This window comes from Telmatherina bonti (assembly GCF_933228915.1).
Source record: "Telmatherina bonti genome assembly, chromosome: 24".
In the NCBI taxonomy this organism is placed as follows: Eukaryota; Metazoa; Chordata; class Actinopteri; order Atheriniformes; family Telmatherinidae; genus Telmatherina; species Telmatherina bonti.
In genome coordinates, this window is record NC_136633.1 from 5,122,793 (window position 1) to 5,194,881 (window position 72,089).

General features: G+C 49.2%; 3 protein-coding genes across 3 annotated transcripts in view; 2 read left to right on the forward strand and 1 right to left on the reverse strand.

Annotated features, from left to right (window-relative positions):
* Positions 1-850, forward strand: part of lrrfip1b (leucine rich repeat (in FLII) interacting protein 1b) — a gene marked incomplete at its 5' end in the record, with an annotated part of 34,544 nt that extends 33,694 nt beyond the window's left edge. The window contains 4 exons of the mRNA XM_079263773.1: positions 1-32; positions 104-183; positions 490-594; positions 689-850. The exon at positions 1-32 is cut by the window's left edge and continues 86 nt beyond it. Coding sequence (XP_079119899.1) covers positions 1-32; positions 104-183; positions 490-594; positions 689-799 — 328 coding nt within the window. The 3' untranslated portion in view covers positions 800-850. The remainder of the gene's footprint in view (positions 33-103; positions 184-489; positions 595-688) is intronic.
* A 13,558-nt stretch (positions 851-14,408) lies between these two features.
* Positions 14,409-16,470, forward strand: LOC306773895 (beta-galactoside alpha-2,6-sialyltransferase 2-like; the record flags this gene model as incomplete). The annotated part of the gene is made up of 4 exons (XM_079263839.1): positions 14,409-14,706; positions 15,958-16,055; positions 16,180-16,281; positions 16,405-16,470. 4 exons carry the CDS (start codon positions 14,409-14,411, stop codon positions 16,468-16,470), a joined length of 564 nt encoding a protein of 187 aa, XP_079119965.1.
* Positions 16,471-25,612: 9,142 nt separating this feature from the next.
* LOC306773897 (pinopsin-like) lies at positions 25,613-46,430 on the reverse strand (the record flags this gene model as incomplete). The annotated part of the gene is made up of 4 exons (XM_079263841.1): positions 25,613-25,867; positions 32,408-32,641; positions 35,013-35,341; positions 46,073-46,430. The coding sequence occupies 4 exons, from the start codon at positions 46,428-46,430 to the stop codon at positions 25,613-25,615; spliced, it is 1,176 nt and encodes a 391-aa protein (XP_079119967.1).
* Between the last annotated feature and the right edge of the window lie 25,659 nt (positions 46,431-72,089).

Here is a 72,089-nt window from a genome sequence, read left to right on the forward strand (position 1 = left end):
TGGGATGGACTCCCATGTGCTGGACCTGCAGAGTGAGTTCCTGTTTGATACGGCCAGTTGTCAGCTGGAAAACAATCTCATTTTGCTTTGTTTCTTTCCTCAGGAGATGCCAACAGACAAATCAGTGAACTCAAATTCAAACTAGTGAAATCTGAACAGGAAGTTACGGCTTTGGAACAAAACGTAAGTTTTACTTTTTAACTTTTACCAACTTTTTTATGCCGTGATATAAAATAATGTCTCATGAAAGATGTGTAGAACACTGGCAGAAAGAAAAAGGTCAAATGTTGGGGTTTTTGTTCGTCTGAACATGTGACGGGTCATAAAAACCCTCAAATATCATGAAGTTTTCACCATTTGGAGCTCTTTAGTTTCCTGTTGTCATGTTTCCGCAAATCCCAGCAGGTTGATCTGGTTTAGAAGATAAATGCAGTCATTAAGTCTCTAGCTGTGAGACCATGGAACCAAACAGACTCTGATGCTCCTCAGGTGATCCGTCTGGAGGGTCAGGTGAGTCGCTACAAGTCTGCGTCTGAAAACGCTGAGATGATCGAAGACGAGCTGAAGGTGGAGAAGAGAAGACTGCAGAGAGAGGTGCGAGAGCCCCCGTGTGTTCTGTGGATTTGGCAACTTCCTGTAATTCCTTCATTTTTTGATGGTTTTGGCTCTTCTGTTGCCATGTCTGCAGCTGCGCTCAGCTCTGGACCGGATCAATGAGCTGGAGGTCAGTAACAGCCACCTATCCAAGCGCCTGGAGAAGATGAAGGCCAACCGGACCGCGCTGTTGGCCCAGCAGTGATCTGTCCTGGGGAGGATCCTGCAGCAGAGCGCTGATGGAGGTCGATGAGGCAGGGAGAGAAACGTTCTGGATGGTCTGTGATGTGGTTCTGATCCACAAGCTTCTGCAGAGGTCTGGAATGTGCATGAAGACCATCCAAATGATCTTTATCCAAATCTGAAAAGCCTCAGCTCGGTGTGCAGAAGCAACAAATCCTGGATCAGAACCTCGACATTTTGTCCGAAGCTGGAAATGTTTCTTCGTCTGGAATATCTAATCCTCTCTGCGCTTCCATCAGAACAGCTGCTTTAATGAATGTCTGAACATCTTCACCATCGAGGAAGATCTCTTCCGTAAAACTCCTCATCTTCATCCTCCAGATTAACTTGGCCGTTTCCATTGCTCTCCCGGATGTCAAGCAGAGGGATGAAAATCCACCTCCGATTCGAAAGGCTGATGTTTTACCAGCTGGACTGTTGCATTTGATCCAGCTAACAATCGATCCCAAAGGAATGATTTAAAGATTCTGCAGGAATTGTTCCATTCAACATTCCTGGGGAGTGATCTATGAGTCCTCAGGAATCAATACTTATCAATCAGTTTCTCTGAATCTTTAACAATCCCACAAGGATCATTAATAATTCTCCAGGAATCATTAATCATTCCATGCAAACCTTTATTCGTTCTTTAGTAATCATGAACAATCCTACTGGAAGTATTGGGAATCCCACAGGAATCATCGGGATTCCCACAGGAATCATTGGGAATCCCACTGGAATCATTGGGAATCCCACAGGAATCATTGGGAATCCTACTGGAATCATTGGGAATCCCACAGGAATAATTGGGAATCCCACTGGAATCATTGGGAATCCTACTGGAATCATTGGGAATCCCACAGAAATAATTGGGAATCCCACTGGAATCATTGGGAATCCCACAGGAAACATTGGGAATCCTACTGGAAGTTTTGGGAATCCCACAGGAATCATTGGGAATCCCACAGGAATCATTGGGAATCCCACAGGAAACATTGGGAATCCTACTGGAATCATTGGGAATCCCACAAGAAACATTGGGAATCCTACTGGAAGTTTTGGGAATCCCACTGGAATCATTGGGAATCCCACAAGAAACATTGGGAATCCTACTGGAAGTTTTGGGAATCCCACTGGAATCATTGGGAATCCCACAGGAAACATTGGGAATCCTACTGGAAGTATTGGGAATCCCACAGTAATCATTGGGAATCCCACTGGAGTCGATCAGACAGAAAAATTAACCAACACTGATGATCTGGTGTTGTCCTAGACTCTCATCCAGGTGAGATTCGGAGAACTTGACCCGACAGCCGGGATGTAACATGACCTGCTTGGAAATGTCTGTAATCAATCAATGAGTCTATTAATCAATCAACCAGTTAATGTGGAGTTTAGCAATTGGTTTTATTGGTCCTTGTTGGTAGGTAACAATGGAGGTTCTGGATCAAACCCACAAAAGCTGCAGCCTGAAACTGCTTCCAATCTGGCTTGATCAGGATCAGTATGAGATTGGGAGCTGCATGGCTTTATTGATCAGTGTGACGGCTATTGGCAGAACTGTAATAAACTCTTGGAACCAGCCTCTCCTTCTTATTATAACCACTCTGGTGCAACATTTTCAAAATTTCATTAACTTTGACCTGGTTTAGACTGATGAAGACCATATCTGACCTGGTTTAGACGGATGAAGACCATGTCTGACCTGGTTTAGACGGATGAAGACCATGTCTGACCAGGTTTAGACGGATGAAGACCATATCTGACCTGGTTTAGACGGATGAAGACCATCTCTGACCTGGTTTAGACGGATGAAGACCATCTCTGACCAGGTTTAGACGGATGAAGACCATCTCTGACCAGGTTTAGACGGATGAAGACCATCTCTGACCTGGTTTAGACGGATGAAGACCATCTCTGACCAGGTTTAGACGGATGAAGACCATCTCTGACCAGGTTTAGACCGATGAAGACCATCTCTGACCTGGTTTAGACGGATGAAGACCATCTCTGACCAGGTTTAGACCGATGAAGACCATCTCTGACCAGGTTTAGACGGATGAAGGCCATCTCTGACCAGGTTTAGACGGATGAAGACCATCTCTGACCAGGTTTAGACGGATGAAGACCATCTCTGACCAGGTTTAGACGGATGAAGACCATCTCTGACCTGGTTTAGACTGATGAAAAACATGTCTCACTTGGTTTAGACGGATGAAGACCATCTTTTTTGACCTGGTTTAGACGGATGAAGACCATCTCTGACCTGGTTTAGACGGATGAAGACCATCTCTGACCTGGTTTAGACGGATGAAGACCATCTCTGACCAGGTTTAGACGGATGAAGACCATCTCTGACCTGGTTTAGACCGATGAAGACCATCTCTGACCAGGTTTAGACGGATGAAGACCATCTCTGACCAGGTTTAGACGGATGAAGACCATCTCTGACCAGGTTTAGACGGATGAAGACCATCTCTGTCCTGGTTTAGACGGATGAAGACCATCTCTGTCCTGGTTTAGACGGATGAAGACCATCTCTGACCTGGTTTAGACGGATGAAGACCATCTCTGACCAGGTTTAGACGGATGAAGACCATCTCTGTCCTGGTTTAGACGGATGAAGACCATCTCTGTCCTGGTTTAGACCGATGAAGACCATCTCTGTCCTGGTTTAGACCGATGAAGACCATCTGTGACCAGGTTTAGACGGATGAAGACCATCTCTGACCAGGTTTAGACGGATGAAGACCATCTCTGACCTGGTTTAGACGGATGAAGGCCATCTCTGACCAGGTTTAGACGGATGAAGACCATCTCTGACCTGGTTTAGACGGATGAAGACCATCTCTGACCTGGTTTAGACCGATGAAGACCATCTCTGACCAGGTTTAGACGGATGAAGACCATCTCTGACCTGGTTTAGACGGATGAAGACCATCTCTGTCCTGGTTTAGACCGATGAAGACCATCTCTGACCTGGTTTAGACGGATGAAGACCATCTCTGACCAGGTTTAGACGGATGAAGACCATCTCTGACCAGGTTTAGACGGATGAAGGCCATCTCTGACCTGGTTTAGACGGATGAAGACCATCTCTGACCAGGTTTAGACGGATGAAGACCATCTCTGACCAGGTTTAGACGGATGAAGACCATCTCTGACCAGGTTTAGACGGATGAAGACCATCTCTGACTTGGTTGAGACGGATGAAGACCATCTCTGTCCTGGTTTAGACCGATGAAGACCATCTGTGACCAGGTTTAGACCGATGAAGACCATCTCTGACCAGGTTTAGACGGATGAAGACCATCTCTGACCTGGTTTAGACGGATGAAGACCATCTCTGTCCTGGTTTAGACCGATGAAGACCATCTGTGACCAGGTTTAGACCGATGAAGACCATCTCTGACCAGGTTTAGACGGATGAAGACCATCTCTGACCTGGTTTAGACGGATGAAGGCCATCTCTGACCAGGTTTAGACGGATGAAGACCATCTCTGACCAGGTTTAGACGGATGAAGACCATCTCTGACCTGGTTTAGACGGATGAAGACCATCTCTGTCCTGGTTTAGACGGATGAAGACCATCTCTGACCAGGTTTAGACGGATGAAGACCATCTCTGACCTGGTTTAGACGGATGAAGACCATCTCTGTCCTGGTTTAGACCGATGAAGACCATCTCTGACCTGGTTTAGACGGATGAAGACCATCTCTGACCAGGTTTAGACGGATGAAGACCATCTCTGACCAGGTTTAGACGGATGAAGACCATCTCTGACCTGGTTTAGACGGATGAAGACCATCTCTGACCTGGTTTAGACGGATGAAGACCATCTCTGACCTGGTTTAGACGGATGAAGACCATCTCTGACCAGGTTTAGACGGATGAAGACCATCTCTGACCAGGTTTAGACGGATGAAGACCATCTCTGACCTGGTTTAGACGGATGAAGACCATCTCTGACCTGGTTTAGACGGATGAAGACCATCTCTGACCAGGTTTAGACGGATGAAGACCATCTCTGACCTGGTTTAGACGGATGAAGACCATCTCTGACCTGGTTTAGACGGATGAAGACCATCTCTGACCTGGTTTAGACGGATGAAGGCCATCTCTGACCTGGTTTAGACGGATGAAGGCCATCTCTGACCAGGTTTAGACGGATGAAGACCATCTCTGACCTGGTTTAGACGGATGAAGACCATCTCTGTCCTGGTTTAGACCGATGAAGACCATCTGTGACCAGGTTTAGACGGATGAAGACCATCTGTGACCAGGTTGACGGATGAAGACCATCTCTGACCAGGTTTAGACGGATGAAGACCATCTCTGACCAGGTTTAGACGGATGAAGACCATCTCTGTCCTGGTTTAGACGGATGAAGGCCATCTCTGACCTGGTTTAGACCGATGAAGACCATCTGTGACCAGGTTTAGACCGATGAAGAACATCTGTGACCAGGTTTAGACCGATGAAGACCATCTCTGACCTGGTTTAGACGGATGAAGACCATCTCTGTCCTGGTTTAGACGGATGAAAACCATCTCTGACCTGGTTTAGACGGATGAAGACCATCTCTGACCTGGTTTAGACGGATGAAGACCATCTCTGACCAGGTTTAGACGGATGAAGGCCATCTCTGACCAGGTTTAGACGGATGAAGACCATCTCTGACCAGGTTTAGACGGATGAAGACCATCTCTGACCAGGTTTAGACGGATGAAGACCATCTCTGACCAGGTTTAGACGGATGAAGACCATCTCTGTCCTGGTTTAGACCGATGAAGACCATCTGTGACCAGGTTTAGACGGATGAAGACCATCTCTGACCAGGTTTAGACGGATGAAGACCATCTCTGACCTGGTTTAGACGGATGAAGACCATCTCTGTCCTGGTTTAGACGGATGAAGACCATCTCTGACCTGGTTTAGACGGATGAAGACCATCTCTGACCAGGTTTAGACGGATGAAGACCATCTCTGACCTGGTTTAGACGGATGAAGACCATCTCTGACCTGGTTTAGACGGATGAAGACCATCTCTGTGCTGGTTTAGACTGATGAAGACCATCTGTGACCAGGTTTAGACGGATGAAGACCATCTCTGTCCTGGTTTAGACCGATGAAGACCATCTCTGACCTGGTTTAGACGGATGAAGACCATCTCTGACCTGGTTTAGACGGATGAAGACCATCTCTGACCTGGTTTAGACCGATGAAGACCATCTCTGACCAGGTTTAGACGGATGAAGACCATCTCTGACCAGGTTTAGACGGATGAAGACCATCTCTGACCAGGTTTAGACGGATGAAGACCATCTCTGACCTGGTTTAGACGGATGAAGACCATCTCTGACCAGGTTTAGACGGATGAAGACCATGTCTGACCAGGTTTAGACGGATGAAGACCATCTCTGACCTGGTTTAGACGGATGAAGACCATCTCTGACCTGGTTTAGACGGATGAAGGCCATCTCTGACCTGGTTTAGACGGATGAAGGCCATCTCTGACCAGGTTTAGACGGATGAAGACCATCTCTGACCTGGTTTAGACGGATGAAGACCATCTCTGTCCTGGTTTAGACCGATGAAGACCATCTCTGACCAGGTTTAGACGGATGAAGACCATCTCTGTCCTGGTTTAGACCGATGAAGACCATCTGTGACCAGGTTTAGACGGATGAAGACCATCTGTGACCAGGTTGACGGATGAAGACCATCTCTGACCAGGTTTAGACGGATGAAGACCATCTCTGACCAGGTTTAGACGGATGAAGACCATCTCTGTCCTGGTTTAGACGGATGAAGGCCATCTCTGACCTGGTTTAGACCGATGAAGACCATCTGTGACCAGGTTTAGACCGATGAAGACCATCTGTGACCAGGTTTAGACCGATGAAGACCATCTCTGACCTGGTTTAGACGGATGAAGACCATCTCTGTCCTGGTTTAGACGGATGAAAACCATCTCTGACCTGGTTTAGACGGATGAAGACCATCTCTGACCTGGTTTAGACGGATGAAGACCATCTCTGACCAGGTTTAGACGGATGAAGGCCATCTCTGACCAGGTTTAGACGGATGAAGACCATCTCTGACCAGGTTTAGACGGATGAAGACCATCTCTGACCAGGTTTAGACGGATGAAGACCATCTCTGACCAGGTTTAGACGGATGAAGACCATCTCTGTCCTGGTTTAGACCGATGAAGACCATCTGTGACCAGGTTTAGACGGATGAAGACCATCTCTGACCAGGTTTAGACGGATGAAGACCATCTCTGACCTGGTTTAGACGGATGAAGACCATCTCTGTCCTGGTTTAGACGGATGAAGACCATCTCTGACCTGGTTTAGACGGATGAAGACCATCTCTGACCAGGTTTAGACGGATGAAGACCATCTCTGACCTGGTTTAGACGGATGAAGACCATCTCTGACCTGGTTTAGACGGATGAAGACCATCTCTGTGCTGGTTTAGACTGATGAAGACCATCTGTGACCAGGTTTAGACGGATGAAGACCATCTCTGTCCTGGTTTAGACCGATGAAGACCATCTGTGACCAGGTTTAGACGGATGAAGACCATCTCTGACCAGGTTTAGACGGATGAAGACCATCTCTGTCCTGGTTTAGACCGATGAAGACCATCTCTGACCTGGTTTAGACGGATGAAGACCATCTCTGACCAGGTTTAGACGGATGAAGACCATCTCTGACCTGGTTTAGACGGATGAAGACCATCTCTGACCTGGTTTAGACAGATGAAGACCATCTCTGACCTGGTTTAGACGGATGAAGGCCATCTCTGACCAGGTTTAGACGGATGAAGACCATCTCTGACCAGGTTTAGACGGATGAAGACCATCTCTGACCAGGTTTAGACGGATGAAGGCCATCTCTGACCAGGTTTAGACGGATGAAGGCCATCTCTGACCTGGTTTAGACGGATGAAGGCCATCTCTGACCAGGTTTAGACGGATGAAGGCCATCTCTGACCAGGTTTAAACCGATGAAGACCATCTCTGACCTGGTTTAGACGGATGAAGACCATCTCTGACCTGGTTTAGACGGATGAAGACCATCTCTGACCTGGTTTAGACGGATGAAGACCATCTCTGACCTGGTTTAGACGGATGAAGGCCACCTCTGAGCTGGTTTAGACGGATGAAGGCCATCTCTGTGCTGGTTTAGACGGATGAAGACCATCTCTGACCAGGTTTAGACGGATGAAGGCCATCTCTGACCAGGTTTAGACGGATGAAGGCCATCTCTGACCTGGTTTAGACGGATGAAGGCCATCTCTGACCTGGTTTAGACGGATGAAGGCCATCTCTGACCTGGTTTAGACGGATGAAGGCCATCTCTGACCAGGTTTAGTCGGATGAAGACCATCTCTGACCAGGTTTAGACGGATGAAGACCGTCTCTGACCTGGTTTAGACGGATGAAGACCATGTCTGACCTGGTTTAGACGGATGAAGGCCATCTCTGACCTGGTTTAGACGGATGAAGGCCATCTCTGACCAGGTTTAGACGGATGAAGACCATCTCTGACCTGGTTTAGACGGATGAAGGCCATCTCTGACCAGGTTTAGATGGATGAAGACCATCTCTGACCAGGTTTAGACGGATGAAGACCATCTCTGACCAGGTTTAGACGGATGAAGACCATCTCTGTCCTGGTTTAGACGGATGAAGACCATGTCTGACCTGGTTTAGACGGATGAAGACCATGTCTGACCTGGTTTAGACGGATGAAGACCATCTCTGACCTGGTTTAGACGGATGAAGACCATGTCTGACCTGGTTTAGACGGATGAAGGCCATCTCTGACCTGGTTTAGACGGATGAAGGCCATCTCTGACCTGGTTTAGACGGATGAAGACCATGTCTGACCAGGTTTAGACGGATGAAGGCCATCTCTGACCAGGTTTAGACGGATGAAGACCATCTCTGACCTGGTTTAGACGGATGAAGACCATCTCTGACCTGGTTTAGACGGATGAAGACCATGTCTGACCTGGTTTAGACGGATGAAGACCATGTCTGACCAGGTTTAGACGGATGAAGACCATCTCTGACCTGGTTTAGACGGATGAAGGCCATCTCTGACCAGGTTTAGACGGATGAAGGCCATCTCTGACCAGGTTTAGACGGATGAAGGCCATCTCTGACCAGGTTTAGACGGATGAAGACCATCTCTGACCTGGTTTAGACGGATGAAGACCATGTCTGACCTGGTTTAGACGGATGAAGACCATCTGTGACCAGGTTTAGACGGATGAAGACCATCTCTGACCTGGTTTAGACGGATGAAGACCATGTCTGACCTGGTTTAGACGGATGAAGGCCATCTCTGACCTGGTTTAGACGGATGAAGGCCATCTCTGACCAGGTTTAGACGGATGAAGACCATCTCTGACCAGGTTTAGATGGATGAAGACCATCTCTGACCTGGTTTAGACAGATGAAGGCCATCTCTGACCTGGTTTAGACGGATGAAGGCCATCTCTGACCTGGTTTAGACGGATGAAGGCCATCTCTGACCAGGTTTAGACGGATGAAGACCATCTCTGACCTGGTTTAGACGGATGAAGACCATCTCTGACCTGGTTTAGACGGATGAAGACCATCTCTGACCAGGTTTAGACGGATGAAGACCATCTCTGACCTGGTTTAGACGGATGAAGACCATCTCTGACCAGGTTTAGACGGATGAAGGCCATCTCTGACCTGGTTTAGACGGATGAAGGCCATCTCTGACCTGGTTTAGACGGATGAAGACCATCTCTGACCAGGTTTAGACGGATGAAGGCCATCTCTGACCAGGTTTAGACGGATGAAGGCCATCTCTGACCAGGTTTAGACGGATGAAGGCCATCTCTGACCTGGTTTAGACGGATGAAGACCATCTCTGACCAGGTTTAGACGGATGAAGGCCATCTCTGACCAGGTTTAGACGGATGAAGGCCATCTCTGACCTGGTTTAGACGGATGAAGACCATCTCTGACCTGGTTTAGACGGATGAAGGCCATCTCTGACCTGATATAAATGAGTTTTGTGGGAATATTGGAGGCTTTACGTGATGTGGCTCCAACATTCCCAGTATCATTCCAGATATTTTCCTGTTTTATTCCAACATCAACAACAACAGACATTTTATCAGAAACAGAAGTTGTGTTTAAATGTACGGAGGTGTTGTAACTATTTACTTTTTATCTTTTTCTCAGCATCATTCAGATCTCAGATCAATGAATTTTCATTCAGTTTGACAAACAGTAACTTATTGGTGAGGTTGTCGATAAAATATTAGAGATTAAGAACAGTTTCACAAGAGTTTTGTGACACCCAGTAAAAAGGTAGAAACCCCAGGGTCTAAAGGGTTAAAACTGGTGACGGACTCTGGGATGGGTCTGATGTGGATCCATCAGACCCATCCCAGAGCAGAGCAGCAAACCAGAGCCAGCGGAGGACTGAAGGAGGACCAGAGAACTGGAGCAGTGTGGAGGAACTGCAGCAGGATATCCAGGATTTACTCCGAACTGACCAAAACAAAGACGAAGGTGAGCAAGAAAAAGAAGGAACATAGGAAGGAAATGAAATGAGGATTTGTTTTTCCTCCGAGTCTTGCTGGTTGTTTAGTTGTTGCCTGGTAACCAGCGGCTTGGCTGGACTCTGGCAGACTGCTAATGAAGCTCCTCACACTCAGGAGGAGGGGGGTGAACACCAAGCGGAACAGCCGAGGCCTGGTCATGTGACGAGGGCGAGAGGAGGTGACGAGATTCCTGTTTCCGATGATCTGAACTGTGAAAACATCGTTTCTTCTGAAACCACAAAGTGTTCATTCTGTCATACAAAGTTATATTAATACTGATTCCTGTGATCTCATCATCATCACCATCATGTCAAAACAAAGCATGTCAAAGCAAATGAAAAATGGCAATTATTGATAAATTTGTTATTAGTCTGAAAATAACTGCATGAACAAGGACAATTTTAAAATATTTACAATCAGTAAATAACAATAAGCATCTAGAACATCATTTTTATTTGTGAGCTCCCATATTTAAATAAATTAGTTTAAATAAAATACAATTAACAACAATATACCAGAGAACATTTCAAAATAAAAGTGTGTTTAGTAAATGATCGTTGTACTTATTTTTAAACGTTTGCCGTTTGGATCAGTCATTGACTCAGTGACCACACGATCAATAAACACTGTAAACATAAAACATCTGCATAGTTTCACACTGAAATATTACACTTCCTGTCTGGGAAGGTTGGACATACACCCCATCCTGCCTGCAGCCAGCTGCTGCTACAGTCACTGCTTTGTAAAATAAAAGCTATGCAACAACCTGCTGGTTTTAAAACCGATCCCCATCTCCATCCCAGTACAGGTCTTCATTCCCACCCTGATCCAGACTTCCATCCTTGTCCTGATCTAAAGGATCCCAGGATTATTTTTTACTCTGAGTTTAACTTCATCAAACTCGTAACAAAAACAGGGTTTTATCATCTAAAGAACATTTCCAGAGTCGTCTCTTTCTGTCCCGAACCAACACAGAGACTCTCATGTCTGCTTTTACCTCCAGTTGGAACGCTCTGCTTTCTGCTCCTCCTAACAAAACCATCTCAGGTTTCCAGCTCGAGCTCAGCGGCAGCGTGGTGATGAAGACCAGGACACGGGGACGTGGTCCACCTGCTTTCAGTTGGCTGAATCCGCTCCCAGGCTGCTTTAGGATTCAGTTCCAGCTTCTTTTAATGGTTTTTAAATGTCTTGGACCTTCTTATCTTAAAGAATTGTTTTACCATCCTGATCCTCAGCCTCAGGGATCCTCATCCCATTCCTGGTCCTGATCCCAGTCCTGATCCTCATCCTAATCAGTCTTGATCCTCCTCATAGTCCTGATCCTCTTCTTCATCCCAGTCCTGATCCTCTTTCAGATCATCATCCTCATCCTGATCCTCAACCTTAGCGATCCTCATCCCAGTCCTGATCCTGATCCCAGTCCTGATCATCATCTTCATCCCAGTCCTGATCCTGATCCCAGTCCTGATCCTGATCCCAGTCCTGATCATCATCTTCATCCCAGTCCTGATCCTGATCCCAGTCCTGATCCCCATCTTCATCCCAGTCCTGATCCTGATCCCAGTCCTGATCATCATCTTCATCCCAGTCCTGATCCGGATCCCAGTCCTGATCCTGATCCCAGTCCTGATCATCATCTTCATCCCAGTCCTGATCCTGATCCCAGTCCTGATCCTCATCCCAGTCCTGATCCTGATCCCAGTCCTGATCATCATCTTCATCCCAGTCCTGATCCTGATCCCAGTCCTGATCCTGATCCCAGTCCTGATCATCATCTTCATCCCAGTCCTGATCCTGATCCCAGTCCTGATCCCCATCTTCATCCCAGTCCTGATCCTGATCCCAGTCCTGATCATCATCTTCATCCCAGTCCTGATCCGGATCCCAGTCCTGATCCTGATCCCAGTCCTGATCATCATCTTCATCCCAGTCCTGATCCTGATCCCAGTCCTGATCATCATATTCATCCCAGTCCTGATCCTGATCCCAGTCCTGATCCCCATCTTCATCCCAGTCCTGATCTTGATCCCAGTCCTGATCATCATCTTCATCCCAGTCCTGATCCTGATCCCAGTCCTGATCATCATCTTCATCCCAGTCCTGATCTTGATCCCAGTCCTGATCATCATCTTCATCCCAGTCCTGATCCTGATCCCAGTCCTGATCATCATCTTCATCCCAGTCCTGATCCTGATCCCAGTCCTGATCCCCATCTTCATCCCAGTCCTGATCTTGATCCCAGTCCTGATCATCATCTTCATCCCAGTCCTGATCCTGATCCCAGCCCTGATCATCATCTTCATCCCAGTCCTGATCCCCATCTTCATCCCAGTCCTGATCCTGATCCCAGTCCTGATCATCATCTTCATCCCATTCCTGATCCTGATCCCAGTCCTGATCCCCATCTTCATCCCAGTCCTGATCCTGATCCCAGTCCTGATCATCATCTTCATCCCAGTCCTGATCCTGATCCCAGTCCTGATCCCCATCTTCATCCCAGTCCTGATCCTGATCCCAGTCCTGATCATCATCTTCATCCCAGTCCTGATCATCATATTCATCCCAGTCCTGATCCTGATCCCAGTCCTGATCCCCATCTTCATCCCAGTCCTGATCTTCATCCCAGTCCTGATCCTGATCCCAGTCCTGATCCCCATCGTCATCCCAGTCCTGATCCTGATCCCAGTCCTGATCATCATCTTCATCCCAGTCCTGATCCTGATCCCAGTCCTGATCCCCATCTTCATCCCAGTCCTGATCCTGATCCCAGTCCTGATCCCCATCTTCATCCCAGTCCTGATCCTGATCCCAGTCCTGATCATCATCTTCATCCCAGTCCTGATCCTGATACCAGTCCTGATCACCATCTTCATCCCAGTCCTGATCCTGATCCCAGTCCTGATCATCATCTTCATCCCAGTCCTGATCCTGATCCCAGTCCTGATCATCATATTCATCCCAGTCCTGATCCTGATCCCAGTCCTGATCATCATATTCATCCCAGTCCTGATCCTGATCCCAGTCCTGATCCCCATCTTCATCCCAGTCCTGATCCTGATCCCAGTCCTGATCCTGATCCCAGTCCTGATCCCCATCTTCATCCCAGTCCTGATCCTGATCCCAGTCCTGATCCCCATCTTCATCCCAGTCCTGATCCTGATCCCAGTCCTGATCCCCATCTTCATCCCAGTCCTGATCCTGATCCCAGTCCTGATCATCATCTTCATCCCAGTCCTGATCCTGATCCCAGTCCTGATCATCATCTTCATCCCAGTCCTGATCCTGATCCCAGTCCTGATCATCATCTTCATCCCAGTCCTGATCCTGATCCCAGTCCTGATCATCATCTTCATCCCAGTCCTGATCCTGATCCCAGTCCTGATCCTCATCTTCATCCTGATCCTGATCCCAGTCCTGATCCTCATCTTCATCCTGATCCTGATCCCAGTCCTGATCCCATCTTCATCCCAGTCCTGATCCTGATCCCAGTCCTGATCCTGATCCTCATTTTTTTCCCCATTCATTAATGATCCCAGTTCCTATCCTGATCCTGATCCTGATCCTGATCCCTCTGTCCTGCCTCAGGTCTGACTCCGCCCCTCTGGACAACTCCACCCACACGGGTTTGACTCCTCCCCTGGCCAGACGGCCCCTCCACATAGACTCCACCCATCTCTTACCGCCCTACAGAATGAAGTCCTGGAACAGGGTTCTGCTGGCAGCCCTGCTGATGTGGATCCTTCTCTTTCTTTCTCTGCTCTGTCACTTTTTTGATCTGCAGTCCCAGTCCAGACTCACCTGGTCTAAAACCCAAAACCTGGTCTATGTGGTCCAGGAACAGACTGGGACCAGTAACAGAAATGGTGGAGCCTCTCAACAGGACTGGAGGAGGATAAGGGCTGACTACAGGTCCAGGACTAAAGAATACTACAGGAAGCAGTCTCTGGAGGTCTTGCAGAGACTCTGGACTGGGAACCTGCCTGTGGGGATGCTGAGTCCACGTCTCCAGAAGGTCCTGAAGGTCCAACTGAGCACTAACAAATACCAGGTGGTGCACCGGGCGCCAAGCGGGGCCCGCAAGTCGAGGATGGATCTGTACTGCAACATGAAGAAAAGGATCAAGATCCGGACTGTGGACGGGACCGAGGAACCGTTCTCCAGTCTCGGCTGGGACCACCTGGTACCTTCACAGGCCCTCCAAGACCTCCACAAGTCTCCGTTTCAGACCTGCGCCGTAGTGATGTCAGCAGGAGCCATTCTGAACTCCTCACTGGGGAGTGAGATCAGTAAGACCATGTCCAGAACTGGGATGGGGTCAGACCAGAACCAGGATCAGGAAGGGGTCAGACCAGAACCAGGATCAGGAAGGGGTCAGACTAGAACCAGGATCAGGAAGGGGTCAGACTAGAACCAGGATCAGAAAGGGGTCAGACTAGAACCAGGACCAGGAAGTGGGAAGACCAGAACCAGGATCAGGGAGTGGGTCAGACCAGAACCAGGACCAGGAAGGGGTCAGACCAGAACCAGGATCAGGAAGTGGGAAGACTAGAACCAGGACCAGGAAGTGGGAAGACCAGAACCAGGATCAGGGAGTGGGAAGACCAGAACCAGGATCAGGGAGTGGTCAGACCAGAACCAGGACCAGGAAGGGGTCAGACCAGAACCAGGACCAGGAAGGGGTCAGACCAGAACCAGGATCAGGAAGTGGGTCAGACTAGAACCAGGATCAGGAAGTGGTCAGACCAGAACCAGGACCAAGAAGTGGGAAGACCAGAACCAGGATCAGGAAGGGGTCAGACCAGAACCAGGACCAGGAAGGGGTCCGACCAGAACCAGGACCAGGAAGTGGGTCAGACCAGAACCAGGATCAGGAAGTGGTCAGACCAGAACCAGGACCAAGAAGTGGGAAGACCAGAACCAGGATCAGGAAGTGGGAAGACCAGAACCAGGATCAGGAAAGGGTCAGACCAGAACCAGGATCAGGAAGTGGGTCAGACTAGAACCAGGATCAGGAAGTGGTCAGACCAGAACCAGGATCAGGAAGGGGTCAGACCAGAGCCAGGATCAGGAAGTGGGTCAGACTAGAACCAGGATCAGGAAGTGGTCAGACCAGAACCAGGACCAGGAAGTGGGAAGACCAGAACCAGGATCAGGAAGTGGGAAGACCAGAACCAGGATCAGGAAAGGGTCAGACTAGAACCAGGATCAGGAGGTGGTCAGACCAGAACCAGGATCAGGAAGGGGTCAGACCAGAACCAGGACCAGGAAGTGGGAAGACCAGAACCAGGATCAGGAAAGGGTCAGACTAGAACCAGGACCAGGAAGGGGTCAGACCAGAACCAGGACCAGGAAGGGGTCAGACCAGAACCAGCATCAGGAAGTGGGTCAGACCAGAACCAGGATCAGGGAGTGGGCAGACCAGAACCAGGATCAGGGAGTGGGCAGACCAGAACCAGGATCAGGAACGGGTCAGACCAGAACCAGGATCAGATGGTGACTTCCTGTTTATTCTGAGTAACCCCTCCCGGTGCTTCCAGACTCCCATGATGCAGTTCTGCGCTTCAACGCCGCTCCGACCCGAGGCTTTGAGGCGGACGTGGGGAGCAAGACCACGATCCGCATCATCAACTCCCAGGTACAGGCCACGCCCCCTTCCCTCCATTCTGTGTTGCTCTTTTTGGTTCTTCTTCTCCTCCATCTGCTTTTCCTTCCCCTGTTCTTCTTCTCCTTTTCTTCTTTCCTTCTCCTCTTCCTCCCAGATCGTGTCGTGTCCTGAGCACGACTTCGCCAACAGCTCTTTGTACCGTGATGTCACCTTGCTGCTCTGGGATCCAGCTTCGTACTCGGCCAACCTCACCCAGGTAACCATGTGGTCACGTGATCCAGGTACCGATCCGTGTGATCCGGTTCGGACCAAACATGGTGAATGTTACCGCCCACGCGAAATCCACAGTGCTGCTGGTCAGTCCTGCCGCGTGCCGTAGGCCTCCTGGAGTATCGTAGCGCTTCCGGGGGCGTCAGGGCACGTGGACTTCTCCATGACATCATAACACTGAGGAGTTCCTCTCCTACCTGTAGTCCACATTTCCACAGCAGAAAACTTGTACTTGGAGGGTCTATCGTGCCCAAAACACCAGGAGAAAATAACTAAAGCGTGTTAATGGAAAGATTTGATCTGTAACTTATTTTAACTCAATACTGCCTCATTATTACACATTTCATACCAAAAATCCAAGTTTGGCGTTGGTGAAAGAAAGCAGATTTTGGTTCGTTCTGTCAGACCGAGATCAGAGCAGGAGGGACGAATCTGGAGAATAAAAAAACGCAAAAAGGATGAATTAATAAAAATGCTGCCATCTGCAGACAAAGCAGGAAACAGTTTTAGTTTCATTGTTGAAGCTGCATTTTCAGGTTTAACACCCGGCTTCTGCAGACCGCCAGCCAGCTGTTTAATCATGAGTTATACACATCTGGACTGTGATTAGTCGGAGAGAAATTTTAACTGTTTGACAACCGTAAAAGTAACACTTTGTACCTGAAAGCCTTTGTTCTTCTAGCACTCTTAAGGTACCAGGAAGTTACATACCATCATACTGGAAATAAAGTCTGACACCAGTAGCGACAGCAGGGTTGTTTATAGATACATCGTATCAAACCAAATCCCCACAGTAAATATCAGGAAGTTTAAAGTTGTGTCGGGGATCCAAACCCCAGCAGGCAGCACTACTCTACATGCCTGCATGTGTATCCCCTCTTTATTATTGATTTTTATCTGATTTTATGTATCAATAGCAGAAAGTTATCTTTACTTGCAGCAGCTAGAGAGGAACATCCGCTACAAATATAAGCTCCACCGCAGTTTAAAGTGCTGCGGGGAGTTGGCTTATGGCATGTCCAGAATATTACCTTATCCATAATGTCAGCAAGACTACTGGTGTAGTCCCATGGAGCCCTACTGGTCCCAGAAAGAGTCCCATGGAGCCCTTCTGGTCCCAGAAGGAGTCCCATGGAGCCCTACTGGTCCCAGAAAGAGTCCCATGGAGCCCTTCTGGTCCCAGAAGGAGTCCCATGGAGCCCCGCAGGTCGCAGAAGGAGTCCCATGGAGCCCCGCAGGTCCCAGAAGGAGTCCCATGGAGCCCTTCTGGTCCCAGAAAGAGTCCCATGGAGCCCTACTGGTCCCAGAAAGAGTCCCATGGAGCCCTTCTGGTCCCAGAAGGAGTCCCATGGAGCCCTACTGGTCCCAGAAAGAGTCCCATGGAGCCCTACTGGTCCCAGAAAGAGTCCCATGGAGCCCTTCTGGTCCCAGAAGGAGTCCCATGGAGCCCCGCAGGTCGCAGAAGGAGTCCCATGGAGCCCCGCAGGTCCCAGAAGGAGTCCCATGGAGCCCTTCTGGTCCCAGAAGGAGTCCCATGGAGCCCTACTGGTCCCAGAAAGAGTCCCATGGAGCCCTACTGGTCCCAGAAAGAGTCCCATGGAGCCCTTCTGGTCCCAGAAAGAGTCCCATGGAGCCCTACTGGTCCCAGAAGGAGTCCCATGGAGCCCTTCTGGTCCCAGAAGGAGTCCCATGGAGCCCCGCAGGTCCCAGAAGGAGTCCCATGGAGCCCTTCTGGTCCCAGAAAGAGTCCCATGGAGCCCTTCTGGTCCCAGAAGGAGTCCCATGGAGCCCTTCTGGTCCCAGAAGGAGTCCCATGGAGCCCTTCTGGTCCCAGAAGGAGTCCCATGGAGCCCTTCTGGTCCCAGAAAGAGTCCCATGGAGCCCTTCTGGTCCCAGAAAGAGTCCCATGGAGCCCTTCTGGTCCCAGAAGGAGTCCCATGGAGCCCTTCTGGTCCCAGAAGGAGTCCCATGGAGCCCCGCAGGTCCCAGAAGGAGTCCCAGGAGCCCTACTGGTCCCAGAAGGAGTCCCATGGAGCCCTTCTGGTCCCAGAAGGAGTCCCATGGAGCCCTACTGGTCCCAGAAGGAGTCCCATGGAGCCCTACTGGTCCCAGAAGGAGTCCCATGGAGCCCTACTGGTCCCAGAAGGAGTCCCATGGAGCCCTACTGGTCCCAGAAGGAGTCCCATGGAGCCCTTCTGGTCCCAGAAGGAGTCCCATGGAGCCCTACTGGTCCCAGAAGGAGTCCCATGGAGCCCTACTGGTCCCAGAAGGAGTCCCATTTAGCTCACAACCACTAAACTGGGACATGTGAAGCTCCTCTGGACTCTGCTGGAATTGTTTCTTGCAGTGGTTCCTGAAGCCCGACTTTGACCTTTTCTTGCCGTATGTGGAGCGGCGGCGCCTTCACCCTGAGCAGCCATTCTACATACTCCACCCACAGACCATCTGGACTCTGTGGGACCTGATCCAGAACAACACAGAGGACCAGATCCAACCCAATCCACCGTCATCTGGCTTCACAGGTACTGCAGAACCACACAGCAGCAGCGTGTCAGGACTCAGAACTCAGTGAATCTTTACTGTTTTATGGAGAAAGAAGAAATGAGATTGTGAATGAGTCGGATCAGAACACAGAACACACATGTTCATGTGGTTCACTTACTGTGGTGTGTTCAAGCGCCAGCGCAAACTTTCTGTGTTTGTGAACACATCGGATGAAGAACACGTTGGAAAATGTAGAACACTGAAAATGTCCCCTGCGATGGACTGGCGAGCTGTCCAGGGTGTACCCTGCCTGTCACCCAAAGCCAGCTGGGATAGGCTCCAGCTTCCCCGCGACCCTGAATTGGAATAAGCGGTTCGGAAAATGAATGAATGAATGAATGAAAATGTCCCAGTTTTTCTACAGCACTTAAACACAGCAACATCTGACCTGTTCACACCAGCAGAACCTGAACAGAACAGTTCTGAGGTCGGTTTTCGTAGAACATGTAGAGGTGTTTCAGGTGTGTGTGGACACAGCAGGGGTGTGGACTCGAGTCAGATTACTTGGACTCCTCCAGTCAAACTCCAGTCATGAATTTAATGACTCCAGACTCGAGAAATCTGTAAAAGACTTGCTGCTTGACACTGACTGAAATGACTTGTGACTTTGACTGCAGGCTGTTGAGTTCAAAGTACTTGAAACTGCTCCTTATCGCTTATTAGCAGCAGTTGGTGGTCTGAAAGACTCCCAGGACCTGCAGTTATTGGGATGTATCTGGAGTTTCAGTACAGGTAAGCAGACAACATGGAACTTAGTGATTATTTTTCTTCTGTAAATTAATCACAAACGTTCAGATGTTATTGTACTGTCACCGTTGACAGTAACTTAAAATGACAAACACACTGCAGTCCAAAGACATGCATGTTAGATTGACATTTAAAGTGCTGCGGGGGAGATGTCTGTTTGGCATGTCCAGAATATGACCCACCTCAACGCCAATGTCAGCAAGGCTACTGGTGAGCTTGATGAAAAGTTTATCTAGTGACGGATTATTGGAAAAATGTAAACCCTCCAGCAGGCTGCGCTCCAGGAGGACCTCTGGTGGACAGTGAAGGAACTACAGATCCCAACATTTTCAGTATGATTTGTATAAATTGTTGACTAATTAAATTAGTAAGAAAACATCAGTTCTTTATATGTTTATTTGTAAAAAAAACAAAACAAAAAAAAAACCAACTTTGCTTCTTTAGTTACATCATGAGACAAGATTCTTTTCTCTTACAGTTTTGAGGAACACCAGATGAAAAATAAAAATAGATGAACCACAACAGCCTTTAATCACCCAGTTAATGGACACCCAGACAGGAAAGTACAGCACAAGTCTTCCTCAGCAGAAAGCTGCAATACAATCAGGTTCATACTGGGTGTTACTCCCGTTAAAAGTCTTTTCTGTCCAACAGATAATAAAAAAGTTTTTGTTATCCTGACGTTTCAACTAGAGAGCAGTGTTTTGCACACCCTCAGCTGCTGGTGAGGTTTAAACCGGAGGTGTTCGAAGTCGGTCCTCGAGGGCCGCTCTCCGGCATATTTTCCACGTATCCCTGCTCCATCCCACCTGGCTTCCATTAAACAAACCCAACAGCCAATAATGGCTCATTCATTTGAATCAGGTGTGTTGGAACAGGAATGCATTGAAAACCTGCTGGATTGTGGCCCTTGAGGACCGGAGCTGGACACCCCTGGTTTAAAGAAAACAAAAGCCACATCTTCCTTTTCAAAGTTATCCAAACTCAGCTCACTGCTCCAGAAGCGCAGCGTTAAATATAAATGTGAGCAGCAACGATGTGTCGCTGCTGCTATTAACATTAAGACAAGTGAGGCTGTCCTGCAATGTGAGTATCTAACACTGTCATGTTCTGGAAAAGGATGACCACAAGGAGTTGTCTTTCCCAACACGGGAGTGGAACCTGTCTGAGGAGCTGGTGGACATCCTGAAAGTGTTTTAGAAACAAGAACTTTGAGGGGGAGTAGATGATCGCTACCAGCTCTGTTGTTGTCCCTGAATCACCATCTTCAATGGCTGAAGTCTTAAGTGTCCTGAACAGCCTGGTCAGAGGTCTCCAGCCATCTCTGACCAGAGGATTTCTCAGAATCTACATCAATGTGGAACAGTCCGGAGCACAAGCTAAAGTCACCACCCCCTTTTCAGATCTACTCCATCTGAAAGCAGTTTTCATGTTCATCAGGACAAAGAGGACATGGTATAACAAGGTAAATCTCCAGATGCTCCAGTACCTTTTCACCTTAACCACTGCTTCACTTTAATTACTGTAATCAGAGCTTTTGTTCCTTTTTATTTGTGTTTCACTTCAGGATGCTGCCAATTTTACCTCCAGATGATGAGAAAGAGCAGGAGCACCTCGAAAAAGAGACGGCTTGTTTGATGCGTACCATAAGAAGCAGAAGAAGGTTGCAGCTTCTCCAGAGCTACAGCAATCTTGACACATCAGAAGGACAGAATGTCCTCTTGTTTTGGCTGATCACTTCTCTGAAAGGACATCAGAGTCTTAGCAGTGCCTGTCTGCTGAGTTTCTAGCCTTGGTGGCATCATACTGCAGCTCCATCATGCTTAAATGACTGGATGACTCTTCTCTAACTGGTCGTTTGCTAATGGACTACAATATAAGACTTTAAAGGAACATGGAGCATCTCTAACACCTACCCCAAGAGATAATCCCTATTTGATAAGGAAAATTGTAACATTTGACCAAATCACAAAGTCTTTAAGTTTTAGGAGGTTGCCTTGAAATGAGTATTAGATTTCCTTTGTTTACTGCTAACAGTTTGTTAAAGTAATGTAGTGAGAAGAGTTGGGTGGTGAAGTGAGGGAAGGAGAGTGAGGCGTAGCTGGAGCAGATCTGATGATTACTTGAATGAGAAGAGGTATGAAAAGAACTGAGTGTGGTTCGGGTGTTCTGGAGAAACAAGCTTGGGGATCGTTATAGGGTGGAACCACCAGGAGAGCAAACAGTTAGTTGCTCAGTGGATTTCGGTGGGAGGGTGCCATTCGCAGGTGGTTTGGGCTGTAGGGGGAGTTTATCGTCTAGCCAGGAAACTAAGTTAGATGGGACATCTAGGAGCATGTCCTTCCACTCTCCAGCTGAGGAAGAGATCCTCCTGCTGTCAGTGGAGACCTTGCCTTGCTGGACCAGTATTAGTCTCCAATACACCAACATGGTTAGGCCAGACCAGCGCCAAAACTCAAACCCCAGAGAAGGTCTTGACCCTGGGGAAAGTTGAGTGGTCTATTAACTGTGTTTGAGGATAAGTTTAAAGGGTTCTGGACTAGTGGAAGTGATAAGTGCCATATGGTGACACCAGGGATGGTTAATGTGTTATAGTTCGGCAGTGCTGCGAGTGTTGAGGGAGGACCCTTATTTGCAGTGCCTCTGATGGGTGTGTAGTTGTGCCTGGTGGTTCCTCCCATGACTTAACATGCACTAAAGCAGAGGTCTCAAACTCCAGTCCTCGAGGGCCGGTATCCTGCAGGTTTTTGTTGTCTTCATGCTCCAACACACCTCACAAGTTCATAATTAGGTTGGCAAGAAACTGCTGGGTCCATTTGATTTGACTCAGCTATGTTGAAAGAGGGAAACAACAAAAACCTGCCGGATACTGGCCCTCGAGGACTGGAGTTTGTCACCTCTGCACTAAAGGGAGCAAGTGCCAGGCACAAAGCCTAGATGTTAATTTGACCTTACTAGTTTCTGGACAGATCTGAGACTGGCTGCCTTAATGAAGGTTGTTTCTAATACTACCATTCTACATCTCCTTATATACACCATGAAGGGACTCTCTGTAACTGCGAAGGTGTTACTGTTCTAATAAGTTAGAGAAGTTGTATTTATTTTCCAATGTGTGAATAGTTTAATACATGACGCAACAGAAACAGAAATAATGTAATCACACTCACCACCCCCCTAAGATTTCATTTACTTACTTGTTCAAACAAACACAACTTCCAGAAAAAGATTATTTCTGTAAACTTAATATTTCAATACTGTTTATTAAAAAAAGGAAAACAGTTTGATGAAGAGTTCATGATGGCTGTGACTTGAAGCTCTAGGTTGAAGACTTGTACTTGACTTTGGACTTTTCAGACTTGACTTGGGACTTGACTTGGGGCTAACTAGTCTTGGCTTGGTCCCACCTCTGTGTCCATGTGGTTCTGTGTGAAGACCAGACTGAATTCAGACCAGTGAGGTGCTGGTGAGGATGCAGCTGCTGATGGGACAGTCGTGTTTCTGAGGAGCTCCTGAACGTTCTGTAATTACCTACATAACAATGATATTACCGGTAAGCATAGCCCTGGTGGACCAAACTTTCCAGAACCAAATAGCTGGTTGCTGAATTGGGTTTGCAGCTGATCATTAGATGATGTTCAACAGCAGCAGCAACCCAAACAAGTACAACTTTCTCTTATCTCCTATCTCATCAGGTCATATCTGATCGCCATAAACGACATATTAGATGACGAATCTGAGATATTTTATTATTTCATGGTGTTGGGACACCACAAAGCAAAGGCCAGATTTGTAGATTATAAATAAACTTAATGTGAAAGATTATTTCATAAAGGACACCTTCCTGTCCAGGCAGCCATTTCCCCACTTCAGATAAATCCCAGAACTTCCTTCACTCTCCCGCTTTCTGGTCGCATCTTTGTTGGGTTCACTCCTCTCCCTGCTTTGGTCCAGCCAGACAAGAAACTGCCTGGAAGAACCACTTGAAAGAACCATATTATGGAGAAAGATTGACCTTCTCAAAGGTTGCAAGATCCTTTAACCAACTTATATTTTCATATGAATCGAAACAGAAAACAGACCTGAGACTCTTTCTCCCCTTGAGACTGAAAACATGCAGGCAGGAAGCTTCCAGTCGTTTTACACATTTACAGCTGAGAAGCAGAAGAATAACAGTCAGTGTGTTCATACAGCAGAGTTTCATACTATTGTCAGAAACTTTGGCGTGTTTATAACAACTCTGTGTCTCCACACTGTCCCTCTAGAAAAATTCCATCTCAAGCTCTTTTTTTTTTCTTGGCTCAATGGTTGCCATCCTCTTTACCAGATTCAGGTCCTTACACACTCTAAGAAATCTCTTCTACTGGTGTCTTCATGTCTCTGGATGCTTTGTCCTAATTGTCAAATAATGACATTCAGTACTGGCTGTATCTTGTTCTAACTACAGTGGTGTGCACCGGAGTCCATCCAGCAGTGTTTTTTATGCTCTTCTATATTTCTTTGGAGCTATTTCCACCTTTGGATTCCTGCAGAGCACTTTCTCTAGAACAGGAAAAAAATTTTCATCAGGCAAAGTCTACAGGCCTCTGCACAGAGGTGCATCTCAAGTACTTTTCCATCCAAAACCACTGGGAGGAACCGCCTGGTAGCACTGCCTGGTAGAACTGCCTGGTAGAACTGGCAGGAAGATATACCTGAAGGAACCGCCAGGAGGAACTACTTGGGGGACCCGCCCGGTAGCACTGCCTGGTAGAACTGGCAGGAGAAACTACCTGGAAGAACAGCCAAAAGGAACTGCCAGGAGGAACTACTGGGAGGAACCACCTGGAGGAACCCCCGGAAGGAACTGCCTGGTAGCACTGCCTGGTAGATCTGGCAGGAAGAAGTACCTGAAGCAACCCCCAGGAGGAACTACTAGGAGGAACCATCTGGAGGACCTGCCTGGTAGCACTGTCTGGTAGAACAGTCAGGAGGAACTACCTGGAAGAACAGCCAAAAGGAACTGCCAGGAGGAACTACTGGGAGGAACCACCTGGAGGAACTGCCTAGTAGCACTGCCTGGTAGATCTGGCAGGAGGAACTACCTGAAGGAACCCCCAGGAGTAACCACCTGGAGGAACCTCCTGGTAGCACTGCCTGGTAGAACTGGCAGGAGGAACTACCTGAAGGAACCCTCCAGTAGGAACCGCTGGGAGGAACCACCTGAAGGAACCGCCTGGTAGCACAGCCTGGTAGAACTGGCAGGAGGAACTACCTGGAAAAACCTTTTGCACAAGAGCTGTAGCAAGAACTAGTGGAAGGTTTCCACTCTAGAATGATACTATTTTCACACAGCAAAGATTCTGATCTTGTTCAGGAATCTGAAGAACACTGCTGAGACCAGTTAGAACATTCTCCACTTTGGGTCCAGGATTGGACACAGTGTGAGTCAAGAGTTCTTCCATGATGGGACATGACCTTTGAAGTTGAGTCCTTGAGGTCACAATCAGTCCTAATGGAGAGAATCTGGCCTGTAGACCTGTAATCATCTTACCAGACATGCTGCACCCTGGCACATCAAAGCAGGCATATTGAACCCTACACACTGAAGCACATGGGTCTTGAAACGAAGGACTGGGAACATTGGACCAGACACATTGGACTTGACACAATGGACCTGGAACATTTGACTTGGAACATTGGACAATATACTTTGCACCTGGAGACAAACTGGACCTGAAGACACACAGCAGCTAAAAACCAACCTCATCCTGATGGAGCACCGACTACAAACAGGAAGTACCATGACAACACCAACATGGTTTGATCCGTTTTCCTGCATAGATAATGACTCACAAAGGATTGGACTTTTTTTTTTTTTAATCTTTGATACCAGAATAATCCAGAATAATCCCAGACCAGAACTATGTCATCCTGCAGAACCTGCCCAGGATGGGTTCCTTTCATCTGCATCTACTTGTGTCTTGCTAGTCTGAATTTTGTCCCTTGCGGTTCACCGTACTAACAGAACACATGAGCTTCTGACGCCATCAGTCACAAACCACATAGACCCCGTCGCCATGGAGAAGTTCTTCTGGCTCAGCCGGGCCGGTTCTGTCTGAAATGGCGGCACTGGTTCCCTCCAGGTCATCTGTGCAGGGTTTGGTGATTGCTGGCTGGGGGGGAGAAGCGTCCACCATGCGGCGGTTCAGCTGCACGGCAGTGGTCTTGGATGGCATGGAGGAAGGTCCGAGCTCGGTCAGCTGGTCCCCACAGTGGAAGAGGATCAGGAAGCAGCGGTAGAACTGAAACCAGTAAAGACACATTTTTATCCGCTGATTAATGGTGGAACTCCTTCATGTTTTATTTGCTTTTGTAAATAAATTGTTTTACTTCTCACAAACGTGTTTTTATTTACCTTTATGAACATGTTGAACATGTTTCTGTTTTACTTCTTATTAACATGTTTCTTTTTGCTTTTCATTTATTTACCTTTTATTTCTTTCAAGTAAATGTTTTATTGTTTATGTAAATGTTTCACATATTTAGGTTTATTATTTTAGAGTTTGCTTAATTATTTGTTTTAGTATTTGTGGCGTGTGTTTGGTTGTGTTTAATGTATTTCCATTCATTTTGTTAGTGACATAAAAACTCTGGCGATGTCACAGGTATTATGGTGATGATGTCACTGTGCAATGAGGTCAGTGTGTACGAGTTCCTGCCGTCACTGCGCCACACCGACCGGTGCCACTACCATGAGCGTTACCGTGACACGGCATGCACGCTGGGCGCGTACCATCCTTTGCTGTATGAGAAGCTGCTGGTGCAACGGATCAACTGGGGAGACCGGGAGCAGCTCAAGACCCGGGGCAAGGTCACTCTGAAGGGCTTCAACACAGTCAGCTGTGGAACCTGATCCTGATCCTGTTAATGACTTTAATGCCGTTTCTAACCCTGACCTCTTTTATGATCCTGGTCCTAGTCCTGTTTCTAACCCAGATTCCCTTTATGATCCTGGTCACGGTCCCATTTCTAACCTGGATTTCCTTTATGATCCTTGTTCTGGTCCCATTTCTAAACTTGATCGCCTTTAAGATCCTGGTCCTGGTCCTGTTTCTAACCCTGATATGTGGATAATACCAACTTATATTTACTTAGATAGCGGACAAAGAAGTATTTCTAAGAGTAGTTTTACGGCACCATATTTTTACTATTACTCCTCTTCAACATTTGCTTTTTTCTTTTTTCCCCCCAACATTTAATCCATTAGACATGAGATGCCACCAGTTTCACCAGTTGGATGTGAGATCAGACATCACTTGGCTCTGTTGCACCAGTCAAACGTAGTCATGCAGTCACATGTTCAGTCACACCAACTGGAGCACACCCAGAGAAAAGGGAGCACATCTGGACCAACTGTCCATGATGTTGTTAATCTCTGATCTCATGAATGAAGATCTGAAAGCTCCAGTGAACCAATAGCAGCTCCAGGTGAAGATGTCACATGATCCATTATGACCACATGATCACAGATTACATGATCACTGATAGGGGTCCGGTGCCATGTGAGCTAAGTGGTGGCAAAGGGCGGGAACCCTGGTGGTCCAATCCTCGGCTACAGAAACTGGCTCTAGGGACATGGAACGTCACCTCTCAGGAAGGAGCCTGAGCTCATGTACGAGGTTGAGCAGGAACAGCTAGATATAATTGGACTCATCTCGATGCATGCTTGGGCTCTGGAACCAGCATCTTCCAGAAGGGATGGACCCTCTACTCTGGATGTGCTCTCATGAGAGGCACAGAGCGGGTGGGCATACCCATTGCCCCCCAGCAATGAGTTTGCCCCCCAGCTTGGTACCTGTACGTTGGGGTTTACCCCGGTGGATGAAAGGGTAGCCTCCCTTCTCTTTCCATTGTGGGAACAGATCTTGATGTACAGAACAGCAGTTAAGAGTACCCAACCTTTCTGGAGTCCTTGGATGGAGTGTTGGAGAGTGCTCCTTCTGGGGACTCCCTTGTTCTGCTGAAGGACTTCAATACTCATGTGGGTAATGATAGTGAACCCCCCTCCCTCTATATGAACCCAAGAGGTGTTTGTAGTATTTTGTTATACTTCTATGCTTGTCACGGATTGCACATAACGAACACCATGTTTAAGCATAAGAAAGTCCATATGTACACCTGGCAACAGGACACTTGGGGCCACAGTTCGATGATCGACTTTCTAATTGTATCATCTGACTTGCGGCCACATGCTTTGGACACATGCTTTGAAAAGGAGGGTGGAGCTGTCAACTGATCACCACCTGGTGGTGAGTTGGCTCAGATGGTGGGGGAGGATGCCGGTCAGATCTTGCAGGCCCAAACGTGTTGTGAGGGTCTGCTGGGAATGTCTGGCTGAGTCCCCCATCAGAGTGAGCGTTAACTCCCACCTCCAGCAGAGCTTCAACCATGTCCCGAGCAAGGTGGAGGACTCTGAGTGGGCTGTGTTCCGTGCCTCTATTGCTGAGGCGGCCAGCCGGAGCTGTGGCAATAGGGTCGTTGGTGCCTGTAATGGTGGTAATCCCAGAACTCGTTAGCGCACACCCGTGGTGAAGGATGCTCTCAAGCTGAAGAAGTCCTATCAGGCCTTCTTGGCATGTTGGACTTTGTTGGCATTTGTTGGGTATCTGGAGGCTAAGCCGAATGCAGCTTCAGCTGTCATCAAGGCAAAAACTCAGGCATGGGAGTAGTTTGGCAAAACCATGGAGGATGACTTCAAGAAGATTATGGTCCACCATCTGATGACTCAGGAGGGGGAAGCAGTCCTCTGTCAACACTGTATACAGTGTGGATGGTAAGGTGCTGACCTCTGCTCGGGATTTTGTTTGTGGGTGGAAGGAGTACTCCGAAGACCTCCTCAATCCTACCAACACTTCTTCTGATGAGGAAGCAGAGCTGGATGACTCGGGGGTGGGCTGTCCTATTTTTGGGGCTGATGTTGCTCAGGTGTGCGGGAGTATGGAGTACTGGACTGGACTGCCTTGTACGAGCTGTCCAGTTCCTGTATGACAAGTGTTAGAGCTTGGTTCGCATTCCAGACAGTAAGTCAGATTTGTTTCCGGTGAGGGTTGGACTCCGCCAAAGCTGCCCTTTCTCACCGATCTACTCATAACTTTTGTGGACAAAATTTCTCGGCACAGTTGAGGTGTTGAGGAGATTCAGTTTAGTAACCTCAGGATTGGATCTCTGCTTTTCGCGGATGACATGGTCCTGTTGGCTTCATCTGGTCGTGATCTCCAGCTCATGCTTGAATGATTCACAGCAGAGTGTGAAGCAGGCTGGTATGAGAATCAGCACCTCCAAATCTAAAACTATGGTCCTCAGCCGGAATAGGGTGGATTGTCCTCTCCGGGTCGGGAGTCAGGTCCTGCCTCAAGTGGAGGAGTTTAAATATCTCGGGGTCTTGTTCACGAGTGAGGGAAGGATGGAGTGTGAGATCGACAGATAGATCGGCGCGGCGTCTGCAGTAATGCGGACTCTGCGCCGGTCTGTCGTGGTGAAGAAGGAACTGAGCCAGAAGGCGAAGCTCTCGATTTACCAGTCGATCTACGTTCCTACCCTCACCTATGGTCATGAGCTGTGGGTCGTGACCGAAAGAACGAGATCTCGTATACAGGCGGCTGAAATGAGTTTCCTCCACAGGCTGGCCGGGCTCTCCCTTAGAGATAGGGTGAGGAGCTCGGTCATCCAGGAGGAGATCAGAGTAGAGCCGCTGCTCCTCCGCATCGAGAGGAACCAGTTGAGGTGGCTCGGGCATCTGGTCAGGATGCCTCCTGGACCTCCCTGGTGAGGTGTTCCAGGCACGTCCCTCTGGGAGGAGACCCCGGGGAAGACCCAGGACACGCTGGAGGGATTATATCTCTCGGCTGGCCTGGGAATGCCTCAGGATCCCCCCGCAGAGTTGGCAAATGTGGCTGGGGAGAGGGAAGTCTGGGCTTCCCTGCTCAGGCTGCTGCCCCGCGACCCGACCCCGGATAAGTGGCAGAAGATGGATGGATGGATGGACTAGTTTGAGCTCAGTTGTTCTGCTGTGCTTGGCAGGTCTGTGATCAACTTGACTGATCATTTTAAAGCATTATGGTTAAATGAAAATCTGGAAGCTGATGTTGGGTCACTGGTAAATTCAGGTCTAAAACTCGATGTTTGACAAGTGAAATCTGAGAAATCTAGTAGGTTATGTTAACTGGTTAACTGGTTGCATTCACTGGTGAAGTGGTCGGTTGTGTTCACTGGATAACTGGTCCTGTTCATTGGTTAATTGGTTGTGTTTACTAATTAGCTGGCTGCATTCAGTGGTTAGGTAGTTGGTTGGGTTTACTAGTTGTGTTTACTGATTTTGTTTGCTGGTTAACTGCTTGTTTTAACTGGTTAACTGGTTGATTTTGTTTACTGGTTATGTGGTTTTGTTCATGTGCTAGCAAGTTGTGTTTACCGGTTAAACATCACGGGTCTGCTTCAGAAAGGAGGTGTAACAAACTCTGGGTTAAAATATGAACTCCATGAGGTCTGAACTGTAAAACTATGAGTTGTATATTTCAGGATGGGTGGTAACCTGACGCAGGCCGTGAGCTCTAGGATGAAGTAGGCAGGCAGTCACAAATTTTGCTGGAGACAAATGTTTTAAACGCGTAGGCAGGTAAGTGCCTACTTGATTTGACTATTTGACTTTCATGACAACCAGCAACGTATGTTGACGTTTTTCCTCAAAAAAAGACATGGAAATTGTTTAAGCCTCTCTAGCAATATCATTCCTCCGGTGGGAACATCAACCAGCGTTGAGAACGAAGCATCAATTCACTAAATCTCTGTGAACGTACGTAGACCATTGGCATCGTACAGTAACGCAGTAAGGCAGTGTAGTGATCTGCTTTTTATGTAAATGATTTTATCTGGTGGAACGGACTGCACATGCACGAACACACCGTTGTGACGATATGAGAGGAAAAGGCAGAGCAGGACTGTGTCTTCAGTTGAGGGTGTGGGCTTGACAGTCATCCAGTGCAGAGTGAGCTGTGCAGCTTCTCTGTCTGGCCAGGAGGAGGTGCTGTTGAGTCATTTTTTATTGAGTTATGAGAAGCACTAAATGCCATCAGTTTCGTATCAATATGTACAGCAGGCTATAGGACGTTATCATCTGAAAGATTGTATTAAAAATAATAACTATAAAAGAAAGTAAAAAATATTGATATAGAATTATTCAATTTACTTTTTTCTGCCCTGGGTAGGCACTGCCTGCCCTGACTGCACACTACTGGTGGAAACTGAGTTAACTAAGTAGAGCAGTTAGGAGTAGACAAAGAATAAATAAGTAAACACTAATAAAGTGGCTGGATAGAACATTTCTTATGTTCTTTATGGCAACTGGCGCATCCAGTCTCACACCAGTAGAACAAGAACTGTTCATGACTGCAGCAATGAACAAATACTGAGTAAGAAGGACGACTGGAACAGCTGGAACAGCTGGGAAAGGACGTGAGTGAACGAAGAGGTAAGTACTGATGAAAAATCTGATTAAATCTGGTTGATGTGAGAAATGAAATGTTTTCATGCTGTTCTCTTTCTGTGTTGTCTGCTGCTTTCTACGTTTGCTCTTCGTCTCTGGCAGACGGACCCCAGCAGGGCCGAAACCTTCCTGGAAGCAAATAAAAATGAGAAATATGATCCAGACAGGTTGGTATGGTCAAAGATTTGTCAGGAGGTTTGTCTGGAACATGAATACTAACATCTCTGCCATCACAACTCTGGCAGCAAAACCAAATGATCTTACATGTCTTTCTGCATGTTTTATTCTGGATTGTTTAGCCAGCCAATAGGAACAAGGCCGAAGGTCTTTTAAGAAAAGGAAATGCCACGTTGATTTAGTTCAATCTCAATGTTCAATTAGAGAGGACAAACCCAGAGTTACTGGGTTTTAACCTGCCAGCAAGCCGGTTAGTCTCGTGGAGGATGTTACCATGGTAACTGAATGTGATAGAAAACCTCCCGATCTGACTGAGAAATCCAGGTTATCTGGATGATTTCGGCTCATTACTGATGATCAGCAGCTGCATCCGACCCGATCAGGTTTTATCCTGCAGAGGGATGTGAATCTGATCCACTGTAAGCAGCCAGAACGACCTGTATCATCCTCATCTTCATCCTCATCCTCAGCGGGGAATCTTGGACTGGTATTTTATTGCACACGTACTTCCTGGTTCATGTTTCCAGAAGATCTTGTTTCATACTTCCTTCTCATCAACGATTATCTTGTGTTTTTCAGAGCGTTGCTTTCACTGCCAGTCACGGAAATTTGTGTCTTCTAAGCCTGAGAGCAGCCTTCAGACCAGAACTGACAGGAAGTGGACTGAACAGCACCCCCATGTGGCTAACAGTAAACCGGTGTGAAGCAGGGTTTCACTTCTGTGTGGACAAACCTGGAGCCCACAAGCTAAGCTGTTGCCATGGAGACTGAAGTCAACCTGCTGGACACTGAAGCTTTCTGATGCGAGGAAGGTTTTTGTAAAACGCTGAAGGCGTCTGAGGCTCAGTGAACGCCTCTTCGTGTGTGACGGCGTACTGCTGGCTGAAAGCTGGGGTTTCCTGATGCCTCTCAGGACCGTGAACGCTGCATGTGTTGTACCGTGTCAGTGACTCAGAGAAACAATTCTTCTACAAATAACAAAAACTTCCAGCTGTAAAAATGTTAAAATCTGTTTGGTTTTCTAAATTTCTATTAAATAGAAACTAATTTTTCTTTAACTGGTTATTTACTGAATTACTGGAAGTTGTGTCAGAGAGAACCACACACACCATATGTCACCCACCTGCTTGTTCATGAGGATGTAGATGATGGGGTTGATGACTGTGCTGCTCTTGGCGAGGATTGATGGGATGACGCTGGCAACCGGACTGATGAGGCCGGGCCGGCCGAAGGTCGCCATCATGGCGACAACGCCATAAGGCATCCAGCAGATTAGGTAACACACCACCGTGGTGATGACCATGAACAGGATGTGGAACTCCCGTCGGCGTGCCGCTGGCCGCCGGATCCGGCCCACCTGCCAGACAAAACGCAGAGCTGAGAGCTGCAGCGAGGAGAAGATAGGTTACAGACCAAAGACCACGTCTGGTTTCAGACTTTAATGTGATGTCATCAGAGCTGCTCCATGGAAACAACATCTTCTCTGATCTGCATCTTCGTCTTGCCTTCCTCCTCTACTTGCTGTCGGCTGACGGTTGGTTTGGTGGAGGTTTTACTGGATGACTGAAGCTGAGAGAACGTTCTGGTGTTTCCTCTGATTCATTGTCAGAGTTAGGGACTGAATCTGGAAGCTGCTGCGTTTGACCAGCAGATGTCCATCAGGATCACATGACCTAAATGTCTGCCCATCACATCTTCTGACAATCTAGTTTTAGGGTTTATTGTTGTCACACTGAAGCAGCAGCTGTCTTCATCCTCCTCTTCATGGTCCCTCTGGGTTCAGGTCTCTGCTCTTTCCCCCCAAGCGAATGTGAGGAATGGTAAAGATCATGTGATGAGGGGGTTGGGTATGCCAAAGAAGGAGGACAGCCTTCAAAAGATCAGGAAACTCTACAGGGGAAAATGTTCCTCACCTGGTCTGGGAAAAATTTAGAATTCCCACAGAGAAGATGGAAGAAGTATCTGAGAAGAAGGGCTTCTGTTAGGAGTCTTCTGTCCCTATGATAGATGGATGAATGGATGGAGGGATGGAGGGATGGACAATGGATGGAGGGATGGACAATGGATGGAGGGATGGACAATGGATGGAGGGATGGATGGATGGAGGGATGGACAATGGATGGAGGGATGGACAATGGATGGAGGGATGGACAATGGATGGAGGGATGGATGGATGGAGGGATGGACAATGGATGGAGGGATAGATGGATGGATGGATGGAGGGATGATGGAGGGATGGATGGATGGAAAGACGGATGGAGGGATGGAGGGATGATGGAGGGATGGATGGATGGAAAGACGGATGGAGGGATGGAGGGATGATGGAGGGATGGATGGATGGAAAGACGGATGGAGGGATGGAGGGATGGATGGATGGAGGGATGATGGAGGGATGGATGGATGGAAAGACGGATGGAGGGATGATGGAGGGATGGATGGATGGAAAGACGGATGGAGGGATGGAGGGATGGATGGATGGATGGTTAGATGGGTCATCCTTTCAGGAGGAAGAGCTGCAAACCAGGAAGTTTTGGGCCAATTCCAGGCTTCCCCAACCAGAGGTGTAGAAAGTAGAAGTAGAAAGTAGAAGTAGAAAGTAGAAGTAGAAGTAGAAAGTAGAAGTAGAAAGTAGAAGTCCTGTCCAGCAGCTGTTTCCATCCATCACTAAACCAGGTGAATGTAATCAGCTCCACTGCAGGTAGACGAGCCTGTTGGTGAAAACACCTGTTCTAGATGCATCAGTAGATCCAGAAACACGACAGGACTTCTACTGTATCTTTACTTCTACTTCATACACCTCCGTCCCTGACTCTGTGCTGAATGCTCCGGTTCCTGTAGAGTCCGGTCCGGTTCCTGTAGGGTTGGAGGCCGCCGGTCCGGTTCCTGTAGGGTCGGAGGCCGCCGGTCCGGTTCCTGTAGGGTCGGAGGCCGCAGGTCCGGTTCCTGTAGGGTCGGAGGCCGCCGGTCCGGTTCCTGTAGGGCCGGTCCGGTTCCTGTAGGGTCGGAGGCCGCAGGTCCGGTTCCTGTAGGGTCGGAGGCCGCCGGTCCGGTTCCTGTAGGGCCGGTCCGGTTCCTGTAGGGCCGGAGGCCGCCGGTCCGGTTCCTGTAGGGCCGGAGGCCGCCGGTCCGGTTCCTGTAGGGCCGGAGGCCACAGGTCCGGTTCCTGTAGGGTCGGAGGCCGCCGGTCCGGTTCCTGTAGGGCCGGTCCGGTTCCTGTAGGGCCGGAGGCCGCCGGTCCGGTTCCTGTAGGGCCGGAGGCCGCCGGTCCGGTTCCTGTAGGGCCGGAGGCCGCAGGTCCGGTTCCTGTAGGGCCGGAGGCCGCCGGTCCGGTTCCTGTAGGGCCGGAGGCCGCAGGTCCGGTTCCTGTAGGGCCGGAGGCTGCAGGTTCAGGATCTCCTGTTCGTCAGTTTCCGTTGTTAGGATGGAAAGATGACGTCTGGGTGAAACTGCAGGACAGGTTGTCTTTCTCTCTCTGACCTTTAACACCTGCTGCTGCTTTGCATAAATGGAAAGTTCAGGTTCTACTGCGGTTCTCAAAGTTCTGGACAACGTTCCTCATCAACAAGAGGAGAAGAAAATGATCTCTGTATAAACATGGTTGAACGACTGAGATTCCACGAGATGCTAAAAACCAGTAAATTAATATTCAAAAGTTGACATTTTTAAACTGGGAATTGTACTTAAAGATGTCCTGTCCTGTGATTGGCCCAGAGGGTCACATGACCCACCTGTTTGACGGCGTGCAGCAGGCGGCTATAACAGTACACCATGAGGAGGACGGGCAGGCCCAGGCAGAAGATGAAGAGACAGATGACGTAGGAGTGAGACAGCGGCGTCCTCTCTGTCCACGTTACCGAACAGCTCGTCCCCGCCCCCTCCAGTCCATAGCTGCTCCAGCCCAGTAGGGGGGGCACCGTCCAAAGCACCGAGTACAGCCACGACCCCCCCACCGCCAGCAGGGGCTTCCTGTAGTCCGCCGCTGACCGCTTGTTGTACACCATCAGGGTGCTGTAGCGGTCGTAGGACAGGATGGAGAGCGAGACGAGCGAGACAATACCTGGGGGGGAGGAGGGTGAAGGAGGGGGGAGACATCACAGTTCAAAGCAGTTTATATTAAACCATTCAGAGGGTTAGAGCGTTGAAGAAAGATGAAATGATAAAGCTCTGTAAAATAACGGAATAAAATAAAAACTAATAAAAACAGGTTCAACTAATCCCGGTTCATCTGATCCCGGTTCAGCTAATCCCGGTTCATCTGATCCCGGTTCATCTGATCCCAGTTCAGCTAATCCCGGTTCAGATAATCCCGGTTCATCTGATCCCGGTTCAGCTAATCCCGGTTCATCTGATCCCGGTTCAGCTAATCCCGGTTAATCTGATCCCGGTTCATCTGATCCCGGTTCAGATAATCCCGGTTCAGATAATCCCGGTTCAGCTAATCCCGGTTCATCTGATCCCGGTTCATCTGATCCCGGTTCATCTGATCCCGGTTCATCTGATCCTGGTTCAGCTAATCCCGGTTCAGATAATCCCGGTTCATCTGATCCCGGTTCATCTGATCCCGGTTCAGCTGATCCCGGTTCATCTGATCCCGGTTCAGCTAATCCCGGTTCATCTGATCCCGGTTCAGCTAATCCCGGTTCATCTGATCCCGGTTCATCTGATCCCGGTTCATCTGATCCCGGTTCAGCTAATCCCGGTTAATCTGATCCCGGTTCATCTGATCCCGGTTCAGATAATCCCGGTTCAGATAATCCCGGTTCATCTGATCCCGGTTCATCTGATCCTAGTTCATCTGATCCCGGTTCATCTGATCCTGGTTCAGCTAATCCCGGTTCAGATGATCCTGGTTCATCTGATCCCGGTTCAGCTGATCCCGGTTCATCTGATCCCGGTTCATCTGATCCCGGTTCATCTGATCCTGGTTCAGCTAATCCCGGTTCAGATGATCCTGGTTCATCTGATCCTGGTTCAGCTGATCCCGGTTCAGCTGATCCCGGTTCAGCTGATCCCGGTTCATCTGATCCCGGTTCATCTGATCCTGGTTCAGCTAATCCCGGTTCATCTGATCCCGGTTCAGCTAATCCCGGTTCATCTGATCCCGGTTCAGCTAATCCCGGTTAATCTGATCCCGGTTCATCTGATCCCGGTTCAGATAATCCCGGTTCAGCTAATCCCGGTTCATCTGATCCCGGTTCATCTGATCCCGGTTCATCTGATCCTAGTTCATCTGATCCCGGTTCATCTGATCCTGGTTCATCTGATCCTGGTTCAGCTAATCCCGGTTCAGATGATCCTGGTTCATCTGATCCCGGTTCAGCTAATCCCGGTTCAGCTGATCCCGGTTCATCTGATCCCGGTTCATCTGATCCCGGTTCATCTGATCCCGGTTCATCTGATCCTGGTTCAGCTAATCCCGGTTCAGATGATCCTGGTTCATCTGATTCCGGTTCAGCTAATCCCGGTTCAGCTGATCCCGGTTCATCTGATCCCGGTTCATCTGATCCCGGTTCATCTGATCCCGGTTCATCTGGTCCTGGTTCATCTGATCCTGGTTCAGCTAATCCCGGTTCATCTGATCCCGGTTCATCTGATCCCGGTTCATCTGATCCCGGTTCAGCTGATCCCGGTTCATCTGATCCCGGTTCAGCTGATCCCGGTTCAGCTGATCCCGGTTCAGCTGATCCCGGATCATGTGGGCTTCATGCAGCGAGATGAATGTTATGATGAGGGAACAGGTGAGGTGGAACACCTGGGGGGTGATGCAGAACCGGATGAAACAGTACTTTCCTCCGGCAGGTTGGGATGTTTAACCAGAGTCCCATGTTGTTCTGGCAGACTTACTGGACTCTTTACTGGTTTTTATCAGATCCAGTTTGTTGTCATAAATAAATGTACTTACATTTTTACAGCTTTTACTAAAACCAGATAAATGAGTTCATCTTCTACATTTCTAGTACAGAATGATTTTCATTTAATCCAGAGTTGAATAAAAGTGAATTTATTAAAACTCAACTTGGAATCTCATTGCATCTCTTTGGTACAGAATTCTCCTCGCTCTGCCAACCTAAACATCGTCTTGATCCTGGTTTATCAACGGTAAAAGAAACTACTGGTCTTGGTCTTTGGCTGGACCCTGAACCTTTAAATCGATCATATAATTAAACGTACCTCCTCTTTCTTAATGCCTCTATACAGAACATACAACTGTGTTGGGCGGGTTGGGCTGGTTGGGTGAGTTGGGCGAGTTGGGCGGGTTGGGCGAGATGGGCAAGTTGGGCGAGTTGGGCGGGTTGGGCGAGTTGGGCGAGTTGGGCGGGTTGGGCGAGATGGGCAAGTTGGGCGAGTTGGGCGGGTTGGGCGAGTTGGGCGAGTTGGGCGGGTTGGGCGGGTTGGGCGAGTTGGGCGGGTTGGGCGGGTTGGGCGAGATGGGCGAGATGGGCGAGTTGGGCGAGTTGGGCGGGTTGGGCGGGATGGGCGAGATGGGCGAGTTGGGTGAGTTGGGCGAGTTGGGCGGGTTGGGCGAGATGGGCGGGTTGGGCGAGTTGGGTGAGTTGGGCGGGTTGGGCGAGATGGGCGAGATGGGCGAGTTGGGCGAGTTGGGCGGGTTGGGCGAGATGGGCGAGATGGGCGAGTTGGGCGAGTTGGGCGGGTTGGGCGAGATGGGCGAGTTGGGCGAGTTGGGCGAGTTGGGCGGGTTGGGCGAGTTGGGCAAGTTGGGCTGGTTGGGCGGGTTGGGCGGGTTGGGCTGGTTGGGCGAGTTGGGCTGGTTGGGTGAGTTGGGTGGGTTGGGCGGGTTGGGCGGGTTGGGCGAGTTGGGCTGGTTGGGCTGGTTGGGCGAGTTGGGCTGGTTGGGCTGGTTGGGCTGGTTGGGCGGGTTGGGCTGGTTGGGCTGGTTGGTCGGGTTGGGTGAGTTGGGTGAGTTGGGTGAGTTGGGCGGGTTGGGTGAGTTGGGCTGGTTGGGCTGGTTGGTCGGGTTGGGCGATTTGGGCGAGTTGGGCGGGTTGGGCGAGTTGGGCGAGTTGGGCTGGTTGGGCGGGTTGGGCGAGTTGGGCTGGTTGGTCGGGTTCGGTGAGTTGGGTGAGTTGGGCGGGTTGGGTGAGTTGGGCGGGTTGGGCGAGTTGGGCGGGTTGGGCTGGTTGGGTGAGTTGGGCGGGTTGGGTGAGTTGGGCGGGTTGGGCGAGTTGGGCGGGTTGGGCTGGTTGGGCGAGTTGGGCGAATTGGGCGGGTTGGGCAAGTTGGGCGGGTTGGGCGGGTTGGGCGAGTTGGGCGGGTTGGGCGAGATGGGCGAGTTGGGCGAGATGGGCAAGTTGGGCGAGTTGGGCGGGTTGGGCGAGTTGGGCAAGTTGGGCGAGTTGGGCGGGTTGGGCGAGTTGGGCTGGTTGGGCGAGTTGGGCTGGTTGGGTGAGTTGGGTGGGTTGGGCGGGTTGGGCTGGTTGGGCGAGTTGGGCTGGTTGGGCTGGTTGGGCTGGTTGGGCTGGTTGGGCGAGTTGGGCTGGTTGGGCTGGTTGGTCGGGTTGGGCGATTTGGGCTGGTTGGGCGGGTTGGGCGAGTTGGGCTGGTTGGGCTGGTTGGGCGGGTTGGGCGAGTTGGGCTGGTTGGTCGGGTTGGGCGATTTGGGCTGGTTGGGCTGGTTGGGCTGGTTGGGCGGGTTGGGCGAGTTGGGCTGGTTGGGCGACTTGGGCTGGTTGGTCGGGTTGGGCGAGTTGGGTGAGTTGGGCGGGTTGGGCGAGTTGGGCGGGTTGGGCGGGTTGTGTTAACAGAATTATATGAGGCTTGTCTCGTGTTCAGAGTTAGTCTTTAGTGTTTGTAACTAACGTCCTATTTGTAATATTGTCATGTTTGTGGTTTGTGTTGTGTTGGTGCCCCTGGAAAACAAGATTTTACATCTCAAGGGTTCTCCATGAATAAATGTAGTACATTTACACGTCACATTTTTATAAATGAAATAAATCCAGACAGATGAACCAATAAATGTGATTTCAGATCAATAATAAACGATGAGTTTGAAGGTGCAGGTTTATTTAATGACCAGTAGATCAATAAATTATAAGGTTTTATATGTGAAAATAAATATAATATAAATGATGTCTTGTGACTCCTGAAGTCACAAGAAGCCAAAGAAGAGAAACCAGGACTGGAGGAACGTGTTCTCTCCTGCTGCTCAGGATGTCTGGACCTGAAGCATGGAGACAGCAGGAGGATCCCCGACATGGTGATGTTCTTCCTCCTCCCAGTATGGTCTGGGATGTTCTTTCTCCTCCCAGTATGGTCTGGGATGTTCTTCCTCCTCCCAGTATGGTCTGGGATGTTCTTCCTCCTCCCAGTATGGTCTGGGATGTTCTTCCTCCTCCCAGTATGGTCTGGGATGTTCTTCCTCCTCCCAGTATGGTCTGGGATGTTCTTCCTCCTCCCAGTATGGTCTGGGATGTTCTTCCTCCTCCCAGTATGGTCTGGGATGTTCTTTCTCCTCCCAGTATGGTCTGGGATGTTCTTCCTCCTCCCAGTATGGTCTGGGATGTTCTTCCTCCTCCCAGTATGGTCTGGGATGTTCTTCCTCCTCCCAGTATGGTCTGGGATGTTCTTCCTCCTCCCAGTATGGTCTGGGATGTTCTTCCTCCTCCCAGTATGGTCTGGGATGTTCTTCCTCCTCCCAGTACGGTCTGGGATGTTCTTTCTCCTCCCAGTACGGTCTGGGATGTTCTTCCTCCTCCCAGTACGGTCTGGGATGTTCTTCCTCCTCCCAGTATGGTCTGGGATGTTCTTCCTCCTCCCAGTACGGTCTGGGATGTTCTTCCTCCTCCCAGTACGGTCTGGGATGTTCTTTCTCCTCCCAGTACGGTCTGGGATGTTCTTCCTCCTCCCAGTAGGGTCTGGGATGTTCTTCCTCCTCCCAGTATGGTCTGGGATGTTCTTCCTCCTCCCAGTATGGTCTGGGATGTTCTTCCTCCTCCCAGTATGGTCTGGGATGTTCTTCCTCCTCCCAGTATGGTCTGGGATGTTCTTTCTCCTCCCAGTATGGTCTGGGATGTTCTTCCTCCTCCCAGTATGGTCTGGGATGTTCTTTCTCCTCCCAGTATGGTCTGGGATGTTCTTTCTCCTCCCAGTATGGTCTGGGATGTTCTTCCTCCTCCCAGTATGGTCTGGGATGTTCTTCCTCCTCCCAGTATGGTCTGGGATGTTCTACCAGTGATGTCATAAGTCTCTCCTGTATCACATTCATGATGGTGAGCCAGTTGTTCCTCATTACACCTCTCTTCATTTATTCATTTATTTGTTCATTGGCGCTGGACCAGGAGATGGTTCCGGACCAGGAGGAGATTCTGGACCAGGAGATGGTTCTGGACCAGGAGATGGTTCTGGACCAGGAGGAGGTTCCGGACCAGGAGGAGGTTCTGGACCAGGAGAAGGTTCTGGACCAGGAGAAGGTTCTGGACCAGGAGGAGGTTCTGGACCAGGAGAAGGTTCTGGACCAGGAGTAAATACTGGACCAGGAGGAGGTTCCGGACCAGGAGAAGGTTCCGGACCAGGAGGAGATTCTGGACCAGGAGAAGGTTCTGGACCAGGAGGAGGTTCTGGACCAGGAGAAGGTTCTGGACCAGGAGGAGGTTCTGGACCAGGAGATGGTTCTGGACCAGGAGTAAATACTGGACCAGGAGGAGGTTCCGGACCAGGAGAAGGTTCCGGACCAGGAGGAGATTCTGGACCAGGAGAAGGTTCCGGACCAGGAGGAGATTCTGGACCAGGAGAAGGTTCTGGACCAGGAGGAGGTTCTGGACCAGGAGATGGTTCTGGACCAGGAGGAGATTCTGGACCAGGAGATGGTTCTGGACCAGGAGATGGTTCTGGACCAGGAGATGGTTCCGGACCAGGAGGAGGTTCTGGACCAGGAGGAGGTTCTGGACCAGGAGATGGTTCTGGACCAGGAGGAGATTCTGGACCAGGAGATGGTTCTGGACCAGGAGATGGTTCTGGACCAGGAGGAGGTTCCGGACCAGGAGGAGGTTCTGGACCAGGAGAAGGTTCTGGACCAGGAGAAGGTTCTGGACCAGGAGTAAATACTGGACCAGGAGGAGGTTCCGGACCAGGAGAAGGTTCCGGACCAGGAGGAGATTCTGGACCAGGAGAAGGTTCTGGACCAGGAGGAGGTTCTGGACCAGGAGAAGGTTCTGGACCAGGAGGAGGTTCTGGACCAGGAGATGGTTCTGGACCAGGAGTAAATACTGGACCAGGAGGAGGTTCCGGACCAGGAGAAGGTTCCGGACCAGGAGGAGATTCTGGACCAGGAGAAGGTTCCGGACCAGGAGGAGATTCTGGACCAGGAGAAGGTTCTGGACCAGGAGAAGGTTCTGGACCAGGAGGAGGTTCTGGACCAGGAGAAGGTTCTGGACCAGGAGTAAATACTGGACCAGGAGATGGTTCTGGACCAGGAGTAAATACTGGACCAGGAGGAGGTTCCGGACCAGGAGAAGGTTCCGGACCAGGAGAAGGTTCTGGACCAGGAGATGGTTCCGGACCAGGAGATGGTTCTGGACCAGGAGAAGGTTCCGGACCAGGAGGAGGTTCTGGACCAGGAGGAGGTTCTGGACCAGGAGAAGGTTCTGGACCAGGAGAAGGTTCTGGACCAGGAGGAGGTTCTGGACCAGGAGAAGGTTCTGGACCAGGAGATGGTTCTGGACCAGGAGAAGGTTCCGGACCAGGAGGAGGTTCTGGACCAGGAGAAGGTTCTGGACCAGGAGGAGGTTCTGGACCAGGAGAAGGTTCTGGACCAGGAGGAGGTTCTGGACCAGGAGAAGGTTCTGGACCAGGAGATGGTTCTGGACCAGGAGAAGGTTCCGGACCAGGAGGAGGTTCTGGACCAGGAGAAGGTTCTGGACCAGGAGAAGGTTCTGGACCAGGAGTAGGTTCTGGACCATGAGAAGGTTCTGGACCAGGAGTAAATACTGGACCAGGAGGAGGTTCCGGACCAGGAGAATGTTCCGGACCAGGAGGAGGTTCTGGACCAGGAGAAGGTTCTGGACCAGGAGAAGGTTCTGGACCAGGAGGAGGTTCTGGACCAGGAGAAGGTTCTGGACCAGGAGTAAATACTGGACCAGGAGATGGTTCTGGACCAGGAGTAAATACTGGACCAGGAGGAGGTTCCGGACCAGGAGAAGGTTCCGGACCAGGAGGAGATTCTGGACCAGGAGAAGGTTCCGGACCAGGAGGAGGTTCTGGACCAGGAGGAGGTTCTGGACCAGGAGAAGGTTCTGGACCAGTAGTAAATACTGGACCAGGAGATGGTTCTGGACCAGGAGGAGATTCTGGACCAGGAGATGGTTCTGGACCAGGAGGAGGTTCCGGACCAGGAGGAGGTTCTGGACCAGGAGAAGGTTCTGGACCAGGAGAAGGTTCTGGACCAGGAGGAGGTTCTGGACCAGGAGAAGGTTCTGGACCAGGAGTAAATACTGGACCAGGAGGAGGTTCCGGACCAGGAGAAGGTTCCGGACCAGGAGGAGATTCTGGACCAGGAGAAGGTTCTGGACCAGGAGGAGGTTCTGGACCAGGAGAAGGTTCTGGACCAGGAGGAGGTTCTGGACCAGGAGATGGTTCTGGACCAGGAGTAAATACTGGACCAGGAGGAGGTTCCGGACCAGGAGAAGGTTCCGGACCAGGAGGAGATTCTGGACCAGGAGAAGGTTCCGGACCAGGAGGAGATTCTGGACCAGGAGAAGGTTCTGGACCAGGAGAAGGTTCTGGACCAGGAGAAGGTTCTGGACCAGGAGTAAATACTGGACCAGGAGATGGTTCTGGACCAGGAGTAAATACTGGACCAGGAGGAGGTTCCGGACCAGGAGAAGGTTCCGGACCAGGAGGAGGTTCTGGACCAGGAGATGGTTCTGGACCAGGAGATGGTTCTGGACCAGGAGAAGGTTCCGGACCAGGAGGAGGTTCTGGACCAGGAGAAGGTTCTGGACCAGGAGAAGGTTCTGGACCAGGAGGAGGTTCTGGACCAGGAGAAGGTTCTGGACCAGGAGATGGTTCTGGACCAGGAGAAGGTTCCGGACCAGGAGGAGGTTCTGGACCAGGAGAAGGTTCTGGACCAGGAGGAGGTTCTGGACCAGGAGAAGGTTCTGGACCAGGAGGAGGTTCTGGACCAGGAGAAGGTTCTGGACCAGGAGATGGTTCTGGACCAGGAGAAGGTTCCGGACCAGGAGGAGGTTCTGGACCAGGAGAAGGTTCTGGACCAGGAGAAGGTTCTGGACCAGGAGTAGGTTCTGGACCATGAGAAGGTTCTGGACCAGGAGTAAATACTGGACCAGGAGGAGGTTCCGGACCAGGAGAATGTTCCGGACCAGGAGGAGGTTCTGGACCAGGAGAAGGTTCTGGACCAGGAGAAGGTTCTGGACCAGGAGGAGGTTCTGGACCAGGAGAAGGTTCTGGACCAGGAGTAAATACTGCACCAGGAGATGGTTCTGGACCAGGAGTAAATACTGGACCAGGAGGAGGTTCCGGACCAGGAGAAGGTTCCGGACCAGGAGGAGATTCTGGACCAGGAGAAGGTTCCGGACCAGGAGGAGGTTCTGGACCAGGAGGAGGTTCTGGACCAGGAGGAGGTTCTGGACCAGGAGAAGGTTCTGGACCAGTAGTAAATACTGGACCAGGAGATGGTTCTGGACCAGGAGGAGATTCTGGACCAGGAGATGGTTCTGGACCAGGAGGAGGTTCCGGACCAGGAGGAGGTTCTGGACCAGGAGAAGGTTCTGGACCAGGAGGAGGTTCTGGACCAGGAGAAGGTTCTGGACCAGGAGTAAATACTGGACCAGGAGGAGGTTCCGGACCAGGAGAAGGTTCCGGACCAGGAGGAGATTCTGGACCAGGAGAAGGTTCTGGACCAGGAGGAGGTTCTGGACCAGGAGAAGGTTCTGGACCAGGAGGAGGTTCTGGACCAGGAGATGGTTCTGGACCAGGAGTAAATACTGGACCAGGAGGAGGTTCCGGACCAGGAGAAGGTTCCGGACCAGGAGGAGATTCTGGACCAGGAGAAGGTTCCGGACCAGGAGGAGATTCTGGACCAGGAGAAGGTTCTGGACCAGGAGGAGGTTCTGGACCAGGAGAAGGTTCTGGACCAGGAGGAGGTTCTGGACCAGGAGAAGGTTCTGGACCAGGAGTAAATACTGGACCAGGAGATGGTTCTGGACCAGGAGTAAATACTGGACCAGGAGGAGGTTCCGGACCAGGAGAAGGTTCCGGACCAGGAGGAGGTTCTGGACCAGGAGGAGGTTCTGGACCAGGAGAAGGTTCCGGACCAGGAGAAGGTTCTGGACCAGGAGAAGGTTCTGGACCAGGAGAAGGTTCCGGACCAGGAGGAGGTTCTGGACCAGGAGAAGGTTCTGGACCAGGAGGAGGTTCTGGACCAGGAGAAGGTTCTGGACCAGGAGAAGGTTCTGGACCAGGAGGAGGTTCTGGACCATGAGAAGGTTCTGGACCAGGAGTAAATACTGGACCAGGAGGAGGTTCCGGACCAGGAGAAGGTTCCGGACCAGGAGGAGGTTCTGGACCAGGAGAAGGTTCTGGACCAGGAGAAGGTTCTGGACCAGGAGGAGGTTCTGGACCAGGAGAAGGTTCTGGACCAGGAGTAAATACTGGACCAGGAGGAGGTTCCGGACCAGGAGAAGGTTCCGGACCAGGAGGAGATTCCGGACCAGGAGAAGGTTCTGGACCAGGAGGAGGTTCTGGACCAGGAGGAGGTTCTGGACCAGGAGAAGGTTCTGGACCAGGAGGAGGTTCTGGACCAGGAGAAGGTTCTGGACCAGTAGTAAATACTGGACCAGGAGATGGTTCTGGACCAGGAGTAAATACTGGACCAGGAGGAGGTTCCGGACCAGGAGAAGGTTCCGGACCAGGAGGAGATTCTGGACCAGGAGAAGGTTCTGGACCAGGAGGAGGTTCTGGACCAGGAGAAGGTTCCAGACCAGGAGGAGGTTCTGGACCAGGAGAAGGTTCCAGACCAGGAGGAGGTTCTGGACCAGGAGTAAATACTGGACCAGGAGGAGGTTCTGGACCAGGAGTAAATACTGGACCAGGAGGAGGTTCTGGACCAGGAGGAGGTTCTGGACCAGGAGTAAATACTGGACCAGGAGGAGGTTCTGGACCAGGAGTAAATACTGGACCAGGAGAAGGTTCCAGACCAGGAGGAGGTTCTGGACCAGGAGTAAATACTGGACCAGGAGGAGATTCTGGACCAGGAGAAGGTTCTGGACCAGGAGGAGGTTCCGGACCAGGAGAAGGTTCCAGACCAGGAGGAGGTTCTGGACCAGGAGAAGGTTCCAGACCAGGAGGAGGTTCTGGACCAGGAGTAAATACTGGACCAGGAGGAGGTTCTGGACCAGGAGTAAATACTGGACCAGGAGGAGGTTCTGGACCAGGAGAAGGTTCCAGACCAGGAGGAGGTTCTGGACCAGGAGTAAATACTGGACCAGGAGGAGGTTCTGGACCACCACTCAGGTCAGGAAACGAACTTTCTTTACACTAGCGGTTGACCTGCAGGTAACCATAGTAACGGCTTTTTAACGGAGTCGGCAGAGCGCGAGCGCACCTGTCACCTGCCGCTTTGTTCTTGAAAGGGTCGCGTGCCCAAGCCTCGGAGGTCTCAGCATCAGCCTGGACCTCTGAGGAAACCCAGAACCCGGTCTGGACTCGGACCGGGTTCTGGGTTTCTGGGTCGTTTAAAACTTTGAGTCAGAGTTTCTACAGGAAACCGATGAACACCTGACCAGGAAGTGTGATGAGGTGGAGCAGAACTTACCGAAGCAGGAGTTGATGAAGCCGTACCACATGCACCCGCGGCGGCCGAACAGCCAGCGCGCGCGCAGGCTGGACGCGAAGCTGAGCGTGGTTCCGCACAGACACACCAACATGTCGCTGATGCTGATGTTCAGCAGCAGCATGTTGACGGGGGTCCGGAGCGTCTTGAAGCGGCAGAACAGAACCAGAACCAGCAGGTTGTTGACGATCCCCAGAACCATGATGGAGCCCAGAAACACCGACATGACGCGGTGGCCGCCGCGCGACAGCCGCTCGAGCGGCGTGTCGCTCCACTCCTGCACGGAGCTGGACAGGCTCAGGCTCGCGCTCGAGTTCACGCCGCTCAGCTCCTGGAACATGTCTGCCGCTCGCGCCGCACCTGTTCCCCAGGTGCGCCTCACTTCACATGCCGGACGGCGGTCTGGGTGCGCGACAGGCGCGCGAGACGCGCGCGTCTCTGCTCCATCTCCTGCCGCTGCTGCGGCGAACTGAGACTGACCAAGAACCGCAAGGTCCGACTGGGACAAGATCCTGAAGACACACAGAGAGCCGCGTGTTCAGCTGCTTTTAACACACACACACACACACACACACACACACACACACACACACACACACACACACACACACACACACACCGCCGCTGACAGCCAATCACAAACCAGCCTGACCTCCCAGATAACCTTCATCACCAGACCCCCTCATCCTCTCCTCCTCTATATTAAACAACGTAACACAACCTGTTGCGTGGCGTGGAGTGGGCGTGGTTAAATCTCCCTCTCTCCCATGGCCTCCTGCCTTGTTCTCATCATTTTATGATGAAAAACTCAAATCAAAACCTTTGTTTCATTTTTATTTCATATTTGTTCTTGATGAATTTATGTTTAATTGATCGGACAGGAGGAGGAAAAGAAAAGCACGCGGAAGGACAAGCTGCTGCTGCATCTGCAGACAATCATCAGGAGCTCCTGCAGGAAGTGTGTGTGTGCCTGGTAGGAATGAGAGGGTGTTAATGTGACTCCCATGCCAAGGCAGAAACCACAAAATGCTGCTAACCCCTCTAGACCTCTCCCCACACCCAGCTAACCTCTCTCAGAGGGGGGAGTGAGGATAGGTGTGACTAACAGGAAGGGAAGTTCCCTGGAAGATGATCCGTCCTGCTGGCGGCAGTAGACCAGGACGAGGAACATACGTTGCCTCGTTACTGACGTCAGGATGTTTCTGTACGGTAAAGACCAACTCTCAGTGGTGTTTCAATGGACTCACCAGCAGCTAGTTGGCCGTTTGCCTCTGAGTCAGCGCTGGTCGGTGCCCTCCCCTTCCTGCCGAAGACACCTCCCCACCCCCCCTCTTCATGCAAGCGTGACGAAAACCTCAGTATTACTGGTGCAGCAGTAAAGGTTCACGTAGGACGGGGGGGCTAATCAACAGACTACTGCAGAGTTTGATGTCAATCTCTGCTCGAGTCAGCTAAATAAATCCAATGTGCGTTGCAGCAGGGAACCCCCCACCCCCCCCACTGCACTCCCCAGCTGTTCCTGTGGTAAATACATCATGTCTGCTGTGGTTGGGAATATTTACTGCTGGGGAACACAGACAGTATATGATGCTACAGCATCGTTATTTATTACCAGATGTGTGACACTTATTTAGTCCCTGTTGGTCTGTGTACAGACAATACCTACCAGTTGGAGCCTGCCAACCCGTCCTGACGCCTGCATATTACTTTTGTCAATAAACCTTTCTGTGTGTTTTCAAAGCATCACGTCTGCTTTTGGGACCTCTCAGCTTCTCATACGACAGAACGATCCGGCCAAAATGGACCCAGCAGACAGCGAGCCAGACCCTCAGCTGGACAGGCTTCATCAGATCCTCGCCAACCGAGGTGTGTTACCAGGACAACACACACAGACCATTTGTTTTAATGGGCAAACTTTCCCTGTTTCAGCTTCTGTTGGTTCTGGTGGAGAAGCCTGCTTCCTTGATGTTACCCTGGCCAAAGAGATGGGAATTTCCCTGCTCTCTTCGATCACACCTCTCACCGCCAAGGCCTTAGACGGTCGCACTGTTGCCGAGGTAACACATATAACCCTGCCACATTCACTGGTTTCGTCTGGCAACTTTGTTGAAACTATTCAGCTCCATGTGATTCCTTCTCCTGATACTCCGCTGGTTTTGGGACATCCATGGTTAAAGATTCATAACCCTAATATCAACTGGAACCTGGGGAACATAGTAAATTGGAGTACTTATTGTCACCAAACCTGTCTCCGTTCCGCTCTTATTCCCTCTGAACCAACCTGCTCTCCTGATACATCGGTAGTCCCCACAGAATATCATGATTTATCCGAAATATTTAGCAATATTTAGCTCATTCACTTCCTACTAATCAGCCCTATGATTGTCCTAATTCCCTGTTACCAGGAGCCCCTTTGCCTTCCAGTCGTTTATATAATCTGTTGTAGGAGCCATATTATAAATCATGAATGTCTGCGAATATGCTGATGTGTGCAGGCTTGATTGGCACTTGGGTGGAGGGTGTGTCACTTTGGGTGTGAACGCACACATTACAAATAGTTGCACTCACCTGAGCGCATCGTTTGGCTGTAAGGATGCAGAAGTGGGGTGAGCTCGGGAGTAAACTTTTTGTTGACCACAATTAGATGTTTTTGCTCTGCGTATTGTTTGTTCATTGTAATTTATTTAAAGTAACTATAAAAATAAACAAACGCAATAAGGAGAACATACATCTTAATGCGTGTCATCAATATCTCCCGTGTTTAGCCTGCAGCGGCTGAAGTAGATAATGGCGTTGGACAGTTAGCCGCAACATCTGTCCAAACCAGAAAGACCAGCCCTGGAGAAACGCATAAAAGAGTCCTCAGCTTCTGGCATTGTCCAGCTGTCTTCGTCTTCTGTAGGAGCAGGATCTTTGTGGAAAAGAAGGATAAGACCCAATATCCCTGTATTGACTATAGAGGACTAAATAAAAGCGTTGTCTGTAATAAGTATCCTCTTCCTCTTGTCGACTCTACCTTTGAAGCGCTCCAAAATGCTACCATCTTTTCCAAGTTAGATCTGTGACAATCACATCACCTGGAACGAATCTGCAAGGCAGATGAATGGAAAACTGCATTTAAGACCCCGTTAGGTCATTTTGAATACCTTGTCATGCCGTTTGGTCTAACAAATGCTCCTGCTGTTTTTCAGGCCCTGATCAACGACATCCTGAGATTTTTCGGACAGGGTTGTGTTTGTCTATTTGGATGACATCCCCATTTTTTTACAATCCCCTCAGGACCACACAAACCACGTCCAACTGGTTCTCCAGAGACTACTAGAGAACAAACTCTACATCAAAGAGTGAAAAGTGTGAATTTCTCATTTCTTCCACTTATTTTTTGGAGGACATTTTTGCAGGTGGGCAGATGAAGGCGGAACCCGGTAATATAAAGGCAGTGGATGACTGGCCAACTCCATATTCAGTTAAACAAGTCCGGTGTTTTCTGGGTTTTGCAAAGTTTTACAGACATTTTGTTCGTGTTTCAGCCCAGTACGTGTTACTGCACCCACAACACAATTAACATCCCAAAGAGACCATTCCTCTGGACGGAGGCAGCTGAACAGGCTTTCCACAAATTGAAGAAGTTTCACTTGGTGCACAGCTCCTGTTCTGCACCAAACTGTCCATTCATTCCAGCTTGTGGTGGAAGTTGATGCCTCCAATACTGGGGTAGGGGCCGTCTTGTCCCAACGGTCACCTGTTACCAACAAACTTCATCCTTGTGACTTCTATTCCCGTCGTCTCAGCACAGCGGAACGAAATTATAATGTTGTAAAAGAACTCCTTGCAGTAAAATTAGCCTTGGAGGAATAGCGTCACTGGCTCGAGGCCACTGAAGTCCCTTTTCTGGTCTGGACGGACCACAAGAACTAGGCTTACTTACAGTAAGCCTCGGTGGTCTCTGTTTTTCATCACATTCAATCTCATCCTGACTTACAGGCCGGGAACCGAGAACGTTAAACCTGATGCTCTTTCCAGAATGTTTTCACCAGAAGACCCTCCTCCCAGTGCAGAGATCATCCTCCCTGCCTCTTGTGTGGCTCCCCCCAGGGGGTTACCTGGGAGGAGCAAACAGTCAAAGAGGCCCAGCAACGTCATCCAGCTCCAGGTAACTGTCCCAAACGTCTGCTCGCAGTGGGGGCATTCTTCTCGTGTGGCATCTCATCCTGGATCTACTAGGACCCTGTTACTCATACAAAGGAGATTCTGGTTGCCGACCATTGATAAAGACGTGAAAGAATTTGTGGCTGCTTGTGTCATCTGCGCACGAGGTAAGGCGTCTACCCAGCCACCCATGGGTTTGTTGAACCCACTTCTAATTCCCAGTCAACCATGGTCTCCCACAGCCTTGGATTTCTTTACTGGTTTGCCCGCATCCAAAGGTAACACCATACTCACCATCGTTGAAAGGTTTTCCAAAGCTGCACACTTTGCCGCTCTGCCTAAGCTCCCCACTGCTGCGGTCATGGCTGACCTTCTCTGCCAGTATGTGTTTCAGACCCCTAGCATTCCTCTGGATGTTGTTTCTGACAGGGGGCCTCATTTTGTGTCTCATGTCTGGAAATTTGTTGAGTTCTTGGAGCAACAGTCAGCCTATCATCTGGTTTTCACCTGCAGACTAATGGCCGGACAAAACGAACCAACCAGGACCTTTGGGCTGCTCTTTGCTGCTGCATCTAATCCGTCCACCTGGAGTGATCATCTGTGTTGGGTGGAGTATTCCCACAATTCTCTGGTTTCATCAGTCACTGGCCTCTCCCCTTTTAGTGCTCTCACCGGTTTTGGAGGGACACCAGGTCGGCTCTCCTCTGCACAGCTGAGCGTAATCGGCTGATCGCCGTCCCTGCCCGCTATCATGCCCGGGGTCAGCTTTGGCACAGCTGAGGCTGCTCTCCTCTTTACCCGGACAGCACTCTTGTGATAAAGTGTGTCTCTTAAAGTTCTCCTATTGATGTTTCCTTGTTTCTTGTGTGACTTAACCTGACTCCAACTCAGTTCAGATGTCCTGTCTGCCAACCCGTCCTGATGTCTGCACATACTTTTGTCAAAACTTTTTGTGTGTTTTCAAAGCATCACATCTACTTTTGGGTTCTCTCAGCTTCTCATACGAAACACTGTTTCACCAGTCGAACAAACCCTTTAGAGTGGGAGTTATTGGGCTAACGGTAGTTAGCGCAGTAAAACTGTACAATGTGTGTCTATGGAAGTATAAAATTATGATGTTCTCAGTGTGGGTCTGTCAGACCCGTGGGTCCGTGAGGAAGTGGGGGGGTGAGGGGTGAAAACATCATCTACATTCACTCAGACATGACTGTACATTCTGTGATAAACATAAAAAATGAAATCTTATCAGCTGCATGTAGTTGCGCCATGGCAACAGGATAGCGATCCCATCCTGTGGTCTGAATCCACCATCAGTGTCCAGACTGAGGAAGATGATCCTTTCCTCACAAGAGGATTCATTGGCTTCTGCCCTTTATCAGATAAAAATGAACCATCTTGAAGACAGAGCTGCGCTTTACTACCATATCTTATGATAAAACTTTATACATCACAACTTTTACAGAAACAATTTATACAAAAGAAAAAAAAAAACAGGAAGAGGAGGTGCAAATTCTATCCATCAGAGTCTGAAGTGACACAGATCTCTTCCCCATCTTCAGCTGCTCCGTGCATGAAGACAAATCAGGTCGTCAGGACCCAAAGCTCCTTTTCACCAGACCTCCATACTGCATATAGATTTAGATATTACGTTAGGTTTGGTAGGTGTGGTTAAATGATGTGTTAGGTGCAGTGGGTGTGGTTAAATGATGTGTTAGGTGCAGTGGGTGTGGTTAGATGATGTGTTAGGTGCAGTGGGTGTGGTTAGATGATGTGTTAGGTGCAGTGGGTGTGGTTAGATGATGTGTTAGGTGCAGTGGGTGTGGTTAGATGATGTGTTAGGTGCAGTGGGTGTGGTTAGATGATGTGTTAGGTGCAGTGGGTGTGGTTAGATGATGTGTTAGGTGCAGTGGGTGTGGTTAGATGATGTGTTAGGTGCAGTGGGTGTGGTTAGATGATGTGTTAGGTGCAGTGGGTGTGGTTAAATGATGTGTTAGGTGCAGTGGGTGTGGTTAGATGATGTGTTAGGTGCAGTGGGTGTGGTTAGATGATGTGTTAGGTGCAGTGGGTGTGGTTAAATGATGTGTAAGGTGCAGTGGGTGTGGTTAGATGATGTGTTAGGTGCAGTGGGTGTGGTTACATGATGTGTTAGGTGCAGTGGGTGTGGTTAGATGATGTGTTAGGTGCAGTGGGTGTGGTTAAATGATGTGTTAGGTGCAGTGGGTGTGGTTCAATGATGTGTTAGGTGCAGTGGGTGTGGTTAGATGATGTGTTAGGTGCAGTGGGTGTGGTTAGATGATGTGTTAGGTGCAGTGGGTGTGGTTACATGATGTGTAAGGTGCAGTGGGTGTGGTTAAATGATGTGTTAGGTGCAGTGGGTGTGGTTAAATGATGTGTAAGGTGCAGTGGGTGTGGTTAAATGATGTGTTAGGTGCAGTGGGTGTGGTTAAATGATGTGTTAGGTGCAGTGGGTGTGGTTAAATGATGTGTTAGGTGCAGTGGGTGTGGTTAAATGATGTGTAAGGTGCAGTGGGTGTGGTTAAATGATGTGTTAGGTGCAGTGGGTGTGGTTAGATGATGTGTTAGGTGCAGTGGGTGTGGTTAGATGATGTGTTAGGTGCAGTGGGTGTGGTTAGATGATGTGTTAGGTGCAGTGGGTGTGGTTAAATGATGTGTTAGGTGCAGTGGGTGTGGTTAGATGATGTGTTAGGTGCAGTGGGTGTGGTTAAATGATGTGTTAGGTGCAGTGGGTGTGGTTAAATGATGTGTTAGGTGCAGTGGGTGTGGTTAGATGATGTGTTAGGTGCAGTGGGTGTGGTTAGATGATGTGTTAGGTGCAGTGGGTGTGGTTAAATGATGTGTTAGGTGCAGTGGGTGTGGTTAAATGATGTGTAAGGTGCAGTGGGTGTGGTTAGATGATGTGTTAGGTGCAGTGGGTGTGGTTAGATGATGTGTTAGGTGCAGTGGGTGTGGTTAGATGATGTGTTAGGTGCAGTGGGTGTGGTTAGATGATGTGTTAGGTGCAGTGGGTGTGGTTAGATGATGTGTTAGGTGCAGTGGGTGTGGTTAGATGATGTGTTAGGTGCAGTGGGTGTGGTTAGATGATGTGTTAGGTGCAGTGGGTGTGGTTAGATGATGTGTTAGGTGCAGTGGGTGTGGTTAGATGATGTGTTAGGTGCAGTGGGTGTGGTTAAATGATGTGTTAGGTGCAGTGGGTGTGGTTAGATGATGTGTTAGGTGCAGTGGGTGTGGTTAGATGATGTGTTAGGTGCAGTGGGTGTGGTTAAATGATGTGTAAGGTGCAGTGGGTGTGGTTAGATGATGTGTTAGGTGCAGTGGGTGTGGTTAGATGATGTGTTAGGTGCAGTGGGTGTGGTTAGATGATGTGTTAGGTGCAGTGGGTGTGGTTAAATGATGTGTTAGGTGCAGTGGGTGTGGTTCAATGATGTGTTAGGTGCAGTGGGTGTGGTTAGATGATGTGTTAGGTGCAGTGGGTGTGGTTAGATGATGTGTTAGGTGCAGTGGGTGTGGTTACATGATGTGTAAGGTGCAGTGGGTGTGGTTAAATGATGTGTTAGGTGCAGTGGGTGTGGTTAAATGATGTGTTAGGTGCAGTGGGTGTGGTTCAATGATGTGTTAGGTGCAGTGGGTGTGGTTAGATGATGTGTTAGGTGCAGTGGGTGTGGTTAAATGATGTGTAAGGTGCAGTGGGTGTGGTTCAATGATGTGTTAGGTGCAGTGGGTGTGGTTAAATGATGTGTTAGGTGCAGTGGGTGTGGTTAGATGATGTGTTAGGTGCAGTGGGTGTGGTTAAATGATGTGTTAGGTGCAGTGGGTGTGGTTAAATGATGTGTTAGTTGCAGTGGGTGTGGTTAAATGATGTGTTAGGTGCAGTGGGTGTGGTTAGATGATGTGTTAGGTGCAGTGGGTGTGGTTAGATGATGTGTTAGGTGCAGTGGGTGTGGTTAGATGATGTGTTAGGTGCAGTGGGTGTGGTTAGATGATGTGTTAGGTGCAGTGGGTGTGGTTAAATGATGTGTTAGGTGCAGTGGGTGTGGTTAGATGATGTGTTAGGTGCAGTGGGTGTGGTTAGATGATGTGCCAGGTGCAGTGGGTGTGGTTAAATGATGTGTTAGGTGCAGTGGGTGTGGTTAGATGATGTGTTAGGTGCAGTGGGTGTGGTTAGATGATGTGTTAGGTGCAGTGGGTGTGGTTAAATGATGTGTTAGGTGCAGTGGGTGTGGTTAAATGATGTGTTAGGTGCAGTGGGTGTGGTTAAATGATGTGTTAGGTGCAGTGGGTGTGGTTAGATGATGTGTTAGGTGCAGTGGGTGTGTTTAGATGATGTGCCAGGTGCAGTGGGTGTGGGTAAATGATATGTTAGGTGCAGTGGGTGTGGTTAGATGATGTGCCAGGTGCAGTGGGTGTGGTTAGATGATGTGTTAGGTGCAGTGGGTGTGGTTAGATGATGTGCCAGGTGCAGTGGGTGTGGTTAAATGATATGTTAGGTGCAGTGGGTGTGGTTAGATGATGTGCCAGGTGCAGTGGGTGTGGTTAAATGATGTGTTAGGTGCAGTGGGTGTGGTTAGATGATGTGATAGGTACAGGGGGTGTGGTTAAATGTGGTCTTAGTTTCCGTCTCATGTTTTAAGACAGGAGAAATGAAATCAGGACATGAGAAAGTTTAAATTCTACTGTCCTGACATGTCTCCTGTTCCGTCCTGGACCCATCTAGGTTGTGGTGTGAGGACCGACATGGAGCTCCATCTGGAGAACCCAGCTGTGAGCAGCTTCAGTGTCAGACCTGGACAGATGACCCCCTGTCAGATTTAGATCTAATGAAGGCCTGCGGCTGATAATAACCTCCTTTCTGCAACTCACAGCCATGTCTGTTTAATCTCTGGTCTGGTGTGATGGCGGACATGTCCAGCTGGAGTGGACATGTTGTCAGACACTTTCACTGTGACTGCGGAGGACAGATTATTTTTATTTCCGGCTCAGCAGGACGAAACCAGCTTCTAAGTTCACCTCAGACTTAACTAAAATATTTGCATTTATTCTTGTTATTTTGTCTTTTACGTTTGATGAACTTTGATTTTAATGGACTTCTCTTAGCATGCAGCTAAAACAGGGCTAAGTGACAGGATGATAAACATGCTAAGATGTGGACAATGTCAGAAACTGAATCAGTTGTAACGGTTGTCGTTAGACCGTCCAGAAAAAGCAGATGTTGTCAGGAGTAAGTCCTTTAGACACAGGTTCATCTCAATAGGTGGACTCCTCCTGGTTTTCCTTTAGTCTATGTAACATGGACCATCTCCATCAACCCCGCTGGGACATCTGTCTATTTTCCATGGCCTGATGAGGACTGTAGATGCAGCTACCAAAGCAAAGCACCACAACATCATGCTAGATTTATCACCCAGAGGACAGTTTGGTACCAAACCAGCAGTTTTACCCCAGAGACATGTGGACATTCCCAAGTCCAGCCTTGTGTTACACGTCCAACAAATCTCATCAGTCTTCATGGGGGATGCTGGTATTTCTGTCTGATCTGGTACCGAATGAGCTTCCCTGACGTGTGTGATGGAAAGTCGTGCCAAACCTGATGCTTCGCCGCCTCCTTGTTGTTCCTTCTTTATTCTCATTGATCGGCTGTGGAAGCTGCGAAGGCTCAGGAACCAGGACTGAACGGACCCGGTTCTGCAGCTGATATCAGGTTCTACATCCTTGTGACAGAGAGGTGAGGCAGCTGAGGAGACCCCCCCCCATAGTGGGCACGCTGCCTTCATCAGGACTTCACAGTGAACTGAACCCTTTCATGCATCGTGGCCATACAGTGGACACATATTTACAAGCTTTTTTCTTGTATAGGAGGATATTTTTGTAAATGAATGGATGTTAGTGAGTCATCCAATACGTTTCCACTCACTTGATATATATGATATACTTGAACATATTTACACAAGTTTGCCTTTGCAATAACTATAAAAAGAATAGGATACAGCTATATTTTATAGAAGATCTACATAATGTAATTATGATTATAATTTTATAAATATTTCATAGAATACATTATAATAAATCATAAATCACAATGAATTCTAAATATCATGAATAAACAAATAAAGTATTTTTGCATATGTCTGTTGAGGTAAAATACTGCATTAAAAAATGTTGCATTGTTTTTTATTAATTTGTTCATGAAGGGGTTAATGTATAGGGAGTGAGAACCTAGCTAATGATGCTATATTAAGCTACTATTAGCAGAAACCCAATATGACTCATAACGCTATGTGACACCTTTATCTTTTCTCATTTTCTCTTCTTTTCTTCTTTTTCTGAATCTGGCATCTGATGGTTGTTTGGACTTTTTATTTTCCATCCTTCATTATTTGACTAAACTAATGAGAATCGTTCTGTGAAATCCTCCACCGCCTCCTGCTGCTGCAGAAATACGCTGCATGTTTTATACGTTGGAAAAAGAAAAAACCTGAACTCAGTTTGTATTTCCATCACTGTTAGCAAAACAAGAGCAGGGTAGTGAAATAAAACCAAACTTTTTTGTGGTACTTTGATTTGGAAGCAGCTTGACTGGATTCTAATTCCACTGTGGCCTGTGAGACCAGTCCACATCCTCCTATCGGACCCAGTAACGATCTGCTTAAAGGTTCTGAATTGGCCCAGTTGGTATTAAATGGGCCTATGACGGTCATGAACACCCACCTGATCTAAAGACCCGATCCAAAGTGGATTATATGGAAATGTTGTTTAGGGGCAGTTTCTGAAGTGGATCCTAGGAATGGACTGCAGGTGGTCAAATCCAGTCTGAAATGGACTCTGTCCTGGAGGACGGAGTTCCCATCAGGGACTTGGATGAAGGTGTCGAGTTTCAGAGACAGAAATACATTCTGCAGATCACATTTCCTCTGATTTCACCTCCTGAAATTCAAACTGCCTGAGGACAGTGTCAGTCCGCAGTCGTCTTCACATCTTATCTTGCCCCCCGAGGACAGACAGAAGGAGGATGATGTAGCAGCTGTGATGGGATCCAGATGTTGAGAGGACACTAATGTTTGTGCCTACGGTGATTTCAGACATCCAGCCTCACAAACATGGAAACACGACACTTCCTGACATCTGAGCAGCGAAATGTCCCAGAAGAATAAATCTATGACCTCATGAGCTCCTCGGGTTACAGAGAAGTTCTTCCAGAGTTATTTTCTGCACAGCCCTCTGGCTTTTTATTTAAAAACAAGCCACATCCCAGCAGAAGACAAACCCAGTTAGCAAACAGACTTCTCTGGATCAGAACAAACATCAGTCTTCACCTTTTTCATGTTTACAGTGAATCTGAAACCTGCTGCAGCAGCACACGCTGCAAAGGCAGATCCAGTTAGAAGAGTCTGGAAGATTCTCCAAACAGCAGATTATGACCTGATACCTGGTAAGGGTATCAGGAATGGATACAAATGCAGCTTTTCCAGTAAGGATGGGTCATGGCTCTCCACTTCTGGTCTAAACGCCATCACACAAAGTTACTGGAAAGAACTGTAGGAACAATACTGGGAAAGATTTGGTGAAAACTCACTGAAAAAGGACCAGATCAGACATAAAAAACCAGCGGATCTGGGGTTTAGCAGGAATGGGCCCAGATTCCCAAAAGAAATTGGACCAGAATCATTGTCAAGTCTCATGAAAATGATGATAGCTAACTGCTAATGACAGCTAACTGCTATGATAGCTAACTGCTAATGACAGCTAACTGCTAATGATAGCTAACTGCTAATGATAGCTAACTGCTAATGACAGCTAACTGCTAATGACAGCTAACTGCTAATGATAGCTAACTGCTAATGATAGCTAACTGCTAATGACAGCTAACTGCTAATGATAGGTAACTGCTAATGATAGCTAACTGCTAATGATAGCTAACTGCTAATGATGGCTACTGAAGATGTCAGGTGAGATGAAACTTCACACATGATCATGTAACAGTTAGACCGCGATGGAATCTGATGGACCTGATGGGACTTGTTGGACCTGATGGGACCTGCTGGACCTGATTGGACCTGATGGAACTTGCTGGACCTGATGGGACCTGCTGGACCTGATTGGACCTGCTGGACCTGATTGGACCTGATGGGACCTGCTGGACCTGATTGGACCTGCTGGACCTGATGGGACCTGCAGGACCTGATGGACCTGATGGGACCTGCTGGGCTTGATTGGACCTGCTGGACCTGATGGGACCTGATGGACCTGATGGACCTGATGGGACCTGATTGGACCTGATGGGACCTGCCGGACCTGATTGGACCTGCTGGACCTGATGGGACCTGCTGGACCTGCTGGACCTGATGGACCTGATGGGACTTGCTGGACCTGATGGGAGCTGTTGGACCTGATGGAGCTTGCTGAACCTGATGGCACCTGCTGGACCTGATGGAGCTTGCTGAACCTGATGGGACCTGCTGGACCAGATTGGACCTGCTGGACCTGATGGGACCTGCTGGAACTGATGGACATGATGGGACCTGCTGGACCTGATGGGACTTGTTGGACCTGATGGGACCTGCTGGACCTGATTGGACCTGCTGGACCTGATGGGACCTGCTGGAACTGATGGACATGATGGGACTTGCTGGACCTGATGGGACTTGTTGGACCTGATGGGACCTGCCGGACCTGATTGGACCTGATGGGACCTGCTGGACCTGATGGGACCTGCTGGACCTGATGGGACTTGTTGGACCTGATGGGACCTGCTGGACCTGATTGGACCTGCTGGACCTGATGGGACCTGCTGGAACTGATGGACATGATGGGACTTGCTGGACCTGATGGGACTTGTTGGACCTGATGGGACCTGCTGGACCTGATGGGACTTGTTGGACCTGATGGGACCTGCCGGACCTGATTGGACCTGCTGGACCTGATGGGACCTGCTGGACCTGATTGGACCTGATGGAACTTGCTGGACCTGATGGGACCTGCTGGACCTGATTGGACCTGCTGGACCTGATTGGACCTGATGGGACCTGCTGGACCTGATTGGACCTGCTGGACCTGATGGGACCTGCAGGACCTGATGGACCTGATGGGACCTGCTGGGCTTGATTGGACCTGCTGGACCTGATGGGACCTGATGGACCTGATGGACCTGATGGGACCTGATTGGACCTGATGGGACCTGCCGGACCTGATTGGACCTGCTGGACCTGATGGGACCTGCTGGACCTGATGGACCTGATGGGACTTGCTGGACCTGATGGGAGCTGTTGGACCTGATGGAGCTTGCTGAACCTGATGGCACCTGCTGGACCTGATGGAGCTTGCTGAACCTGATGGGACCTGCTGGACCTGATTGGACCTGCTGGACCTGATGGGACCTGCTGGAACTGATGGACATGATGGGACCTGCTGGACCTGATGGGACTTGTTGGACCTGATGGGACCTGCTGGACCTGATTGGACCTGCTGGACCTGATGGGACCTGCTGGAACTGATGGACATGATGGGACTTGCTGGACCTGATGGGACTTGTTGGACCTGATGGGACCTGCCGGACCTGATTGGACCTGCTGGACCTGATGGGACCTGCTGGACCTGATTGGACCTGATGGGACTTGCTGGACCTGATGGGAGCTGTTGGACCTGATGGAGCTTGCTGAACCTGATGGCACCTGCTGGACCTGATGGAGCTTGCTGAACCTGATGGGACCTGCTGGACCTGATTGGACCTGCTGGACCTGATGGGACCTGCTGGAACTGATGGACATGATGGGACTTGCTGGACCTGATGGGACTTGTTGGACCTGATGGGACCTGCTGGAGCTGATGGGACCTGCTGGACCTGATGGAGCTTGCTGGACCTGATGGGACCTGCTGGACCTGATTGGACCTGCTGGACCTGATGGGACCTGCTGGACCTGATTGGACCTGCTGGACCTGATGGGACCTGCTGGACCTGATGGACCTGATGGGACCTGATGGACCTGATGGGACCTGCCGGACCTGGTTGGACCTGCTGGACCTGATGGGACCTGCTCAACCTGATGGGACTTGCTGGACCTGATGAGACTTGTTGGACCTGATGGGACCTGTTGGACCTGATGGGACCTGTTGGACCTGATGGAGCTTGCTGGACCTGATGGGACCTGCTGGACCTGATTGGACCTGATGGGACCTGTTGGACCTGATGGGACCTGTTGGACCTGATGGAGCTTGCTGGACCTGATGGGACCTGCTGGACCTGATTGGACCTGCTGGACCTGATGGGACCTGCTGGACCTGATTGGACCTGCTGGACCTGATGGGACCTGCTGGACCTGATGGACCTGATGGACCTGATGGGACCTGATGGACCTGATGGGACCTGCCGGACATGGTTGGACCTGCTGGACCTGATGGGACCTGCTCAACCTGATGGGACTTGCTGGACCTGATGGGACTTGTTGGACCTGATGGGACCTGTTGGACCTGATGGGACCTGTTGGACCTGATGGAGCTTGCTGAACCTGATGGGACCTGCTGGACCTGATGGAGCTTGCTGAACCTGATGGCACCTGCTGGACCTGATTGGACCTCATGGACCTGATGGGACCTGCTGGACCTGATGGACCTGATGGGACTTGTTGGACCTGATGGGACCTGTTGGACCTGATGGAGCTTGCTGAACCTGATGGGGCCTGCTGGACCTGATTGGACCTCATGGACCTGATGGGACCTGCTGGACCTGATGGACCTGATGGGACTTGTTGGACCTGATGGGACCTGTTGGACCTGATGGAGCTTGCTGAACCTGATGGGGCCTGCTGGACCTGATGGACCTGATGGGACCTGCTGGACCTGATTGGACCTGATGGGACCTGCTGGACCTGATGGGACCTGCTGGACCTGATGGGACCTCATGGACCTGATGGGACCTGCTGGACCTGATGGACCTGATGGGACTTGTTGGACCTGATGGGACCTGTTGGACCTGATGGAGCTTGCTGAACCTGATGGGGCCTGCTGGACCTGATGGACCTGATGGGACCTGCTGGACCTGATTGGACCTGCTGGACCTGATGGGACCTGTTGGACCTGATGGAGCTTGCTGGACCTGATGGGACTTGTTGGACCTGATGGAGCTTGCTGGACCTGATGGGACCTGCTGGACCTGATTGGACCTGCAGGACCTGATTGGACCTGATGGGACTTGCTGGACCTGATGGGACTTGCTGGACCTGATGGGACCTGCTGGACCTGATTGGACCTGCTGGACCTGATGGGACCTGCAGGACCTGATGGACCTGATGGGACCTGCTGGACCTGATTGGATCTGCTGGACCTGATGGGACCTGTTGGACCTGATGGACCTGATGGGACCTGCTGGACCTGATGGGACCTGCAGGACCTGATTGGACCTGCTGGACCTGATGGACCTGATGGGACTTGCTGGACCTGATGGGACTTGTTGGACCTGATGGGACCTGTTGGACCTGATGGGACCTGTTGGACCTGATGGAGCTTGCTGAACCTGATGGCACCTGCTGGACCTGATGGAGCTTGCTGAACCTGATTGGACCTGATGGACCTGATGGGACCTGCTGGACCTGATGGGACTTACTGGACCTGATGGGACTTGTTGGACCTGATGGGACCTGTTGGACCTGATGGGACCTGTTGGACCTGATGGAGCTTGCTGAACCTAATGGGGCCTGCTGGACCTGATTGGACCTACAGGACCTGATGGACCTGATGGGACCTGCTGGACCTGATTGGACCTGCTGGACCTGATGGGACCTGCTGGACCTGATTGGACCTGTTGGGACCTGCTGGACCTGATGGGACCTGTTAGACCTGATGGAGCTTGCTGAACCTGATGGGACCTGCTGGACCTGATTGGACCTGCTGGACCTGATGGGACCTGCTGGACCTGATTGGACCTGTTGGGACCTGCTGGACCTGATGGGACCTGTTAGACCTCATGGAGCTTGCTGAACCTGATGGGACCTGCTGGACCTGATTGGACCTACAGGATCTGATGGACCTGATAGGACCTGCTGGATCTGATGAGACCTGCTGGACCTGATGGGACCTGCTGAACCTGATGGAGCTTGCTGAGCCTGATGGCACCTGCTGGACCTGATGGAGCTTGCTGAACCTGATGGGGCCTGCTGGACCTGATGGGACCTGCTGGACCTGATGGGACCTGCTGGACCTGATTGGACCTGTTGGGACCTGCTGGACCTGATGGGACCTGCTGGACCTGATTGGACCTGCTGGACCTGATGGGACAGGATGTGATGTTCAGTCGGGCTGTGAAGAAGCTTCAGAATGAGGTTCTGGAACTCCCTTCAGCTCCATAATCTGTAAACAAACCACAGCTGTCCATCCATCTGTGTTTCATGTGGACACAGAGAAACGTTTAAATGTCTTCATCTGATATGATGTTTTCTGTCTCTTTATTTTGTGGTTTCCTGTTTTATTTTGTAGTTTTGTTTCCTTGTGGAATGTTTCCCATTCTGCTTCCTGTTAATCAGCTCACCTGTTTCTTCTTGTTCCCTCTGTGTATTTCTACCGCTTGCTTTATTTTCTCAGTGCTGCTTCGTTGTGTTTGTTTGTCTTCTTGTCAGAGTTCTGGTTAGTTAAAACTATATTTCACCATTTCCCGGGTTGCCTGCCTCTCCTTCTCTGTTTTCGGCTCCACACCTCCACAATCCATGACGGATCTGAGACGCTTCTCATCTGCCTCAGTTTGAAGAATTAGAAGGATCCATCTGCAGATGGATACGGTGGCCCTGAAGTGTCAAAGCAAAACAAAAGCTACAACGGAAATGACATGCTTTTATTATTTTTCTCAGGACCACTGCAATGGAATTCACATCACCTGAAGTGACGCTACGTCTGTGACATCACGGAAAGTCAGCAGTTTTCAGTCCTTACAGATGAAAAACGGGAAGTCGTTTGAAAAAGTCTGGTAAATAAAACACATATAGTAAAATGATAAAAATTCAAGCCAGAGTAGGTGATGTTGCTGAGAGACATGTTCCTCTGGGTGAAGTGGTTCTTCGTCCTGATAGTAGTCTATACATTCTGTAATCATGAACAATAAGAAATATAGTTAGACCCCTCAGTTTACTGTAAATCTGTAAAAACTCTGACCAATCCAAACGTTCCGACCCAAATGGAGTTGTTCATTTCTTATATTTTGTAGCTTCTTCTCCCGGCTCCCCTCCTCCCCCTCCAGCAGCGCATACCTGATAGCCACACCCTGCATATAAACAGCGTGTTAGGATGAAAATACAAAGTAGTGAAGAAGAAACTCGGAAGGCAAACATGGCTGAGAAAATGCAGGAAGGATAAACCGGCTCGGTTTATTTGCCTCCTCCTGCTTAACAGCCGAGAAAGAGAAAATCATTGGTGGAAAAAGCTGCGAACTAGAAAAACACTCAGAGAGCGCAAACCTCTGATGATCCGGATCACCACCAAAATTAAATCTTTTCATCCTTTTCACGTTTCCAACAACTCCTAAAAATTGCATGAAAATCCGTCCAGAACTTTTTGAGTTATCTTGAACACAAACAGACAAACGTAGGTAAAAACATAACCTCCTTGTGGAGGTGAGAAGAAAGCCTTGGATCACACAAGGAGGCAAACCAGAGGGGGAGGGGCCAAACCAGAGCGGGAGGAGCCAAGACAGGGCGCCACTTTCCCACCTTGCTAGCCGTCTGGACGGCTGATTCCTCCAGAAACTGTTTGGAACACAAATCCGGCGATGTTGTGAGGAAAACAGGTTGGTGGTTGAAGATTACCGTTCTTGTCTTCATGCTGAACTGCTGGATGGTCTAAATGGCCCTTCTGGGCCTCCGTAGACTGTTCAGGAAGTCCTCCACACTTCCAGCACCTGAGGCGCGGTCCATCTGCTCTCTGACCAACACGTCTGCTTCGTCCCTCAAGCTTCATCACCATCATCATCAGCCAGATGAGGCTCAGCCAATCACAGGCCTCCGAGCAGGAAGTGTTTTTTGGATTCTCCTGCAGGCCACTCTGACTTTCACTCCACTTTCATTCTTCCAGCTGCGCTCACGCACGTTCGGATTCACGTCATCGTTTCTTACATCCAAGATGTACTTCTGACTCGGTTTCTACACTTTATGTCCTGACTGGGAAAAATCCCTTCATCTTCCTCACATGACCGGTCACCTGACCTGTCACATGACAGGTCACATGACCAGCCACATGATTGGTCACATGACCGATCACATGACCAATCACATGACCTGTCACATGACCCGTCACATGACCGGCCACATGACCCGTCACATGACCGAGCACATGACCGATCACATGACCAAGAACAAGAGCGGTAGCATGACCAGTCACATGACCGATCACATGACCAATCACATGACCTGTCACATGACCCGTCACATGACCTGTCATATGACCCGTCACATGACCTGTCACATGACCCGTCACATGACCGGCCACATGACCCGTCACATGACCGAGCACATGACCGATCACATGACCAAGAACAAGAGCGGTAGCATGACCAGTCACATGACCGATCACATGACCAATCACATGACCTATCACATGACCTGTCACATGACCCATCACATGACCGAGCACATGACCAGTCACATGACCTATCACATGACCTGTCACATGACCTGTCACATGACCGAGCACATGACCGATCACATGACCAATCACATGACCTATCACATGACCTGTCACATGACCCATCACATGACCGAGCACATGACCAGTCACATGACCGATCACATGACCAATCACATGACCTATCACATGACCCGTCACATGACCCATCACATGACCCGTCACATGACCGGCCACATGACCCGTCACATGACCGAGCACATGACCCGTCACATGACCTATCACATGACCTGTCACATGACCCATCACATGACCGGCCACATGACCGAGCACATGACCGGTCACATGACCGATCACATGACCTATCACATGACCTGTCACATGACCGGCCACATGATCCGTCACATGACCCGTCACATGACCAGTCACATGACCTGTCACATGACCCATCACATGACCGAGCACATGACCCATCACATGACCGGCCACATGACCCGTCACATGACCGAGCACATGACCGATCACATGACCAAGAACAAGAGCGGTAGCATGACCAGTCACATGACCGATCACATGACCTGTCACATGACCCGTCACATGACCTGTCATATGACCCGTCACATGACCTGTCACATGACCCGTCACATGACCGGCCACATGACCCGTCACATGACCGAGCACATGACCGATCACATGACCAAGAACAAGAGCGGTAGCATGACCAGTCACATGACCGATCACATGACCAATCACATGACCTATCACATGACCTGTCACATGACCCATCACATGACCGAGCACATGACCAGTCACATGACCTATCACATGACCTGTCACATGACCTGTCACATGACCGAGCACATGACCGATCACATGACCAATCACATGACCTATCACATGACCTGTCACATGACCCATCACATGACCGAGCACATGACCAGTCACATGACCCGTCACATGACCGATCACATGACCAATCACATGACCTATCACATGACCCGTCACATGACCCATCACATGACCCGTCACATGACCCGTCACATGACCGGCCACATGACCCGTCACATGACCGAGCACATGACCCGTCACATGACCTATCACATGACCTGTCACATGACCCATCACATGACCGGCCACATGACCGAGCACATGACCGGTCACATGACCGATCACATGACCGATCACATGACCAAGAACAAGAGCGGTAGCATGACCAGTCACATGACCGATCACATGACCAATCACATGACCTGTCACATGACCTGTCACATGACCTGTCATATGACCCGTCACATGACCTGTCACATGACCCGTCACATGACCGGCCACATGACCCGTCACATGACCGAGCACATGACCGATCACATGACCAAGAACAAGAGCGGTAGCATGACCAGTCACATGACCGATCACATGACCAATCACATGACCTATCACATGACCTGTCACATGACCCATCACATGACCGAGCACATGACCAGTCACATGACCTATCACATGACCTGTCACATGACCTGTCACATGACCGAGCACATGACCGATCACATGACCAATCACATGACCTATCACATGACCTGTCACATGACCCATCACATGACCGAGCACATGACCAGTCACATGACCGATCACATGACCAATCACATGACCTATCACATGACCCGTCACATGACCCATCACATGACCCGTCACATGACCGGCCACATGACCCGTCACATGACCGAGCACATGACCCGTCACATGACCTATCACATGACCTGTCACATGACCCATCACATGACCGGCCACATGACCGAGCACATGACCGGTCACATGACCGATCACATGACCTATCACATGACCTGTCACATGACCGGCCACATGATCCGTCACATGACCCGTCACATGACCAGTCACATGACCTGTCACATGACCCATCACATGACCGAGCACATGACCCATCACATGACCGGCCACATGACCCGTCACATGACCGAGCACATGACCGATCACATGACCAAGAACAAGAGCGGTAGCATGACCAGTCACATGACCGATCACATGACCTGTCACATGACCCGTCACATGACCTGTCATATGACCCGTCACATGACCTGTCACATGACCCGTCACATGACCGGCCACATGACCCGTCACATGACCGAGCACATGACCGATCACATGACCAAGAACAAGAGCGGTAGCATGACCAGTCACATGACCGATCACATGACCAATCACATGACCTATCACATGACCTGTCACATGACCCATCACATGACCGAGCACATGACCAGTCACATGACCTATCACATGACCTGTCACATGACCTGTCACATGACCGAGCACATGACCGATCACATGACCAATCACATGACCTATCACATGACCTGTCACATGACCCATCACATGACCGAGCACATGACCAGTCACATGACCCGTCACATGACCTATCACATGACCTGTCACATGACCCATCACATGACCGAGCACATGACCAGTCACATGACCCGTCACATGACCGATCACATGACCAATCACATGACCTATCACATGACCTGTCACATGACCCATCACATGACCGGCCACATGACCGAGCACATGACCGGTCACATGACCGATCACATGACCTATCACATGACCTGTCACATGACCGGCCACATGATCCGTCACATGACCCGTCACATGACCAGTCACATGACCTGTCACATGACCCATCACATGACCAGTCACATGACCGATCACATGACCAATCACATGACCTATCACATGACCGAGCACATGACCAATCACATGACCCGTCACATGGCCGGTCACATGACCGGTCACGTCATTGGTCCCATCACTGGTCTCAAGACATGTTTCGAGAAGTTTGCGTTTCTTTTGGCTCATCTAATCTTCTATAACTTACAGTGAAGGAAATACAAATCAGGAACAGAGGAAATCAATATTACATCAATGAATAATATTCTACAGGATCAATCAGACAAACCCTGTAAATGATAAAAAAAAAAAATTCATTCCTTTTTACTCCAATCCCACCTTCTCTCCTTGATCAAATCAAGGATGCTTTTTGCAGACTATAGTTCTTTTAACTCATCCCAAATGGAGAATTCCTGGTTTTGGTGAATACATTTGGATTTTAAACTTCATAACTTGTAGACCCCAGAAGGTAAAAACGATTGGCTGCGTCTCTGATGAACTCTGTGTAAGCACAGCTTCCCACAGCTTCAGTGCTAAAAAAGCTCTTCTTTAGTCAAAACAAAGCCATTCTTCTGACCTTTTATCGGGGTGGCATTGAAAGCCTTCTTACCAGCTGTGTCACGGTGTGGTTTGGTAATCTCACCGTGAGAGAAAGCTTTACACACAGCGTTCACTCTGCTCACACACCTACCAGTCCTGGACCACATTTACAAATCCACATTTTTAACCAGAGCTGTACAGATCATCAGTGATGCCTTTGGGCACCTGCTACCAGAGATAACACGCTAACATTTACCTGCGGGCGCTACATAAATGTACCGCATCTCATCACACTGAAAGGCTTTTTCCACAAGCTGGTATGGCTTTTGTCACAATGAGATGTTGTGACTCTACTGTGGTTTATGGATTAACGACAGCAAACATTTGGGTAACTGGTTCAATTGGTTTAATATGTTTTATACTGGTAAGACAAGTAGTAAAATGAGTACACAGAGTTTATTGTATTGTTTTATTGGTTCATGGTGGTTGTGTGAAGAAACCTGGAGTCATCCATATTAGGCTTCCCTGTAAAGATAAGACTGGAGTAATGGGTAAAGTGGATTTAAGGCTCCTGAAGGATGTGCAAGAAAACTGATGTTTTACTTACCTCTGATTGTCTCTGCTTTCCAGGACTGAGTAATGGAGAAAAGACACCACAGGTGTTCAGGCGCCTTTTAATGGTTCCGGGGGGAGGGAACTGAAGCAGTGGAGTAAATGAAGGCGGATTTTGTGGAGAATGGATTTTTAGAGTGGGGTTAATGAGGGGCTGGATAATTTAAGTCTGATTGTTGGGGTGGTTAGAGCTATGTAAATATCTGTATAGTTTCTGTTACAATGGTAATGTAAATATCTTTGTGTTTTCTGTGTATATAGCTGTTTTGGGAACCTGGGGGAATGGTATGGTCCAGTTAAGCTTGGTTATTTATATAAGCCGGCAGTTTTAATCAGTTGAGTTGGTTCTTTGAGTATGGAAAATAAAGGTTGACAACTATATGTCCAGTTGTTTGCCTCTTCTGTGTGCTTCCCATGATGTTTGCCTCCGAGACTGCTGACTGAAGTTCACAGCTTTGAACAATGCACCTTGTTGTTTTAGTGACCTGTTACTGCTGCTTCTTAGGAAGTTTCCACGTATGTTTTGTATGTTTTGTCCGATGTGTTTGTTTGAGCTCTTGCAACTGTTTTTCCAATGTGGTTTTATCCTATCCTGCAAACTGACCTGAACTGAACTGAACTGAACTGAACCAGCTGGTGTCCAAACCCACCTGCTGGTAACCAGTGACTGTAAGGGATGTAGCCGACGAGGATACTATGGACTGTAGCCAGACGTATTAATCTCCACTCAGCCTCTAGTGTTGGCCAGAACTCTACTTGAGGTCAGGACGTTTCCTTAGCTGGGTGTCTTTCTTCATAGCTGGAGGTGATCAGCATAGAAAGAATAAACATGAATAAACATGATAGAAATAAACATGTTTACAGCAGGAATAAACATGTTTACAGTAGAAATAAACATTTTTACAGCAGAAATAAACATGTTTACAGCAGAAATAAAAAAAATTACAGCGGAAATAAAAAATTTTACAGCGGAAATAAAAATGTTTACAGCGGAAATAAACATGTTTACAGCAGGAATAAACATGTTTACAGTAGAAATAAACATGTTTACAGCAGAAATAAACATTTTTACTGTAGAAATAAACATGTTTAGAGCAGGAATAAACATTTTTACAGCGGAAATAAAAATGTTTACAGCAGAAATAAATATTTTTACAGCAGAAATAAAAATGTTTACTGTAGAAATAAAAATGTTTACAGCAGAAATAAACAGGTTTACAGTAGAAATAAACATGTTTACAGCAGAAATAAACATTTTTACAGCGGAAATAAACATGTTTACAGTGGAAATAAAAATGTTTACAGCAGAAATAAACATTTTTACAGCGGAAATAAACATGTTTACAGTGGAAATAAAAATGTTTACAGCAGAAATAAACATTTTTACAGCGGAAATAAACATGTTTACAGTGGAAATAAAAATGTTTACAGCAGAAATAAACATGTTTACAGTGGAAATAAACATGTTTACAGCAGAAATAAACATTTTTACAGTAGAAATAAACATGTTTACAATAGAAATAAACATGTTTACAGCAGGAATAAACATGTTTAGAGCAGGAATAAACATGTTTACAGTAGAAATAAACATGTTTACAGTTTACAGGGGGGAGTTTTTTTTTTTTTTTTTTTAATAACTCCATTTAGCAGTAATTTCATCTTGAAATTTGCACCAACATCTGGACTGAACTGCTTTGTTTCCAATCAAATGACCCAAGACAGTTTTTCTCAACCCTGGTCCTCCAGTACCAGGATGTGCATGTTTTAGAGGTAACCTGAATTAAATAAGTGTCTTGTCGGCACGCTTGAGAAGACCTTGGTGAGGAGGTTCATTCATGTAAATCATGTGTGTAGGAGTCGGAACACGTCTAAGACATGCTGGGCTATGGTACTGAAGGACCAGGATTAAGAAACACTGATGTAACACTTCAGAAAGGCGCAAGGTGATATGGAGGTCCTCATTGAGAGCTCACTGCCATAACAGCAACAAGCCAAAACTGATCAAATGACCGCCCAGCATCCTGCCACAGGAACCGCGACAGATGACCCTTGTATGATCCATCAGTTAAACCACAAACATCCGAGGGAGACTTTTGAACATCTGATCAACCATGTAATAAAAATTAAGCTCAGCGGTTGCAGAGCAGCTCCGTTGTGAGCTTGTACCTGACAGGTATTGACTGTGCCAAATGACAGAGACTCACTTTAAACAGACTGAAAGAGTATTGATTGATCAGCATGATGAAAACTGTCATGGTTCCTGTGTTCATGACTTTATACGGTCATGCTTGTTGTCACCATCTCCACAATCTGCTCATCCCAATCAGCTCCTGACTGCTCTAACCCAGGGTGCCCAAAGTCCATCCTCGACTGATGCGAGACACCCCCTCACACATCGGTGAACGTCCAGGGGGAGGACATTGACATGACCTGGGTGTTCACCTCAACAGTAAACAGGACTGGTCACACCACACAGATGCCAGAAGGGCCAGAGTCGTCGCCACGTTCTGGGGAAACTAAGGTCCTTTGGCGTATGCAGGCCGATGTTAAGGGCTTTTTATGACTCTGTGGTACCTCTGCTGGGGAGTGAGCAGCATAAGCTGGTCAGAAAGGCCAGCTGTCCTGGGCTGCCCTCTGGACTCTGTGAAGGAGGTGTGTGAGAGGAGGATGTTGGCCAGATTTACATCCATCATGGACACCACCTCTCAGCTGCTGCACCAGACAGTGGAGGGGCTGAGCAGCTCCTTCAGCAGTCATGATTCCATATTCCACCTTGTAAATATGGATGTAGCTTGTGAGGTTGTTTTTATTTACACTTCTATTTATACTTATGTGCATATTTGTATGTAATATATATATATATATATTTTTTTTTTCTTCCTGCACCTTAGTGCATACGAAGAGCTGCTGTAACGAGTGAATATCTCCGCCGTCTCCGTCTAAATCCATGGAAATGCAAAGACACACGGACAGGTCACTCAGTTAGTAGTACTAGATAGTTATTAGTTGGAAGTTGAGCATTCAAATAAAATAAAATGTTACAAATTATATCTGGTTCTGCCCGTATATGCGTGGGTTCTCTCCGGATACTCCAGCTTCCTCCCACCGCCTAAAGACATGCATGTTGGTTACTCTACATTGCCCATAGGAGTGTGAGTGGTTGTGTGTCTCTGTGGGGCCCTGCGATGGACTGGCGAGCTGTCCAGGGTGTCCCCTGCCTCTCTGGGATAGGCTCCAGCTTCCCAGCGTCTCTTCATCGGATTAAGTGGTCTCAGAAAATGAATGAATGAATGAATTATATCTGGTAGCCTGATCTTATTCAATAAAAACACACCAGCGCTGCATCCAGCTGGACTCAACAGCAACCTGACCAGCACGTGTCCATGCTGTACCTGTGATGGGATTT